Source organism: Lolium rigidum, unplaced genomic scaffold (genome assembly GCF_022539505.1).
Source record: "Lolium rigidum isolate FL_2022 unplaced genomic scaffold, APGP_CSIRO_Lrig_0.1 contig_41433_1, whole genome shotgun sequence".
NCBI classification, from domain to species: Eukaryota; Viridiplantae; Streptophyta; class Magnoliopsida; order Poales; family Poaceae; genus Lolium; species Lolium rigidum.
The window spans coordinates 42,577-114,665 of record NW_025900502.1 but is presented as its reverse complement, the minus strand read 5'-3'; the positions used below and the strand labels follow the sequence as shown (position 1 = coordinate 114,665).

At 46.2% G+C, this 72,089-nt stretch overlaps 1 protein-coding gene across 4 annotated transcripts; it reads left to right on the top strand.

Annotated features, from left to right (window-relative positions):
• The first annotated feature begins 23,775 nt into the window (after nucleotides 1-23,775).
• LOC124681382 (calcium-dependent protein kinase 18) lies at nucleotides 23,776-57,890 on the top strand. Of its 4 annotated transcripts, XM_047216305.1 has the most exons (12): nucleotides 23,776-24,220; nucleotides 30,948-31,078; nucleotides 32,022-32,063; nucleotides 40,352-40,463; nucleotides 40,547-40,625; nucleotides 40,741-40,910; nucleotides 45,884-46,010; nucleotides 46,550-46,665; nucleotides 46,749-46,856; nucleotides 47,876-47,938; nucleotides 57,214-57,387; nucleotides 57,507-57,890. In XM_047216305.1, exons 1-12 carry the CDS (start codon nucleotides 23,942-23,944, stop codon nucleotides 57,657-57,659), a joined length of 1,554 nt encoding a protein of 517 aa, XP_047072261.1. In that variant the 5' UTR covers nucleotides 23,776-23,941; the 3' UTR covers nucleotides 57,660-57,890. The 4 variants fall into 4 exon arrangements, with proteins under 4 accessions (XP_047072261.1, XP_047072262.1, XP_047072264.1 ...); XM_047216306.1 differs by lacking the exon at nucleotides 32,022-32,063; XM_047216308.1 differs by lacking the exon at nucleotides 57,507-57,890 and having other exon boundaries at nucleotides 57,152-57,234.
• Nucleotides 57,891-72,089: the final 14,199 nt, after the last annotated feature.

Sequence of the window (72,089 nt, the reverse complement as noted above, 5' to 3'; positions counted from 1 at the left end):
ATCCAAATCTAGTATTTACTTTACTATCAAAGACTTTACTTGGCACAACAAAACTTAAAACTAAGATAAGGAGAGGTTGCTACAGTAGTAAACAACTTCCAAGACTCAAATATAAAACAAAAATACTGTAGTAAAAACATGGGTTGTCTCCCATAAGCGCTTTTCTTTAACGCCTTTCAGCTAGGCGCAGAAAGTGTGTATCAAGTATTATCAAAGGGTGGTGCATCTACAGCGGGGTTTGGAGTTTTCTCAACCAAGCATAGTATATTGGATACATAAGTTTCAGCGTCTCCCTTTTCATTAGTCTTGGGCTTGCTACTCTCATCGAACAAATTTTCGGGAACAAGCCAAGCATAGTTATTTTCTAGTGCATCATTCATAGCTAGGAGTTTACATGGTATTGGTGCTTTGATCTCCCCACCATCATTAATATTATTAGTGTATCTTATTCTATCCATGTCCATCTTTTCAAGGAGACCAACAAAATTAGTATGAGAACCAAGCATATTAAATTTAGCAAAGACCTTTCTAGCCTCTCTTGCTAGACCACCAAATTCTCTAAGAAGGGTTTCTAAAACAAAATCTTTCTTTTCCCCCTCTTCCATATCACCGAGTGTAAGAAACATGTGTTGGATTATAGGATTGAGATTAACAAATTTAGTTTCCAACATGCGAACTAAAGCAACAGCAGCAATTTCATAAGTAGGAGCAAGTTCTACCAAGTGTCTATCTTCAAAATCTTCAACGGTACTAACATGATTGAAAAATTCTTCTATATTGTTTCTCCCAATTATAGACCCGCGTCCTACCGGCATGTTTTTAACGGTAAAATTAAGAGGAAACATAATGCAATAAGTAAAGTAAATACAAGTAACTAATTTTTTTTGTGTTTTTGATATAGCAAACAAGATAGTAAATAATGTAGAGCTAGCAACTAATTTTTTTGTGTTTTGATATAATGCAGCAAACAAAGTAGTAAATAAAATAAAGCAAGACAAAAACAAAGTAAAGAGATTGGGAAGTGGAGACTCCCATTGCAGCGTGTCTTGATCTCCCCGGCAACGGCGCCAGAAAAAGAGCTTGATGGCGTGTAACTCACACGTTCGTTGGGAACCCCAAGAGGAAGGTATGATGCGCACAGCAGCAAGTTTTCCCTCGGAAAGAAACCAAGGTTTATCGAACCAGGAGGAGCCAAGAAGCACGTTGAAGGTTGATGGCGGCGGGATGTAGTGCGGCGCAACACCGGAGATTCCGGCGCCAACGTGGAACCTGCACAACACAACCAAAGTACTTTGCCCCAACGAAACAGTGAGGTTGTCAATCTCACCGGCTTGCTGTAACAAAGGATTAACCGTATTGTGTGGAAGATGATTGTTTGCGAGAAAACGAGTAAAGAACAAGTATTGCGACAGATTTGTATTTCGAGTATAAAAGAATGGACCGGGGTCCACAGTTCACTAGAGGTGTCTCTCCCATAAGATAAAAGCATGTTGGGTGAACAAATTACGGTCGGGCAATTGACAAATAGAGAGGGCATAACAATGCACATACATGTCATGATAAATATAGTGAGATTTAATTGGGCATTACGACAAAGTACATAGACCGTCATCCAGCATGCATCTATGCCTAAAAAGTCCACCTTCAGGTTATCATCCGAACCCCCTCCAGTATTAAGTTGCAAAACAATAGACAATTGCATTAAGTATGGTGCGTAATGTAATCAACAACTACATCCTTAGACATAGCATCAATGTTTTATCCCTAGTGGCAACGAGCACATCCACAACCTTAGAACTTTCGTCACTTGTCCCGGATATCAATGGAGGCATGAACCCACTATCGAGCATAAATACTCCCTCTTGGAGTTAAGAGCAAAAACTTGGCCAGAGCCTCTACTAATAACGGAGAGCATGCAAGATCATAAACAACACATAGGTAATAACTTGATAATTAACATAACATAGTATTCTCTATCCATCGGATCCCGACAAACACAACATATAGTATTACGGATAGATGATCTTGATCATGTTAGGCAGCTCACAAGATCCAACAATGAAGCACAATGAGGAGAAGACAACCATCTAGCTACTGCTATGGACCCATAGTCCAGGGGTGAACTACTCACTCATCACTCCGGAGGCGACCATGGCGGTGAAGAGTCCTCCGGGAGATGAATCCCCTCTCCGGCGGGGTGCCGGAGGAGATCTCCGGAATCCCCCGAGATGGGATTGGCGGCGGCGGCGTCTCCGGAAGGTTTTCCGTATCGTGGCTCTCGGCATGCGGGGGTTTCGCGACGGAGGCTTTAAGTAGGCGGAAGGGCAACGCGGGGGCCACACGAGGGCCCCACACCATAGGTCGGCGCGGCCGGGGCTCGGGCCGCGCCGCCCTAGTGTGGCGGCGCCTCGTGGCCCCACTTCGACTCCTCTTCGGTCTTCTAGAAGCTTCGTGGCAAAATAGGACCCCGGGCGTTGATTTCGTCCAATTCCGAGAATATTTCGTTACTAGGATTTCGAAACCAAAAACAGCAGAAAACGACAACTGGCTCTTCGGCATCTTGTTAATAGGTTAGTTCCAGAAAATGCACGAATATGACATAAAGTGTGCATAAAACATGTAGATATCATCTATAATGTGGTATGGAACATAAGAAATTATCGATACGTCGGAGACGTATCACACATGCTCACGCATGCATATGGCTGAACGAAAGTCAATTAAGCCTCGATGATTTACTTTACCTCAGAGTTCTTGTATCACTTTTATGCCTCCGTTAATTTATTTTGTCGCAAGCATGATTATGAAAGTTACTGCTCTCTTGATTGTCGCTTCCCAGTCTATTGCTAGCCTTCACTTGTACTGAGCGGGAATGCTTCTCGTGCTTCCAAACCCCTGAAAACCAAGTTATTCCAGAGTGTCCACCATAAATACCTATGCATGGCATTTCAAACCATTCCAAGTAAATTCTCATGTGCTACCTTTAAACCTTCAAAATGCTTCTCAATTTGTGTCAATGTTTTATAGCTCATGAGGAAATATGTGGTGTTTATCTTTCAATCTTGTCATTTACTCCTGACAGACTTTCATAATGGACTAGTGGCACATCCGCTAATCCAATAATTTTGCAAAAAGAGCCGGTAATGGGGTTCCCAGCCCCAATTAATCAACTTTCATTAATAATTCTCTTCACATGTTTTGCCCTGATTCATCAGTAAGAAACTTAATTTGCAAATAGACACTCCTCCATGGTATGAGATTGTTGGAAGGCACCCGAGGATTCGGTTAGCCATGGCTTGTGTAAGCAAAGGTTGGGGGGAGTGTCATCCATAATAAAAGTAAAGTACGTGTGTAAACAAAAGAGAAGAGGGATGATTTACCTTGCTGGTAGAGATAACATCCTTCATGGGAGCCGCTCTTGGAAGTCTGGTTGACGAGGTAGTTAGAGTACCCACTATCATTCGTTGACAACAACAAACACCTCTCAAAATAATTTTACTCCTGTTTTACAAATGAAAAGCTCTAGCACATGTTAATCCCTGCTTCCCTCTGCGAAGGGTCAATCTTTTACTTTTACATTGAGTCTCCATCCTTTCTTTGAGCACCTTCTTGAGAGCACAACTGTCATTCTTAGTATAATATGCTTGTCCCAAAATGTGATTAATTGTGGTATAACTTTGATGCTTTTATCTTTGATAATCTCTACTTCCAACCTTTCCATGAACTTCAAAGGTGCCTGATACGTCTCCGACGTATCGATAATTTCTTATGTTCCATGCCACATTATTGATGATACCTACATGTTTTATGCACACTTTATGTCATATTCGTGCATTTTCTGGAACTAACCTATTAACAAGATGCCGAAGAGCCGATTGTTGTTTTCTGCTGTTTTTGGTTTCGAAATCCTAGTAACGAAATATTCTCGGAATTGGACGAAATCAACGCCCGGGGTCCTATTTTGCCACGAAGCTTCCGGAAGACCGAAGAGGAGTCGAAGTGGGGCCACGAGGCGCCGCCACACCAGGGCGGCGCGGCCCGGGCCCCGGCCGCGCCGACCTGTGGTGTGGGGCCCTCGTGTGGCCCCTCGCGTTGCCCTTTCGCCTACTTAAAGCCTCCGTCGCGAAACCCCCAGTACCGAGAGCCACGATACGGAAAACCTTCGAGAGACGCCGCCGCCGCCAATCCCATCTCGGGGGATTACGGAGATCTCCTCCGGCACCCTGCCGGAGAGGGGATTCATCTCCCGGAGGACTCTTCACCGCCATGGTCGCCTCCGGAGTGATGAGTGAGTAGTTCACCCCTGGACTATGGGTCCATAGCAGTAGCTAGATGGTTGTCTTCTCCTCATTGTGCTTCATTGTTGGATCTTGTGAGCTGCCTAACATGATCAAGATCATCTATCCGTAATGCTATATGTTGTGTTTGTCGGGATCCGATGGATAGAGAATACTATGTTATGTTAATTATCAAGTTATTACCTATGTGTTGTTTATGATCTTGCATGCTCTCCGTTATTAGTAGAGGCTCTGGCCAAGTTTTTGCTCTTAACTCCAAGAGGGAGTATTTATGCTCGATATTGGGTTCATGCCTCCATTGATATCTGGGACAGTGACAGAAAGTTCTAATGTTGTGGATGTGCTGTTGCCACTAGGGATAAAACATTGATGCTATGTCTAAGGATGTAGTTGTTGATTACATTACGCACCATACTTAATGCAATTGTACGTTGCTTTGCAACTTAATACTTGGAAGGGGTTCGGATGTTAACCTCGAAGGTGGACTTTTTAGGCATAGATGCATGCTTGGATGGCGGTCTATGTACTTTGTCGTAATGCCCAATTAAATCTCACTATATTTATCATGACATGTATGTGCATTGTTATGCCCTCTCTATTTGTCAATTGCCCGACTGTAATTTGTTCACCCAACATGCTTTTATCTTATGGGAGAGACACCTCTAGTGAGCTGTGGACCCCGGTCCATTCTTTTATACTTGAAATACAAATCTGCTTGCAATACTTGTTCTTTACTTGTTTTCTTGCAAACAATCATCTTCCACACAATACGGTTAACCCTTTGTTACGAGCAAGCCGGTGAGATTGACAACCTCACTCGTTTCGTTGGGGCAAAGTACTTTGGTTGTGTTGTGCGGGTTCCACGTTGGCGCCGGAATCTCCGGTGTTGCGCCGCACTACATCCCGCCGCCATCAACCTTCAACGTGCTTCTTGACTCCCTACTTGGTTCGATTAAACCTTGGTTTCTTACTGAGGGAAACTTGCCGCTGTGCGCATCACACCTTCCTCTTGGGGTTCCCAACGGACGTGTCAGCTACACGCATCAGTGCCCGAGCATTTATGTTTTGCTGTACAAATACGGGCAAGCGAAATACCACTTTATCATATCCTTTTATGAACATTGCAATCCTGCTGATAGACATGATTCATGATGCTTATTGTTGATTTGTTGGTACCTTTTCCATGATTGACATAGCTATTAGATGATTTTATTTGCATGTATCTTATTATGAATTGCTTAAGTACTTGCCATATCATGAGAATATTTACATCATATGAACAAATGTGTTCGTGAAAGTTCTTTTATCGCAATCAGTTGTTAACTGAATTGCTTGAGGACAAGCAATAAGCTAAGCTTGGGGGAGTTGATACGTCCAAAACGTATCTACTTTCCCGAACACTTTTGCTATTGTTTTGCCTCTAATTTGTGTATTTTGGATACAACTAACACGGACTAACGCTGTTTTCAGCAGAACTGCTCTGGTGTCTCGTTTTTTGTGCAGAAATCCAACTTTCAGGAAAATCCTCGGAATTTATCCCAAAGGTCTTATTTTTCCAGAAGATTGACGGAGCCAGAAGGGCAAGCCAGGTGGAGGCCCGAGGCCCCCACACACTAGGCCGGCGCGGCCCAGGAGGGGGGCGCGCGGCCCTAGCATGTGGCCCCCTCGGCCGGCCTCCGACGCCCTCCTTCGGACTACTTAACGCCTTCGACCTAAAAACGCACGTGGGTTAGAAGAAATCGCCAGAAACCATCCAGTACGCCGCCACCGTCACGAAACTCCGTCTCGGGACCAGAAACTCCGTTCTGGCACTCCGTCGGGATAGGGAATTGGAGGAGATCATCGCCATCATCACCACCGACGCCTCTCCATCGACCAGCCATGTTTCCCCCATCCATGTGTGAGTAATTCCCCCGCTGTAGGTTGAAGGGGATGGTAGGGATTGGATGAGATTGGTCATGTAATAGCATAAGATTGTTAGGGCATAGTGCCTAGTGTCCGTAATTGGTACTTTTATGATATTGTTGCAACTTGTTATGCTTAATACTTGTCACTAGGGCCCGAGTGCCATGATCTTAGATCTGAACATGTTATCAATTCATGATGATATTCATTGCTTTATGATCTTACCTGCAAGTTGTATACACGTATTGTTGTCCGGAACTCGGGGCCCCAAAGTGACAGAAATTGGGACAACCGAAGGGGAAGGCGGTGATATGAGGATCACATGTGTTCACGGAGTGTTAATGCTTTGCTCCGGTGCTCTATTAAAAGGAGTACCTTAATTTCCGATAGATTCCCTAGAGGCACAGGCTGTCACCGAGCTGGTAGGACAAAAGATGTTGTGCAAGTTTCTCATTGCGAGCACGTACGACTAAATATGGAACACATGCCTATTGATTGATTAGTACTTGGATACCGTTTTATTATTATCTGCAAATGCCCTGCCTTGATTGTTACATGAGTTTCTCTCATCCATGCAACGCCCGTTCATCCATCCTTGTGCCTACAGTATTTTAATCCTTATGTTTACTACAATCACTACTGCTGTCTTTGTTACTCTGCTGCTGTTATTTCACCACTGCTACTACTATAAAACTTTTACTACTGATAAAATCTTGCGAGCAAGTCTATTTCCAGGTGCAGCTGAATTGACAACTCCGCTGTTAAGGCTTTCAAGTATTCTTTGTCTCCCCTTGTGTCGAATCAATAAATTGGGTTTTACTTCCCTCGAAGACTGTTGCGCTCCCCTATACTTGTGGGTCATCATGGCATGATCTTAGATTTAAGCTCTATACTTATTGCTTAGATTGTATCTACAAGTTGTTTGCACGTGTCTATGTCCGGAACCCGAGGCCCCAGAGTGACAAGCAAGTCGGGATAGCTGGAGGGGAAGGCTTAGGTATGAGGATCACATGTTTTCATGGAGTGTTAATGCAGATGTTAATGCTTTGCTCAGGTGCTCTATTAAAAGGAGTACCTTAATTTCCGAGTAGATTCCCTTGAGGCCCGGCTGCCACCGGCTGGTAGGACAAAAGATGTTGTACAAGTTTCTCATTGCGAGCACGTATGACTATATATGGAAAACATGCCTACATGATTAATAATCTTGATGTTACTGTCTTAATGCTATTTCAATCCTATCAATTGCCCAATTGTAATTTGTTCACCCAACACTTGTTATTGGAGAGTTACCACTAGTGTAGATAGCTGGGAACCCCGGTCCATCTTTCATCATCATATACTCGTTCTATATGTCATTGGAAGTAGTATCAACTATTTTCTGGTTCCATTGCCTCTGTGTTACTATTACTGCTGCTCGTGTTACTTGTTACTATTGCTCTCATATCATTGCTACTTTCACATCACCCCTGTTGCTAGTGCTTTTCCAGGTGCAGCTGAATTGACAACTCGAGTTGTTAAGGCTTATAAGTATTCTTTACCTCCCCTTGTGTCGAATCAATAAATTTGGGTTTTACTTCCCTCGAAGACTGTTGCGATCCCCTATACTTGTGGGTTATCAAGACTATTTTCTGGCGCCGTTTCCGGGGAGACATAGCTCTACTCATAAGTTCACCTGGGGAGTTCAATCTACCTCTCTCTCTGTTTTATTTTATTTTGTTTTGCTTAGTTTACTTCTGCCTAGTTTATTTTTGTCTTGTTTTATTTTCCTATATACCCGAAAATCCATAAAAATTTGAAAAACCGAAAAATTAAAAACTGTTGTTATGGGAGAACCTACAACCTATTTGGAGCTTATAGAATTATATAATAATTATAGAGAATCAAGAATGGCTTGTTATGAGTGTTGTGATAGAAAAATTGAATGCAATTGCTAAAATCTTGCTTAAACGCCATGATATAAACTGTTGCTCTCAACAGGATACTAAACATCTTAAATTTCAATGTGGCTTTAGTGAGGAAGTTTTAATTAAGAACTACAATTGGAATAGCTATATTCATTTTGGGTTCGAAGAAGTAGAACAATTTGTTTTGTTTATGGGAGCTTCCGAGATCGAATCCTTCATTGCTAAAAATTATGAAACTTGTGTTGTTTGTAAGGACCTTAAAGATTATGTCTCTTCTATCCTTAATTTTTGCATAGAAAGCTACGGTGATAATCCTTATATCATTGATTATAAAGAGAGACTCATTAATGCACAAGAATGCACTCACAATTTGCGGGAACCGAGAGGAAGAAGAAATTGATGAACACTGAAAGCTCATTGGATGAAAAAGAGGAGGAAATTGATGAACACTGAAAGCTCATTGGATGAAAAAGAAGAGGAGAGTGATGAACAAAAGGAGGAAGAATGGATTAGCTACCCATGCCAACCTTCTAATGAGAGTAACTCTTTATCTCTTACACTATTTGATTGTCCTCCATGCTTACCAAAAGAGGATGAACGTTATGTTCCTGTGGATTCTCTTGAAATATTCCCTATGAGTAAAACTTGTGAGAATAATTATGCTACTGTTATTTATGATAATCCATGCTATTTTGATAAATCTTATGATAATGCTTTGTTTGTGCACGATGTCGAAATGCATGGTACTAAAGAGTTTTGTTTAGCAAATGTTTATGATAAATCTCTAGATGATGGTCCTAAGTTACTTGATAATATTAATTGTACTACTAATGAAAATGGGATTGGAGAGATCTTGACTTTATCTATGAGTCTCATATCTTTTGAGATTGATCAATCATCTTGTTACATTATTGATAAAAGTGGGTTTGGAAGTTTTGATCCCATATGTTTGAGCTTGATAAAAATTATGTGTTTATGGATCATGAAAAGCATGCTTTATGTGATAGTTATATTGTTGAGTTTATTCATGAAGCTACTGAAAATTATTATGAGAGAGGAAAATATGGTTGTAGAAATTTGCATGGTTCTAAAACACCTCTCTATATGCTTAAAATTTTGAAGTTACTCTTGTTTTATCTTCTTATGCTTGTCACTTTGTTCTTCATGAATCTATTTGTGTACAAGATTCCTATGCATAGGAAGTGGGTTAGACTTAAATGTATTTTGAACTTGCTTTTTGATGCTCTCATTTGCTTCAACTCTTATTTGTTGCGAGTGCATCATTAAAACTGCTGAGCCCATCTTAATGGCACTTCTTGGGAGATAACCCATGTGTTTATTTTGCTACTGTTTTGTTGTGTCTTGGAAGTTGTTACTACTGTAGCAACCTCTCCTTATCTTTATTTTATTGCAATGTTGTGCCAAGTGAAGTCTCTAATAGAAGGGTGATGCTAGATTTGGATTTCTGCGCAGAAACAGATTTCTCGCTGTCACGAATCTGGGTATGATTCTCTGTAGGTAACTCAGAAAAATCTGCCAATTTACGTGAGTGATCCTCAGATATGTACGCAACTTTCATTAGTTTTGAGTTTTCTGATTTGAGCAACGTAAGTACCTCTAAAAAATTTGTGTTTACTGGCTGTTCTGTTTTGACAGATTCTGTCTCTGTTTTTTGCATTGTCTCTTGTGGACTTTAAGTGAGGATTTCTAGACGTGGAGAGGTGTAGCTAATGTTTTATTGAGTTCTTGCAATGTGTCACTACAGGGCCAAGGTGGATTAAAGTTTTTGAGTACTAACCCCTCTAATGAAGTTTATGAGAAGTTTGGTGTGAAGGAAGTTTTCAAGGGTCAAGAGAGGAGGATGATATATGATCAAGAAGAGTGAAAAGTCTAAGCTTGGGGATGCCCCCGTGGTTCATCCCTGCATATTTCAAGAAGACTCAAGCGTCTAAGCTTGGGGATGCCCAAGGCATCCCCTTCTTCATCAACTTATCCGGTTTCTTCTATTGAAACTATATTTTTATTCGGTCACATCTTATGTGCTTTACTTGGAGCGTCTGTGTGTTTTTATTTTTGTTTATGTTTGAATAAATTCGGATCCTAGCAATCCTTGTTTGGGAGAGAGACACGCTCCGCTTTTTCATATGAACACTTGTGTTCTTCGTTTTACTTTTAATGTTCAATGACAAAAGTTGGAAGCTATTGCATTTATTGTTATTTGGTTGGAAACAAAAAATGCTTCATATTGTCTTGGATAATTTGATACTTGGCAATTGTTTTGAGCTCTCAAGTGGATCATGTTTCTCTTGCATCATGTAGTTTAAACTTATTAGTGGAAAAATACCGTAGAGCTTGTTGAAATTGGTTTGCATGATTGGTCTCTCTAAGGTCTAGATATTTTCTAGTAGAAGTGTTTGAGCAACAAGGAAGACAGTGTAGAGTCTTATAATGCTTGCAATATGTTCTTATGTAAGTTTTGCTGTACTAGTTCATACTTGTGTTTGCTTCAAACAACCTTGCTAGCCAAAGCCTTGTACTGAGAGGAAATGCTTCTCGTGCATCCAAAACCTTGAGCCAAAACCTATGCCATGTGTGTCCACCATACCTACCTACTATGTGGTATTTTCTGCCATTACAAGTAAATACTTCATGTGCTACCTTTAAACAATTCAAAAGTTATTACCTCTTATTTGTGTCAATGTTTTATAGCTCATGAGGAAGTATGTGGTGTTTTATCTTTCAATCTTGTTGGGCAGCTTTCACCAATGGACTAGTGGCTTCATCCGCTTATCCAATAATTTTGCAAAAAGAGCTGGCAACGGGGTTCCCAGCCCCAATTAATTAACCTTCACTAATAATTCTCTTCACGTGTTTTGCCCTGATTCATCAGTAAGCAACTTAATTTTGCAAATAGACACTCCTTCATGGTATGTGAATGTTGGAAGGCACCCGAGGATTCGGTTAGCCATGGCTTGTGTAAGCAAAAGGTTGGGAGGAGTGTCAACCATAAATAAAACTAAAGTACATGTGTAAACAAAAGAGAAGAGGGATGATCTACCTTGCTGGTAGAGATAACGTCCTTCATGGGAGCCGCTCTTTGAAAGACTGTTTGGCAAGGGGGTTAGAGTGCCCACTACCATTCGTTGACAACAACAAACACCTCTCAAAACTTTACTTTTATACTCTCTATATGATTTCAAAACTTAAAAAGCTCTAGCACATGATTTAATCCCTACTTCCCTCTGCGAAGGGCCTTTCTTTTACTTTATGTTGAGTCAGTTTACCTACTTCCTTCCATCTTAGAAGCAAACACTTGTGTCAACTGTGCATTGATTCTTACATACTTGCTTATTTGCATTCATCATATTACTTTGTGTTGACGATTATCCATGAGATATGCATGTTGAAAGTTGAAAGCAATTGCTGAAACTTAAATCTTCCTCTGTGTTGCTTCAATGCCTTTACTTTGAATTTATTGCTTTATGAGTTAACTCTTATGCGAGACTTTTGATGCTTGTCTTGAAAGTACTATTCATGAAAAGTTTTGCTATATGTTATCTATTTGTTAGCAACTATAGATCATTGCCTTGAGTCACTGCATTCATCTCATATGCTTTATAATAGTATGATCAAGGTTATGTAAGTAGCATGTCACTACAGAAATTATTCTTTTTATCGTTTACCTACTCGAGGGCGAGCAGGAACTAAGCTTGGGGATGCTGATACGTCTCCAACGTGCCTACAATTTTTGATGTTCCATGCTTGTTTTATGACAATACTTACATGTTTTGCTTGCACTTTATAATGTTTTTATGCATTTTCCGGAACTAACCTATTAACAAGATGCCGAAGTGCCAGTTCCTGTTTTCTGTTGTTTTTGGTTCCAGAAAAGCTGTTCGGGCAATATTCTCGGAATCGGACGAAATCAACGCCCAGAACCTTATTTTTCTCGGAAGTTTCCAGAAAGCCAGAGTGGGACCAGAGGGGATCCCTGGGGGCCCCACACATGGTGGCGGCGCGGCCCAAGGGGGGGCGCGCCCCCCTAGTGTGAGGAGGCCCCGTGGCCCCTCCGACTCCGCCTCTTCGCCTATTTAAGCCGTCTCGACCTAAATCTTCGATACCAATTGACGAAACTCCAGAAAGACTCCAGGGGCGCCGCCACCATCGCGAAACTCCGTTTCGGGGGACAGAAGTCTCTGTTCCGGCACCATGCCGGGACGGGGAAGTGCCCCCGGAAGCCATCTCCATCAACGCCACCGCCTCCATCATGCTCCGTGAGTAGTTCCCCCATTGACTACGGGTTCTAGCTGTAGCTAGTTGGTATTCTCTCCCCCATGTACTTCAATACAATGATCTCATGAGCTGCCTTACATGATTGAGATTCATCTGATGTAATCGGTGTTGTGTTTGTTGGGATCCGATGGATTGTTACATTATGATTAGTCTATCTATAAAGTTTGTGAAGTTATTGTTGCTACAATCTTGTTGTGTTTAATGCTTGTCACTAGGGCCCGAGTGGCATGATCTTAGATTTAAGCTCTATAATTATTGCTTAGATTGTATCTACAAGTTGTTTGCACGTGTCTATGTCCGGAACCCGAGGCCCCGAGTGACGAGCAAGCTGGGATAAGCTGGAGGGAAGGCTTAGGTATGAGGATCACATGTTTTCATGGAGTGTTAATGCTTTGCTCCGGTGCTCTATTAAAAGGAGTACCTTAATTTCCGATAGATTCCCTTGAGGCCCGGCTGCCACCGGCTGGTAGGACAAAAGATGTTGTACAAGTTTCTCATTGCGAGCACGTATGACTATATATGGAAAACATGCCTACATGATTAATAATCTTGATGTTACTGTCTTAATGCTATTTCAATCCTATCAATTGCCCAAGCTGTAATTTGTTCACCCAACACTTGTTATTGGAGAGTTACCACTAGTGTAGATAGCTGGGAACCCCGGTCCATCTTTCATCATCATATACTCGTTCTATATGTCATTGGAAGTAGTATCAACTATTTTCACGGTGCCATTGCCTACGTGTTACTATTACTGCTGCACGTGTTCTTGTTACTATTGCCCTCATATCACTGCTACTTTCACATCACCCCTCTTGCTAGTGCTTTTCCGAGTGCAGCTGAATTGACAACTCAGTTGTTAAGGCTTATAAGTATTCTTTACCTCCCCTTGTGTCGAATCAATAAATTTGGGTTTTACTTCCCTCGAAGACTGTTGCGATCCCCTATACTTGTGGGTTATTAGGATGCTGCAGCCGGTTTGGCTGAGCGTAAACCGGTTGCGCATTTGCTCCGGTAAGTGGTGGTGGTGGCGGCAGCTTTTCGAAACCTTGGTATCTGGCATCTTTCATCATGCCTCTCTCCATCAACCTCTTGGTCTAGGAGCAATCTTTTGTTAAGTGGTTCGCCGGCCTTGCCGGATTCGGCGTGTGCCAGCGGCACGGCTGGTCCATAGCCGATTCCATGGTATATTTTTCTTGATCCTGGCACGGTTTCTTTTCAACCCATTGTTTCTTTGGACCCGCCCATGGCTGCGATCCGGTTTTCTGTCGTTGGCTTCCGCCGGCGCCGGAATTGTCCTACATCGTGGCCACTTGTTGCATTCCGTACCTCCGATCCGGAAAATCTTCCCTTCTTTTGTTGTGGTGGTTCTTCCGGTACTGATCTTGACGCGGCTGGGGTTTTGACAAAGGATCACCCGCGATCGTCGGTTGCATTGGATCTCCCAATGCGTAGCTATCAGCTCCCCGGATCATCTCAACCAAAGTGGTTGGCATGTTTCTCTGTAGGTTTTGCCACAGCGGCGAGCCTCTCCGGCACCCGTTACAGAACCAAGCAATTGCTTGTGCTTTGATCACACCTTCGCAAGAATTTCTCATGGAGTTCCACCGGGTCAGATAATCCCGGTCTGTTTCGTTCTCGCGCTGCTGGCACATGGCGAGCTGATGCGGTCTGTTTGGCCTCCGGTATGTGCTACTGAAGTTGCTCACGAAAGCTTCTTCAAAATCCAGCCAGCCATTTATGCTTTCCTTTGGAAGGACGGTACGATTCTCACCGCCAAACGCCGGTTTCCTCCGCCAGCTGTGGTTCCTCCACCTCCAGCGACGTATACCGCTGTCACATAGTCCGCAAGCCAATCTTCCGGTTTCGTGGTGCCATCATATGTTTTTATGTCACGGGGCAACTGAAAGTTGCATACCGATGGTTCTTCCCAAATGATCCGCGGGCCAAAGCATTTCGGACCTGGCGGTCCCTCGGCCTCAATCATTTCGGAATCCAGCCTGTGCCTTGCATCCCGGTCTGGCAGGCATCTTTCTCCAACATGTTCCCCCAATGGGTTCCGGTAAGCACCGATCCTTTCCATTCCGGAATCGGCTTCATCGTATCGTTCCGGTACCACAGCTTTTCCTCGATGGTACCTTGGTGGAGGCATTTCCTCTCAGCATAAGCTGCTCTTGCTGCTCGATAATTTTGCCCGGTTTCTCCTTTACCGGCATAAGCGTTTCCGGCGTAGCCATTTCCGGCATAACCACGGCCTGCCCCTTGGATTTTTCTGCCGGCATCGTGTTGCCCGGCTTGTTGTTTCCCGGCCAGAACCGGATCGTACACAGTCATCTGCTGTGCATTTGCATCTTTTTCTCTTCTGTCAGGATGGTGGGACGAGGCTTGCCCATGTGACTTGCTTCCGGCATTTCTTGCCGAGCGAACCGATTTTGACGCTAGAGCCGTTTGTTGATACGAGCCAGCTCAGCGTTTTGTGCCTCGATCATATCAAGTAACTCTCTTACTCGATCTTGCTGCTTTGCTAAAGCCTCACCTGAAAGCGAGTCACACATCTCTACTGTAGCCCTAGCAGCTTTTATTGTTTTATCCGGACTGTTGTACTTAGGTTTCTCTACCATGCTCAAAGATACCGACGCACTCTTACCGGAAAGAACTTCCCGGCGCAGATCATGCTCTAGATTGCGACCTTTAAGCCGGTTTCCCGCTACTCTAGCAGGGTTTGCGCTAACAGAAGCAAAGCCATGGGCAGCGTTATACTCAAGTAGGGTCAGGTTGAGCTCTTGCTGGGCCTTGACAATGTTCGCTGCGCCGGAGAGCAGCTTCTGTCGCTGCGCCTCCAGTTCAGCTTGAGCTGCGGCGGGGTCGATGTTCTGCGTGATGGGCGTAGCCAATACGCTCATGGCTGCCTGGAGCGGGGTCGCTTCCGGTGGCGCGGTAGATGTTCCGGCGACGATCTCGTCGCGCTCGGTCGGTGGCTTGGCCGTGCGCGTGGACTTGGTCTGCGCAGCGCCCTCCAGAGTAGCTTCTTTGTCGGCGCCTCCACGCTGTCGGCGACGCGGTCGAAGCGTGGCCCACGAGCGGCTGGAGACCTTAGGGTCTGGTGCCACCAGCACCGGCGAGGGGTACTGGCGCTCCTTCACGGTGCCGAGGTAGACGCGGTGGTTGCCGAACTCGATGATGGGGCCGTTTTGCGGGTAGCGGCCGCCGTTGGCGAAGCAACCCGCATTGTCGTCGATGAAGTCCAGCGAGCCGAGGCGGTAGACGAGGCCAGAGACCACGCGCTCACCGGAGACGGTGAGAAGGCCCGCCCGGATATGAACTCCAGCAAGCGCAGCTGCTGGCCCCAGGGTGGGCGCCAACTGTCGTCGTGGGGTAACAACAGATGCCATAGGATGGCTTAAGTTGGGGCCGAATGTGCGCTAGAGGATCCGGGGGAGGGTTTTGTTAACAGGGAAAAGGAGGAAAGAAATTGGTATGTATTCCTTAACTCGGCCCTTGGCCAGAGGTTGAAGATGTACAGTACAAGCTTTCCTTCTACTTGCTGCTTAACAACCTAATCTCTCTAGATCGATCCGTCTATCTATGCATCCGTCTGTCGTCTCGCGCAGGGGTGTGCCCCCTCTCCTTATATAGGGGAGAGGGTGGCTTACAAGAGAAGAAATCCTAATGGAATCTAGGATGAGCTAAGCTACTTTATAAAGCTACTTTGGCCCTCCTGGCACCGGTTATGACTTTAATCACGGAGCGATGACCTCCTCCGGTATCTTTTACGTAATCTTCTGCTTTGGCTCCAGGACTTCGTTTAAAGCTAAAGTGCTTCGCTCATCCTTGTCCTTTAGTCCTTGGTCGAATCTTTGACCAAAGTGTCGATAGGCTACAGTGACCCCTGATACCGGTTTCCCGGTACCTTTTCGGTAGCTTTGTACTTAGCCACACAAGCTCTTAGAGCCGGTACTTTGGTATACCCCTCTGGGGATACCGGTTCGTACCAACTCCAGTTAGCTGAACTTAACTTTAGATTCCGGACCATTCTTTGATTCGGTTTACCACTACCATATTATGGCCAACTTGCCATAGTCTTGGCCTACCGGGGGCCATCCCCCCGACATAGGTGGCATACCTAATCTTCTCCTCATCATAGCATCATACGGTTCTTAACTTCCTTTCTATATCTATCAGCCAATCTTCTGCATCCATTGGTTCTGGAGCCGATGCAAAAGATAATGGCCTTGCATTCTGAAAATCTGATAGAGTCACGCCTCTTCCTTCGTTACCCTTGTCATTGATAACTTGAGCAAAGAAATATTGCATATTCTTGTTTTTACTCTCCTGGTACCTCCTCCTATCTTCTTCCATAGACCTCATGTATTGTTGAAAGTCTGGGTGTAACATCGGATGTGGTGGTGGTGGTGCATTTTCCATTCTGGCTGCTGCATCTGCTTCTTCCTTTTCCTTCGCCTCCCGCTCTCTTCTAGCCTCTTCGGTCTCAACTAACGCCATATCCCCTAGTCCTGGAACAAAGAGCGATAACTCATAATTACATCATGCAAATGTTTTCTGAGCTCAATTCATTGCCCAGAACTAGTCACACAATGAAATCAAGAAGCAAACCCAAAGAAAACATTTATTATGTATATACACCATATATAACATAACATTACACACATATATTACATGTGCCGTATATAACCACTTATTTTGGCTCAAAGCCCAAGCCAACGAAAATTTAAAATACGTCTTAGTACAATACCATCTATACTACATTATTCCTTTCTCGAGCACTACTCCTCATCATCTTTGTTCGCCTCCGTGTACATGCCTGGAGTCCATCCGGTACAACGGTTGGTCTTCCGAGCACCGTCCAGAACATAAGTCCTTCCAGTTGGAATGCAGTCTGAGTCGGACGAAGTGCCGATACAGAGATATGTCATGCCGAAATAGCTGGATAGTGACTCGTATGTATCCCTAGTAGGATACACACCTCCCTCATTCGCCACATGAAGGGTTTCTATCAACTTGCCCCCTCATCTTCTTCTTTTTCTTCTTCTTCACTCCGGAACTTTCGCCTACCTCATACTGGGATGTTTTTGATACCCCCATCTCCAAATCAAGAGAAATAGAGTTGGTATCTTTCTCTTCCTTCCCATAGTATCGGTTAATATAGTGGTTAACCTCGCCTCCTTCATCTTCCGTATCACACGTGATAGGTTCTTCTTCATCTCCAAAGGGTTCCCCGAAACGCCAACCAATAGAGTTCTCGATTGGTGACTCCGAGCAAGCTAGGTTTCCCGAAGCATTTCCCCAATATCCTGCATCATATGACGCTGACACGTGTGTATAATGTGGAACAAAGTTGGGTGTAAGTGGTTCTAACTTAGCACCTAGTCACTCAAATCTACGAAGCTGTTTAGGCTGAAGTAAGGTGTTGTATGTTGAGGTTGTTCCCTAAGATCATGCATTCGAGCATGGACTTTGTCAGGGTCCGTGAACTTAGAAAGCATGTGTGTGACTTCCTCCACCATCTTCATGTGAAGTAAATACATCGTAGTCAGCAAGGACTTGCAGCTGTCCATGTGTTGTGCTGCTACTTCAGGATGTTTATGTGCCATGAGTAGATGATTCAGAGAAGCATCCTCATCTTCCTCGGCATGAGGCACATGAGAATACTCTGAACACAAGAATTCTACGGATTTGTGTTGCCTAAGTTCGAGAATTGTCTTAAAGATAGCCATGTCGTACGCCGTTGTGAGTGTTTAGGCTTCTCCATACGACATAATGCGACTCATCTCCGGTTTCTTAGGTAGTTGGACTGAAACTCTGCACTTGGCAACTCTCTCGCCATCATAGTAGATGTACTTGAGAACATGAATCCTTGTTTTGCAACGAAGTTCCTTCAACATCCCTTGCAGGAGATCTGTAGGACTTTCCTCATAATCGCCAAGCCAGCCTTCAACCTTCCTTAAGGTCCTGTTTGGAAAAGTGTACGCCATTTTGGCTGTATACATGAGTGAAATATTAGTAGAGATGATGCATTATAATAATTATAATAAAGAATTATCGCACTAAAAGATATAATTTTGCTATTCTCAAGTGAATAAACACCATATTTCTAGAGAACTCTTTACTATTCCTACTTGACTCCTACAGTTTTTTCCCTTTACTAGGTTTTTCCAACCTAAGGTCGCAACATTTGCTCTGATAGCAGCTGCGGTGACCCAGCATACCACTGCATGTAGTAGTATACAAGTCGTTGATATGATCTTCATGAAGGGACTGCTTCACGAATATCACATCCCTCAGAGTGGTACAACAGAAACATTGCATGTCATAACACTCTAGATTATATTACAACCATGGTATTAACAAGTTGGTATTCTCACAGGTCCGATGAGAACACCCTAAGATACTACTAAAGTATTAGTACAACTCAACATAAAGATTAAACTGAGCTCAGCAACTTATTTAGGTAAGCTACTACGCTACTCGGCTCTAAGATGTTTAGGGTAACACACTACTCCTCCTCCTCATTGTTGTCAGCTCTGTAGACTATTCTGTAGTCCACGCCTTCCACTCCTCCGGACAGATCAGGTTCCTCGTAGACCAGTTCGTAGTCTCCTTCTGGTGCTCCGTCGTTGGCCTCCACTTCATTGTCACGGTCTAGCAAGGGTGTCGAAATAAAGTGAGTACAGAGGTACTCAGCAAGTTCAAAAGAGAAAAGCTGTTTGATGCACTAGCTACGACCATTGATCAGAAAATCTCAGGTCAATGGATGTTTCGAAAACATTTCTTCAAAAGGTTTATTTTATTCTGAAAACTATGCCCGCCAGTCTTCATAGGTTGACCAGAACTTCATGGAGTTCCTTTCCTGCCGCGTTCGTAGTTCTGTTCCTGGAACAGGGAGTGACAGCCACAATTTGATACACTCTGCACAAGTGTGTTACTTTTCCCATCAGAGAACTTATCCTTGATACCAACCGAGACGCGTTTCTCGTCCACACTTCCTTGGTGTGGGGCCAGGTGTAAGATCCAAGCCAATCACTGCCTTCTCCGCAACCCTGCATACCCACTTTTTTGTCCATACGTACATCCCCGGTAGACATCTCCCGATCATACGGCTTTACCCTCGATGTACTATGGACAATCCCTCATAAACGGTAGAGCACTCTCATCCACATGGATGGGGATTTAAAAGGATTTCCCAACCTACTGCGGTGTTATCCCAACACCCAGCTAGGCTCTATCAAGTCCGTTGATATGCAGAAGGGAAAAGAGACAGCTGACTTCCCCAGAGCCATTATAGATCTCATGGTTAACGTGAAATGTACGGCGCTAGAATCACTAGATGACATTGGTGATTAGTCCTATATTAGTAGAACCCTTGCAATGGAACCTCCACCATATAAACACATACCATGGTTCCATTGCCCACCACATAGTCATATTCATAATTGGAAAAGTACCATTTGATTTTCAATGCAGGAATGATAAGTGTAGTACTTTTGCGGGTAAATTGATATAAAATAATCAAGATGACATGAGGAAGGGTGAACTTGCCTGGTGACTACGAGATAGTGCAGTTCGATGTGTTGGATGGAACCTGGACTTCAGGTTCTGTAAAGAAGCATCATTGTCCGGTAAGGACAATGTTATAAAATCCAAATGATGCATGCATGAGTGTATTATTTCATGTTGAATCCCTTACCCCGATATAGTTATTAAGATTTAGGTTTGAATTAATATTTATGCCTTTGGCAGTAATTTATAAATCCTTTAATATGGTGTTCTTTTCTAAAAAGAAAAGGATTTAAGGGTAATAGAATTTTCCTTTTGGAAAATATTTATTTCAAATAAAGAATTTGAAATAATAGAATTTTCCTCATTTTGGGAAAAAAGAAATTTTGGAATATTAGAGTTTTGGAAAGTCTTATATCTTTAAAAGAAAAAACTTGGAATAATAGAATTTCTTTTGAAAATATTTGAATAACAAATATTTGAGTTCATTTGGAATTTTCCTTGATTTTTAGATCAAAGGAAAATTGCAAATTTAAAATTCCAAGTTTATAATTAAATTCCAAAATTCCGAAATTTGAACTTTCGTTGTAAATTCCATTTCTTATTTTATTCTTGTTAAGAATTCTTTTTAATTCATTAATTCCATTTTTCTTGAATTTTTAGAGGTATTTATAATTATTTGGAATTTGGTAAAATCCAAAGGTTATTTAAAAAGTAAAAAGACCAAAATACCCCTAGCCCATTTGGCCAGCCCACTAGGGCAGCCCATTTGGTCAGCCCACTTGGGCCTGACCAAAACGGTTCGATGGGAACCGACCGTATCGGGCCACCTCACTCACTCGCCCCTCTCTCTCTCGCGCAAACCCTAACCCTATCTGGCGATTCCCCTGGCGATGGCGTCGCCGCCACGGTCGCCGCCTTGCTCCGGCCGTCTTCGGCGGTTCTAGGGTTCGCCGTTGGTCGCTTTCGACGCAGCGCGCGACGGTGCTCATCTTCATTCGCGTCGATATGCTTTTACCCTCCTCTGCTGGACGTGCGTGTGCTCGACCTTGATAGACGCCGACAAGTTCCTCGACGAACTCCGTCGATCTGCACCCCCTTCGACACGACTGTGCGTTCACCGCCTCCCACACTGGCGGTGCGTGGTTTGGCACCGGCCTGGCCGCGGTTTGGCACCGTCGTGGCTAGCCTATGCCACCGCGCCGCCATCGATGCCTCCATGAACACGCCAGGTAACGTTCTCCTCTTCTGCTACCCTCTCTACTCCATCCTCTCCATCTGTTCGAGTTGTGCCTACTTGTTCGTCCTATGCGTATGCTGCTGATGCTGTTGTGCTGGCTGTGCTTGTTGTCTGCTCTGCCTAAGCCTACTGATGCTATGTTCTTGCCTATCCATGCCTACTGGTGCTATGCTTATGCCTGTGTAATTCTTACTGGTTCACTGGTGCTGTTTATATGCTTACTGGTGCTTGTTTCATCCTACCCTATCCATTTATGCTTCTATGGTATGCAATTGCTTGCTAGTGGTCGTGCTATTGACATAGGCTAGCATTGCTGACACTTGTGGTCTCAGTGATGCTCTCATGTGCCCTGTGTATGATTCATCTTGATCCAATTGGATCATTGCATGCTTATGGTGCTTTGTTGTGCCTTGTGCTTGATCTAATTGGTCCAATTGATCAACATATACTAGTGGCTAATTACTGGTTTATTCTTGGATAATTGAATGGCTTGCTCTAGCTACTGCTGTGACTTATGCTTTCTCTAGCTGATGCACAAGTGTGTGTGTGCTGTTGTTGCTATCTGTAGCGCATTGGACAAGATCCAATGGCTAGGATGCAGTTGGTCAAGCCACTGGTTGCCTCTCAGTGATGCTATTACTTGTCCACTTGATGGATTATCTTATATACATGCCTTGGTGGATTATTTATGGATGAACTGCTTATGCAGTGTTGATTACATGCATTGCTGTGTATGATTTGATATCTCCATGATCAATTGGGAGATAATAAAGCCGGAATCTATTTCTGGATGATGATGACTTATAATTTTGGTTTAATGGATGGATTTGTGGTTGATGTGACCACAGTAGCCTTGCTACTGCTTGGTTGCTCTCACAGTTGGATTAATTCTTGTTGGCTACTTATCTTTGCTTGCACAGTAGGGAATCATACTTCATATGAATGCCACCGTGTTTGCCTGTGAAGAAATAAAGGTTTAATCTGATGGTTTCTTGGCTAGGATCTTGCTAGGTGGTTTTTGGTAGCTTCTAGTACCTGTATATCCTCTACTGGTTACTATCTGTGCATCTATATTTATCTATTTGCACATGAATATTATCTATATGATCTTGGGATCTAGCTGCTCCACTTCTGCCAGTAATCCTTGGTCAACACCAAGTGATGACTACCCCATGAGCATCTGCTCATTCTTATGCCTTGTGTCATGCTATAAAATGGATTTGATCCATTGAATCCTCTCCAGGTATATGTTATACTTTGTTCCAGCTCCTAGATGGCTATGCTTAGTTGCTGTTGAGCTTCTGCTTGATGGTTTTGGTTACTTGCCCTGCTCCTCCTAGCTCCTGATGATCTTGCTTAAGTCCCCATCTCCCTGACTAGTTTTGGGTTGGTTGGTTTTGGATGGATGAATGGTTTCTGTGGTTGTTCTTGATGTTCTTGAGCAAGAACAGAGATGAACTAAGCACTGTTCATTACTGGTTGCTTGGTGAATGCTTATCTGGTCGACTTGTGAATTATTCTGCTGGTTCTACCGTTTTATACTGTCTATTGTTTCTCTCTGGCTGTGACACACAAGCCTGTGCCAAGCTTGGTGACTAAGCCTTGGTTGGCTTGCTGTTGAGCATGCACAGCAGCTGGTCAGCTGTGTGTGTGCTGTGGTGAAACTTGAGCTCATGATGACTTCGGTTTTGGTCTGATGGTGTCTATCTTTGCTTCTGGTCATATTTGGACAATGACAAGTGTCCTGGACACTTGTTTTAACCCCCTGTCTAGTTCCACTTCTATTTTGCAGGTTTCAAGCTCAAGGTGATCCAAGGACAAACCTTCCAAGACATTTAGTTTAGGATCTTGTATAGAATCCAATTCTTGTAATCTTATTTTGTTTCGTTTATTATTCCATCCAATTCTTGTATGATAAATATTGTAAAGACAATGTAATGTGTGTGTATGATCAATAAAGCTCAAGAGCTTTTCTGTAAATTTATCATTCACTTATAAATTATTTGTGTATATATGATGTGATTTGAATTATGAATTCATAATTCATTTATATATTGTTTATCTATTACTTTTTTGTTTTTAATCAAATATGAATTGTCAATTCAAATAATCTCCCAAAACCAACAAGTTGCAAAAGAGGTCATGTCGAAATCCTTAATACTCACATTGCCTAACCCTAATAGCAACGAGAGAGAAACCCCGATCCGTCCTAAGTTTTTATGCAATAAGGCGCAAAACTTTCCCTCGTTTTGCGATGAAATGCATATCCCATTTTTAAATCTACCCTTCGTTATCCCTTTGTTCGGGGATATCACACCGCCGCGCCTCCGTCGTGGCCTCCCGACGCAACTCCGCAGCAATCTCGACGTCGGCAGAGCCACCACACGCCGCCCGTAGCATCGCTGCCGTCTGCAGCGCCCCACACGCCAGGAACGCAAGGAGCCAGAGAAGAAATCGCCCCACCGCCACCGTCCTTGAGGCGCGCGTTGCTTCGCCGATGCTCCCTCTAGTGGCGGCGATGCAGGGAGGAGAGGGAGGGCCCTAGGGTCAGCGGCGCTAGGGTTTCCCGTGTCGTCAGAGGAGGGCCACGCGGGGACGGTCAGGGTGAAGTCCTGTTTTCCCCTTGATTGGTCATTGAGTGGAGATGCTCTTAAACCTCCGTTTATACTTCTAGATTAGAAACAAAAAGTCTCTGCCTTCGCATCTTGCTTTGACGGTTTGACCCCCAATTTCATCCATCCTGCTCGCGACATTGATGGTAATAGTTGGCTTTGCCGTCGACGACGATGGGCCTCTGCACCTCTTCGAGCGCTGCCAGCCCCGCTGAACCCACTGCCGGCGGTAACGACGCTGCGGGGAATAAGGAGAAGGGGAGGAAGGGCAACGGCGGCGCCAGGGGGATCGTTGCGTGCGGTAAGCGAACGGACTTCGGTTACGACAAGGACTTCGAGGCGCGGTACGCGCTCGGCAAGCTGCTGGGACACGGCCAGTTCGGTTACACCTTTGCCGCCGTTGACCGCCACTCCGACGAGCGCGTCGCCGTCAAGCGCATCGACAAGAACAAGGTACAGCGCCCCAAAGCATATTTCAGTGTGCATATGCTTAAACAGAATATTTTTCTTCTATCTCGTGCACACTACCATTCATTTTTGTGAGACAACATACAATGGGCAATACAAATTAGTTTAGGAAATTGGATTTGGCAATAATATGCTTCCCTGAAGTTAGTGTTTTTTTTTTCTTGAGAGAGAGAAGTTAGTGGGGTGTATCTGAAGATACGAGGTTTTCCTGTATTATCAGTTCTGCCTAGTGGATTGTCGATATTCAGATTGTTGCAATAATCCAGTGTAGTGTTACTTTTTCAGGTTCGTCAGTTATGGCCCAGCTGTAGGTGTCATTTTCTTCGGTTAGCTTCCCGTTGATTTAGTCAGGATTTTAGCTCCAAGTTTCTAACAAATTTGGAGCGATTCTCGCGCGTGGCATGATCCATTCATGGGATGGCACGAACAATGTGGATCGTGGGCTCGTGCCTTTCATTGTAGCTCGAATAAAAGGATGAGAAAGAAAACAGAAAAGTCGCAAGTTGTGCACGGTGCAAACTCTCTGTCTCATGTTCGTTTTGCTCTTCTCGTGTTCTTCCTCGCCTCCAGCTAGTTAGGGACTTAACAGATAGTGCGCTCTTATATTTGTCAACTAGATGATACCCCGCGCGTTGCTGTGGGAATCGGTAACAAATATTTTGCTCGCCAAATTGAGGAATTGAAAATAAAATTGGCTGAAAAAAATTTATTTAAAGCCAACGACCCAAATCTTCCCTAATATGGTACCTTTTTCATCCTACAACAGAATGAGAATAATTATTGGTAAAAACTTAGGAAACCATCATGGTCATTTGCATGGAAAAGTACCGAAGCTCATTAAGGTAAACCAATATATATTTAAGATGGGTACAACTATTTCCACTTCTAGTGCTTGGGACCAAGTGGTACAAATTGATTTGTACAAACAGTCCTATGTTAACAAAAGAGAGATTATTGGTTTGTAACGATATGTACAATATGAGACATAACACCAACTACCAGAATGTAGTATAACTATGTATGTTACATGTTGTAGTTTGTAACTGAAAAAATATGACTGCATGCAATACCTGTATACATTGACTTTGATGCATCCTAACAGTATACAATTTCTAGCAATGTCTTGAGCTCTGCCCCAATTCAGACACTTAAGCTTGACTGCAAAAATATTGGAAGTCTAGATTTAGATTTAGATGCATCCAGATAGTATGCAAATTCTGACAATATCTTCAGCTCTGCCTCTTCCCCAGTTCACAAACTTGATGAGCATGAGTACAGAAATATAGAAAGCGAACAACTTGAACAGAACAACTGAGCCGTTAATCCAGTGCAGTGCAGCATCCATCTTCGTTAAGGATTCCATGCTTCCTTTGCTGCTAGAAATTGGACGCACACGTAGATAAAGAACAGATCTGTCTAAAAAAGCTACCAAAATTAACTTTCTATCATTCTCCTGAATCACAACCTGTAGTCCAATAGGAGACTTGCGAACCAAATCGCTGAACATAAGATAACAGAAAAGCAAATACCTGAATCTCACCTTGGTGAGATGCGCAGGTATGGAAACCAGTTCTAAACGAATTGAATGACCATTACATACAGGCTGAGATAACCAGACACGAAACAATCAGCCTCCATATGTACTATGCCATCCAACTCTAACCGCAGCTCAGATGGTGGTTTTTTTTTCGATAATGAGCTCACATGGTGGTGCATGTGCCTGACGATTGGCAAGAAGGCCAACCTGGATTGGAGAATAGACAGAATTGAGGAAACCAAGTGACTAGGAGAGACGGTGGGGAAGCGGAATATATACTACCACTTGGGAGGAGAAGCGGCTCAGAGGGCGACACTTCTTCTGGACTCCAGATTCTGGAGGATGCCGTCATTTATTAGCACGATGAAACCAGAACTCAAGGGACGTACGATTCTTTTTTCCTTCGATTGCAGTTGCAGCTTGAGATGGAGGAGAAAAGAAGCGGTGGTGGGCTGGCTAGCGAGGAAGGCAGCAATTTTTGGCCTGGACTGGTCGAAGTTTTTATCCAAACAATATCGAGGAAGGATTCGCTCAACAAACAAAAAATGACGAAGTTAATCGAGTCAGGCGGATTACCAAGATGATGGGATGACGTGGATAGTGTGCATGTTGAGCTTGCAAACATTAAATGAAAAAAGTGGGGATCAACTTTATAGATATTATAGATGTGGCGCACAAAGCCTATGTGGTGAACAAATGCACAGATTCAATTCCAGCCATCCGATCCCATCTGTGCGGCCCAGATACATGTCTGAGTAGTCCCGCATCCAACATATGCCTTTGGGAAAATAAACTCTGCCACCAGGACCTGTAATATCCCGCTGAAAAATCCCACTACCTGTAATATTCAGAAAACCTCCTGGCATTGAAATTGTGCAATTGTTCACCAGGCCTTGTGAGACTGGTATGTTACTTTCGTCAAATGTAGATAGTATTCACAGAGCAGTGAATATGATCTGGTATTGGCCCTCGGAACAAGTTGAATAGTGACTTTCATGTTTCCAAATTGTTCAATAATGACGAATATCTGGGTTGGGTGGTTAGACATTCTCAGTGGCATCTAACTAACAACCAGTGTTATAAAAATCAACCCCCACTAGGCAGGCATATGGGTGACGCCTAAATTAGCATAGGTGGGCTAAGCGGGCAAGGGGGCTTGCCTTTTAGAACAAGCATCTACGAGGAGTTTACCCGCAGTAACTCTATACTTAGCCAGATAACTAAGTTAAATAAAGTATTAACATATCTTGGTGGAAAATCATTTGAATAGAGAACAGAAGTGCAATTGATTAACTGGATACTGTTAGAGTAATCCTTGCTTAGAAGTTAAGCTAGTACCTTCTAATAGGACCGTAGGTTCTAGTAGTACTATAGGTGCTAGTATGTTTTAGTATGTTGCAGTAGTACATTTCATAGCTAACTCTGGTTAGCAGTGTAGAGAAAGCTCTAGAAGGCTTTAAAATCTACATGTTGTACCTAGCTTGTATCCTATAAATAGCAGTATGCAATACAAGATGTAGTAAGCTTTTGGCAGCATCACACAAACAGACTACTTTAGGATCCCAGTTGAGGTGTTGCTGGCAGTCCGCCTCGCCAACCGCGGCGCCATTCCCCTTCACTGCCACCGAGACGACCGCGCCACCGCGATGCAGGAAGACGCTAGGTCGTGGTTGAGCGTGTCGTGAAGGACGTCGGCGGCGACAGTAATCTGTTGCTGGCGCTGATGAACTACACCGAATGGAGCCTCATGAAGGTGAAGCTGCAGGGTCGGGGCATCTGGGATGCAATTGAGCTTGGCGCCAACGACTTCTAGGAAGATCGAATGACGCTGGAGGCCATCTTGCAAGCGGTGCCACCAGAAATGATGGTTGGACTGGCCGTCAAGTGGACAACAAAGGAGGGGTGGGAGGTGATTCGAGCCATGCGCGTAGGTTCAGACCACGTGTGGAAGGGCAAGGTGCAGCAGCTAAAGAAGGAATTTGAGATGATCTCCTTCTGTGATGGGGAGTCTGTTGATGATTTCGCGTTGCGCCTGACCAACCTCGTCACAAGACTCGCCACACTCAGAGCACCTACCGACAAAACTCAAGTCGTTGAGAATTTTTTGCCGGTTGTGCCGCCTAGGCTGTCGCAGATAGCCCTTGCGATCGAGACCCTCCTTGACACTTCTGATATGTCATTGGAGGAGGTCACTGGTTGGCTGAAGGCAGCTGAGGAGTGGCCTTGATGAGCTGTCTGAGCCAGCGAGGAGGATCGCCTTGAGCTGCCTGAGCCGGCGAGTGAGCAGGGCAAGCTCCTACTCACAGAGGAGTAGTGGCTAAAAATGATGGACGGGCGACAAGGAGGCAGCTCCTCCAGGCCTGCGCGTGGCAGCGGACAGTAACAACGGCGGCAACCGCATAAGAAGGGTGGAGAAGGCGGCGACGATCGTGCAACGGCTAGGGATAGCCCACGCGATGGCACATGCTGCAAATGTGGTCGCCATGGCCATTGGGCCAAGGACTGCAGGCAGCCCTGGAGAAACAGGGCATACTTGGCTCAAGCAGAGGAAGATGACGAGGAGCCTGCACTCCTCATGGCGCAGGCCTGCACCACTCCTGCCCCTGCCATGGTTGTGCAGCAAAGCATTGCTCCAGCTCGAGCCATGTTGGTGCAGCAAAGTGACGCTCCAACTACTGTCATGGTGGTGCAGCAGAACATCACTCTAGCCTCAGCCATTGTGGTGCACGATAGCACCATTACAGCTCCGGAGCATGCCCCTCTTCACATCGACGAGCCGAAAGCAAACAGGCTGCTAAACCCAGCCACAAGGCGTGTTCGCATCGCCCATGACGTTATCTTTTCTGAAGAACGATGCTGGGATTGGGCAGCAGATGATGGCGAAAACCCCAGCAGTAACTTCGACGTGGAGTATATCAGCTGTCATGCCACGAGGGTGCCTAGCCAGGTGTCCAGTTCAGCAGGGAACAAATGTGTGTCCTCGAGCATGGGGCTGAAGGTGCCTCAGATAGCGCACCACCGACGCCTCCATCAGCTCCAGCAGCAAGCGCTGCAACCGCAACAACTCCAGAATTCGTCACGCCACCAGTAGATGATGACGACCGGCTGGATGCTGCGTATGGCAGCACACCAGTTCTCTATCGCAAGGTCGAAAACCTGATTGGTGAAGAACCAGCTCACACAGCGCAACCTCGACTCCAAGCTATACTTGGCCAGCACGGGGGAGCCGCGCTCATTCGCAGAAGCTGAGCGCGACAAGGCATGGCAGGCAACCATGCGTGAGGAAATTGAAGTAGTGGAGATAAACAACACATGGGAGCTTGTTGATCCACCACACGGCCATTGACCAATAGGCCTAAAATGGGTCTATAAGTTGAAGAAAAATGAAGCCGGTGAAGTAATCAAACACAAAGCACAGTTGGTCGCTCGCGGCTTCGTCCAACAAGCCGGCATAGACTTTGATGAAGCCTTTGCTCCGGTCGCTCGCATGGAATCAATCCGGTTGCTGCTTGCTTTGGTTGCCCAGGAGGGGTGGCCCGTCCACCACATGGACGTAAAATCAACCTTTCTCAACGGAGAACTGAAGGAGGAGGTATATGTGAAGCAGCCACCGGGTTTCGTCGTCACCAGCCACATGGACGTAAAATCGGCCTTTCTTGGATAACTGAAGGAGGTGGTATATGTGAAGCAGCCACCGAGTTTCGTCGTCACCGGAGAAGGAAAGGTTTTGCGGCTCCGCTAGGCCCTCTATGGCCTACGACAAGCGCCACATGCATGGAATGCGAAGCTCAACTGCACGCTCAAAGAAATGGGCTTCAAGCAGAACGAGCACGAGCACGCAATCTACCGGCGCATCACGGGCGACACAATCTTGCTGATTGGAGTATATGTGGACGATCTGATCATCACAGGTTCGTCCAAGGGAGCAACCGAGAGTTTTAAGGATGAGATGAAGACAAAATTTTAGATGAGTGACCTTGGATTGTTGTCATTCTATCTCGAATTGAAATCCAGTAGCATGGTGATGGCATCCGCCTATGTCAAGCACACTATGCCTCGCGCATCCTGCATTTGGGTGGAATGGAAGGATGCAATCCAGTACACGCTCCAATGGAGGAGTGGCTCAAGCTTAGCCGACAGATCATTGGCAGCTTGCTCTACCTCGTCCACACCAGGCCAGACCTGGCATTTTCTGTTGGGTTCGTCACTCGATTCATGGAATGACCCACAGAGGAGCACATGATGGCTGTGAAGAGAATTCTTCGCTATGTAGCTGGCATGACCCACTATGGTCTTACAGTGACTGGCGACATTGACACAAGGAAGAGCACGAGCGGCACTCTATTCTTCCTCGGCAACTGCTTGGTGAGTTGGCAATCTCTCAAGCAGAGGGTGGTTGCTCAGTCTTCCCGTGAGGCAGAGCATGTTGCACCCACAACTGCAGCAACTCAAGGAATTTGGCTGGCTTGACTGCTTGAAGAACTTAATGGAAGAAAAGCTGAGACAGTTGAGCTAATAATGGACAACAAGTCTGCCCTGGCATTAGCCAAAAATCCAGTCTTCCATGAGCGCAGCAAACATATCAATATTCGGTATCACTTCATCAGAGGCTGCTTGGAAGATGGAAGCATGAGCGCTAGCTTCATCAATACTTCAGATCAGATCGCTGACATTTTGACAAAGTCACTTCGGCGAGTATCACAAGCTGCGTGTTAGAATTTGAATGGTTCAGATCAAGTCAAGCATGCAGAGCAAGGATTAGGGGGAGAACTGAAGTAATCCTTGCTTAGAAATTAAGCTAGTACCTAGTAGTACTACAGGTGCTAGTATGTTCTAGTATGTTGCAGTAGTACATTTCATAGCTAACTCTGGTTAGCAGTAGAAACCTGTAGAAGGTTAGGATAACAGTAGAATGCTCTAGAAGGGTTTAGAAATCTACATGTTGCACCTAGCTTGTATCCTATAAATAGCACTATGCAATACAAGCTGCAGTAAGCTTTTGGCAGCATCACACAAACAGAGTACTTCCACACACTACCTGTGAGCCAACAAGTCTAACAGATAGAGAATCCTATTAATATATTGTGCATAACTAAGTACAAATGAAGTGGAGAACCATCTCTTAGTTATAATGATTCTGCACTAACTTCTGATGTATAAAAGTTGTTCTTGCAGATGATCCTTCCTGTTGCTGTTGAAGATGTAAAGCGAGAAGTTAAAATACTCAAGGCCTTATATGGGCATGAAAATGTTGTACATTTTTACAATGCATTCGAGGATGGTAATTACGTGTACATTGTTATGGAGTAAGTCTTGGAAAACCTATAAAATGTTCAAAAAATCAGTAGAAATTTCATTTCTTAGTAGCAGGTCTGTTGGGAATACGCATGATGTCAAATTCTGCATGATCTTAAATTCTGCATGATCCTCAATCAAAGTTGAACTAGAGGAGTTAACATCACTTTTAATGTTTGTTCTCAAAACTGCCAATGATTTGCTCAAAGCAGTTGAGCTTAGTGATGCTTAGGATTTTAGTTTGTGCCTTCAAAGGAGGTCTTGTGCGACGACAATTAGCTTGTGTTTGAAGGTTGGATGACTTGAATATGTGCCATTACATGCAAACTGTCATAATATTGGGGTATCTTCCAGATCAATTTTCTTTTGGGATATCTTAAATAAATTATAGAAATAGTACTGGATATATAGACATTATATAGACATGCTATTCAGCATCCAGGGTGCTAGTATTCTTACGTTGTTACATTTAGAATTTATGTTTGGTATATGAACAATAACGTGCATGTTAAGTCATAACGCAAAAATCGGCATAAAAACAGAACTAGTCATAGAGATGTAAAAGCCACAAAAATTGCATACAAATATGTATTTTATGTCGCATTTTTTACGTCATGTCTCTATTTTCATGCGTTCTTCTTGACTTCCAACACAAGAAAAAAATTACGTGATGTAAAAATCATGTATGGTTGCGAAAAAACATGGCGGGTGTAGAATAACTATTTTGTGGCAGTCACTAGTGTCTGGGGAACCGGTAAGGTTTTAACAGTTTAAAAAATCTGAAAAATTTCTGAAAATGTTACTGGAGCATCACTACAATAATATAGGATGATCCAGCAGAGTGATTGAGAAAAGATGATCAGTTTGCAAGCATTTCTTTAGTCTTTGCAGTCTCCGTTGTATGGTTAATTAATTGTACAAACTAATGCGGTCTTGGGCTTTATTACATGGCAGATTATGTGAGGGTGGTGAGTTGCTTGACCGCATATTAGCCAAGTAAGAATTATTCAGATCCTTGATCTTTTTTCATAGCTTACAATCACCGAAATATCTCCACTTGTTCCTGCTCTGGTAACTTATGAGTTATACAAGGGTTCAATTACGATGTGTTACTGGTTTAAAATTATGACTTTTCATGGTTCAGTCAGGTGTAATTTTCGACCTTTGTTTCCTCATCCATCTTGAATAATGATTTTATGTATTATAGTTGTACTATTTGCTTTTTAGTATGAAAAAAAATATGCAACAATGATTTAAATGCTGGAGATTTCCCTTCTAAAGGTTAGTATTTTAGTATGAGTTTATTGTTGATATTTATTTTTATTGCACTAGGAAATTTACCCGTGCGTTGCTACGGTGCACTACAGTGCGAGAGATTAGAAAAAAAACTGAATATAAAAATATGAATGCTAAAGTAAAACTTAATTTATCGTTGTATACCTTCTAGATATGTTGAAATAGTTCACAAAATATAATCTGAGAAATAATAGCTCGCATATCCTTAAAATAAAATTGATGACATACACGCTGCCCTTTCTTTTCTTATTTTCAATACTATAAACATGAAAAGCGGAATAAGGTTCACCGTGCCCGGCAAGTTATTTAAGCCGATGTACAGTAGGATTATGAGTTCTAGTCGAAATTGATTTTGGGCTGGGCCATACACGCAGGGAAGCATCACATGAAACAATTTGGATCGGATTACAATTACAACACAACGATGGTTGCTTTTCTGTTTTGGCCTACGCGTGAGAATAAAGTATGAGTTGGTATTTTAACTAACCGGTGGCACTGGTGGTAATATGTATTTTGGTGGAAGGGTAATTTCGTCCAAAAAAATGTTGGACCGCAAGAAATCTTATTTCTTTATTATTAGGTATAGATTCGGATTCCTCTTTCCATATACGAGAGATTGATACGTGATCTATTGCAAACAGTGCATCTAACTGTAAGCTTTAATTTTGTATGGATTTGGATATATGTTTTGCTATTACTGCTTCAAGTCGGAAATAAATGTTCTCCATGCGCATATTTGAATTGATTTCCATGTTTTGTTTATTATCATCAATTAAAACTGTCACATATACATGATTTTTTTTTAGACATGTTTCACAAGGAGAGGCCGTATCCTGGTTTTTAGGGCGTCCCTAAGGCATCAGTTAGGCGACGCTTAGGCGTCAGGGCGCCCTATGAGGTCAGGACGTCGGCCTCGCCTTAGACTCATGTCTAAAGCGCCCGCTTTAGGCATTTGGGGCGTCCAGGGTGTCTGTAAAGCGGGTAAGGCAGCGCTCTGGCCTCTTTTGGATGACATAGACAGAGCAGGTTGCAGTTGAGCGGGAAAGAGAAACTGAAAGGAGGGAATCTTTGCTGGAAGAGTGAGGGTAAAAAGAGGGGAGAGAGAGAGGAGCAGACAAGTCCAGAAATTGATTGAGAGAGAGAGAGAGGAGCAAAGATTCCCTCTCTTCCCACAACCAGCACCATCCTCTGCAAGCTTCCTCTCTTCTCTGCTCCTCTCCTCCATTCAAGGTATCTATGTCTACTACATAGCTGCCATATTATTCTGCCATTATTTTTTAAAATTGTCTAAGGTGTCTCCTCGCCTTACTCTTTAAGCACTTAATAGGTGAAAAGGTCCCTAAGCGCTTTAGATCGCCTTACCGCCTTAAAAAGTGAAAAGGTCCCTGAGCTCAATGGCCACCTCCGGGCTTCTGACGGTGAATCTCTTCCTGATCCGACTCATTACTGTCATCTTGTTGGGTGCCTTCTCTATCTAGCTATCACTCGTTCAGATATCTCCTATATAGTTCAAATTCTGATTTAGTTTGTTTCTACTCCCACTCAGGTTCACTACAGTCACCTCCTTTGAGTTACACAATATATTCATGGGACTATCTGTCGCCGTCTTTTCTTTCCACACTCCATTTTGTTATGGGACTTTTCAGAGGATTGTTAAAGGAATTTCGGAAGATTTTAATCTTTAGAAAATCTTCCTATGTTGGTTTTTTGATTCATAGGATTGCAAACCATGCGATTTTTTCCTTAGAATTCATTTGTACTAGATTTCATTAGAAAATTTACATCCACTCCAACCACTTGGAAAGAATCCTACGCTTTTCCCGTGCACAATCAAACAACCTTCCAATCCTGTAGTATTGAATATGGCAAGCCACTCCAATCTTGCTTTTTTCTCTATTCCTTATCCTATTCCCGCGTTTTGCAAATCCTGCGAATCAAAGAAGCCCCACCGATTTGGGCTAATTCGAATACTAGTTTGGCTAGTTATCCTTTGGATATTCGACCGGTTCGCTTCCAGTATTTTTTCTTGGTTGTTCTCTCAATGCCTTGAAGACGAAGTAGCATACTATAGTTTCCCGTACGATTGCATGAGCTATGGCTATTTTGACAACAGAGGTGACATGGCTATAGTGGTTGCTTGAGGGTTTGGTGTTTCGGCACTACACTGACTCCTCCTAACATGGATTGGGTTCCTCATCTTCACAATTCAACCAAGAACTCAAAGGGGAAAACACGATGAGCACAAGAATGCAAGGGCAAATGCAAGGTAAAAGGTATAAATAGCGAGTAGCATTGGTGTTGTGGGTATACTTTATGGGTATGCCAACGGCATGGTCTAGATCTGGCAAGCCCGGGTGGCCCACAGATGGGGATGGTGGCATATGGCCCATCGGGCAGCCCAATTGCTATTGATAGAAGATGGATGAAGTCCAGCCAAGGAACAGGAGCCGGATCCCAACCGACCTACATGAGTAGAGGCCCATGAAGTATCCAGATCCATGACGGCAAGATTAGATCTAGGTGGATCCTTGACGTGCACGGCAATGTATATTCCGTAGTTAGGCATGTTGTATTCCGGCTAGGACTCTCCGTGTAAACCCTAGATCCTGGCGCCTTTATAAGCCGGATCCCGGGAGCCCTAGAGGCACAACCACAACTCATTGTAACAATGCGAAAGCGCCCAGATAATTCCAGACAAGCAACAGTAGGCCCTGTCCTCGAGCAGGTGTTCCGAAGCTGGGTAAATCGCGTACCACCGTCCCGAGTGCTCTCCGCCCTATGGCCCCTACTTCTTCTCCCCTCCGTGAGGATCCCTCCTCCGGGGTACCGTCGAATAGGCAACGGCAGTTGGCACCCAACGTGGGGCTAGCGGCGTCTGGTGGCCGGAGCCGGGAGGGTTCCGCCATGGGAAGCTTCAACGATTCCATCGCTGTGGGGCGTGTTCTTTACGCCGGGAACTTTTCGATCGTCCCTCAGGACGAGTGCTGGATTCTGGCTAAGACCGACCCCGTCAAGCTCTCCATCGTCCCAATAGGCGGTATTGACATCTTCATCGGTGAGACCGTCGATTCCGACGGAAACGCTCTGGTAAGTAACGCTGACGCGACCGCCGCTGGGCAAGACGCAGTCGCGAAGATCCGATCTGAGCCGTAGGAACTTCCTAAGGAAGATTCCGCCTTAGATCTGAAAATTTCAAAGCCCATCCAATCCGCCCCTAAGCAGGAAACTATGGTGGAAGACCAATGCAGATCCGCCTGTGTCTCCCAGGTGTTAGAGAAGCAAAGGTGCCACTTGGTGCACTTCCTCGCACATACCGCATGAACCACCCCTCCTCAGGATGGAGCTGGACCCATGCAGGTTGAGGCTGCCGGAGACAACAACGCTCCGGATCAGCAAGAGGACGCCGGAGACAAAGAAGACTCGATACTCGAGAATCTAAGCCCACTATCCGGCGATGCATCTTCCATGGACTCGGAAGAGTACAACCGTCTGATGAAAGAGATGGAGGATGAGTAGAAAGCTGAAACCTAATCTACGCCACCCAAACAGGTCCTTGCGACCGTAAGGGGTTTGGATGAGGATTCCGACTCAGAGAAAACTCCGCCCCCTCCGCCCAACGTTGCAGCTCCGGGTTCGTCCAATCAAGGAAGTGACCCCGTTTACGGCGAAGGGATGTCAATAGAGGAGCTCACCAGGACAGCAGGCAAGAACGGTGAGAACATCACCTACCCAGAAGTTCTCACCACGCCAATAACAGCAGAAGAAGCCGCAGATCCGGAAGCTCTAGAAGCTAAGAGGAAGCAACTGCTGGCTGAAGCTCAAAAGCTCGTCAAGACCGCAACAACATTGCTGGCGGACAAGATAGAGACCGATGAGATGATGCAAGTGGTCGACGAACAAGTGCGCAAGACCACGCAATATCTGGACAAGGCCACAGAGCTCCGGGATAAGTGGAAGAAGATAGTCAAGGAAGCTAAAGAGGACGCGGAAAAGCTCCGTCAGGATGCTATTCGCCCTCGGAAGATCAACTTTGATAGTCCCACTGATCACCCGCCACTAGTGACCCCAAAGGATAACATGAAGAAGGCGGCGGAGCTCCTAGCCAAGAATGATGAAGAAAATCGACGTCGGCCACCTTCGCACACTCGTCGCTGCAGCAACAGAGTAAGGCGGATACTTCGCGCAGGTTGGAATCCAACCCGGAGGTATGCGTGTCCACCGCGCAGAAGAACGCCTCAGCAAGGGAGCGCCGTGACGAGCAATCGCGCACCGGATCTACGGAGCGCAGGAGACCAACCAGTGAACATCCAAATCCAATCTCCATACCGTCGGACACTCCTCTGACAACAAATAACAAGGGAAAGGATCCGATGTATACTGGCAGGGACAAGTACCGAAACCCATCTCCGCCTCGGAATTATCGCCCTCCTTCGCCACCTCGCGGACGAAGTCCTGCTGGAAACCCCAAACCCCATGGGCCTGGTGGAATCAACATCCGCGACAACATCGAGCTTCCGAGGACCCGGAACAGGGAACGCACGCCTGAGCCCCGGAGAACCCGGAACGAAGAACGTGCTCCGGAGCCCCGAAGGAACCGTAATGAGGAACGTGCTCCGGAACCCCGGAGGAACCTTAGTGAGGAGCGTGCACCTGAACCCTGGAGGAGCCGGAATGAGGAGCGTGCACTTGAACCCCGGAGGAGTCGGAATGAGGAACGTGCGCCGGAGCCCCGCATGAGCCGGATTGATGGAGGCAGCCGCCATGATGGCGAAGGCAGCCGCCGCAGCCGGAGCCAGCATCGAGAAGGAAGGGGAGAATCTGACGGCAGAAGCAAGAAATCCCATCGGCCCCCGCGCGGATCTCCGTCACTACCACCGAGTGGAGGAGGCGGAGGCAGCCCAAAGTGTTTTGCCAGGAGGATCCGGGAGGAGAAAACGCCAAAAAGTCTTGAACCTCAAGCTACCCAAAAACTTGAAGCATTATGATGGCAGTGAGAGGCCCAATACTGGATCGATGACTACTTCAACGCAGTCAGCTTTGTCGGAGGGACCCCAAACCTGGCCTGTCGCATGCTCCAGTTGTACCTTGTTGGTCCAGCCCGGACTTGGCTCAGCGATCTCCCGAAGAACTCCATCTTTTGTTGGTTTGACCTAAAGGTTGCCTTTGAAGGACACTTTAGGGGCACCTACAAGAGACCTTCCACGGCCAGTGATCTACAAGCCTGCATCCAGAGCAAGAATGAAACCTCTCGAGGATATCTTACTCGGTGGTTGAAAACAAGAAACGAGTGCGAGAACATGGATAATCGCACAGCTATGCTAGCCTTCATGGGTGGCCTGTAGAGGGGAGGTTTGCTCCGGCACAAGCTAACGTGTCTATACAATGACAAAAAGCTGACCCTGGACAAGATGATTTCCATTGCCAGCACTCACACCGCCGCAAATGATGACGCAGGCGGAGAACTGGCGGGCACAGCCATACCCCTGCATAGCCAGAAGAAGAACCGTGATGGCAATAACAACAACAACGAGCGGAAGAATCCCCCCGACGACCAAAAGAGCGGCGGATTCGACATGGTTGCCATGATGTTCCAGCGCGGCGGTCAAGGAGGCGGAAGAGGCCGCGGCCGTGGTGGTGGAGCCGGCAGGGCCAGCAGCGTGCTGGCGAGGTCACCGCAGCCGGATCCCGCGCTCCCCAAACCTACGAAGAATACAAGGACATGCCTTGTCTAGCCCACATTGATCCGGCTACAGGCAAGTCCTCTCACACAGATCGCAACTGCAAGTGGGTAAATGATCTCAAGACAGACCCGGAAGCAGGATACAAGCGTGCTAGGAAGCACCGCCCGCGCGGCAAAGGAGGCAAGGGCAAAAAGGACAAGGACGAGGATAGCTCCGAAGCAATGGATGAGGATGGAGCTTCGCCGGAACCAAAGGATGGTGCCGCAGCTAACAACTCTAACCCATTTGTGAAGAAAAGCCACTTCCGGCTGTGCCGCAGTACGTCAGGTGGTCGGAAACTCCGTGCACCTTTGACAGAGCCGATCATTCGGCCGTCATCCCTAAGGAGTGCTACGCCTTGGTTGTTAGTCCCCGCATCGACGGGTATGACTTCTCCAAGTGCCTCATGGACGGCGGAGCCAGCCTGAACATCATGTAGACCCTGGAGAGGATGAACCTTACCAAGGAACAACTCAAGCACAGCACCACAGAGTTTCATGGTGTGGTTCCGGGTAAAAAGGTGAACTCCCTGGGCAGCATCAAACTTCCCGTGGCGAAGAGATGATCACGTTCGAGGTTGTGCCCTTCAAGAGCTCCTACCATGTCTTTTCGGCAGGCCCACCTACCATAAGTTTCACGCAAGAGCGTGCTACATCTACAATAAGCTGAAGATTTCGGGTCCTAAAGGTATGATTATCATATCCGGAGACTACAAGAAAGCTCAGGACTGCGAAGAGGGCGAAGCAGCCTTCGCGGAGTCAGTGATTTCCGGTGCGGAGCTACACGGCTACAGGGCCGCGGTGGATCCGAATTAGATGCATACCACCAAGAAGCAGATCTCCGACCAGAAGACCTCGTTCAAGGCCGCGATAGACACCAAGAAAGTTGACCTGAAGGAAGGCGACGATACCAAGCAAGTGTGAGCTGGCCTGGACCCCAAGTATGAAGACGCGCTCGTCGAGTTCCTGCGAGCTAACATGGATATCTTCGCATGGCAACCTTCTGACATGTCCGGAGTACCAAGGGAGCTCGCCGAGCACTACCTCAACATAAATCCGGGTGCAAAACCGGTGAAGCAAGCTATGCGATGCTTTGGAGATAAGAAGCGCCGCGCCATAAGAATGGAATTAGCAAAGTTACTAGAGGCAGGATTTGTAGTAGAAGTTATCCATACTGATTAGGTTGCAAACCCCGTCCTTGTATTCAAAAAGAATTCTGAAATACTAAGAATGTGCATCGATTACTCCGGCTTGAATAAGCATTGTCCGAAGGATCCGTTCCCCTTGTCGCGCATTGACCAAGTCATTGATTCGACGGCAGGGACGGAACTTCTGTGTTTTCTTGACGCATATTCCGGGTACCATCAGATCCGGATGAAGAAGTCCGACCAAAAGGCGACCTCATCAAGTAGCATGCCATTCTTGGAAGTATAAAGATCACACCTGTTTAGGAATAGATTCACCTCATCCTGTTAGGCTTCGTGGTCATGTCATAAGACCAACTGGGGTAGTTGGAGTTTAGCTTGAAATCGTGATGTCCAGGGTACCCACTATATCACCACCCCTTTTGTCAGACATTACAGATGCTATAAGATCGCGCATTACCATATGAAGCATGAGCTCACCATGCATATTGGTGTCGATGCTTCCTTCACACTCCCCCTGCCTTCCGAGTGGATTTCTTCACGAAAAGCCATACTAGAGTACGACATAGCTTTTACCTCTTCAAATGAGTGTTGTTGATTTTTCCATGAGTATTTCCCTGTTATATAAGGGGTTTTCTGCATATTTACCATACCGGTATGTTTATATATGATGATCAACTCATGGAAGTACAAGTTGCACATTTCCTCACAAATTGTAACTACATTCATGTCCAACTTATTGTCTAGTAGTTTTTTTTTTGACCGGCTGATCGTTCATATTTACAGACCATAGAATGCTAAAATTAGCTGTATTATTTCATTTGTTCTTGTCCATTTTGATCACATTATGTGTTGTGGTTGAACATTCATAGAGGTCTGCGCATCTCTAATTTACAGCGTACGTTTTATGATAGACATTGTGTCAATTATTGTTCAAAAAATAATTATATCATCCATACCTGAAAACCTATAAATTGTAAGAGATCTAGTCAGCGAATAATAGTATAGATTGGATATCCACATTTTGTTATCCATATGAGCTAGACTAGGTATCAATTGTCAGATATCCTTGAAAAGATGTAAACTTCAACTTTACTTATCCCAACTATTTTATACCCTTGCAGGAAAGATAGCCGTTATAGTGAAAAAGATGCTGCAGTCGTTGTGCGGCAGATGCTCAAGGTTGCTGCTGAGTGCCATTTGCACGGTTTGGTTCACCGTGATATGAAACCTGAGGTGATACTCAAAAAATGAGAGATGGAAATGGGCTGTCAAGATTGAGAGATCTTTTGAAGTAATGATTTATTTTGTGTTGCCAGAACTTCCTGTTCAAGTCATCAAAGGAGGGCTCCTCCCTCAAGGCTACAGATTTTGGCCTTTCAGACTTCATAAGACCAGGTTCTTGTATATGTTGTAACGACCTTTTTCTTAGTATTTCCCGCTTGACTTACTTCCTGTGCATATGAATCATATTCCCAAGGTGGCATTTCAATTGACTTTTCTCGATCCACAGGGAAGCAATTTCATGACATTGTTGGAAGTGCTTACTATGTTGCGCCAGAAGTTCTCAAGCGTAAGTCAGGGCCAGAATCTGACGTTTGGAGTATTGGTGTTATAACATATATTTTGTTGTGCGGAAGGCGGCCTTTTTGGGACAAAACTGAAGATGGAATCTTTAAGGAGGTCACTTCACGTAAACTATCACTGTCCTATAACTATACCTTAATATGATTGAATTGATTTAACACATTTCATTTATTTGTCTTATGTATATTATATTTATTTCTTCCTCAACGTTGCTCTATAATTTTACTTTCTAATTTAACCTGTACCACATCAAAATATGTTTCACCATTTGAGAATTTTCCGTTCTGGACAACTACTAGCTTCCCTTATTTGTGCACAAGCTAATCACGACCTATGTTATGGCGTTACCAATCTGAACAAATATCTTAAGATATAATTAAAAAAGTTTGTTGTGCGGGTCACAGTTTACCAGTTTGACACCTGCAGCTTTACACACAAAGTATATGCACTTATGTTTTCTTGGGTTCAACAGTTATATACTTGATAAACTAGATTGCCACAGTCATTGTCAACTTGTCAAGTACTCCCTCCATTCGAAGCTAATCGAAGTTCTAGCTTTGTCCTATGTCAAACTTGTATAAAGTCGACCAAGTCTATAGAAAAATGTGCTACTATGTACAACATCAAATATATATTAGTACGAAAATATATTTTATGATAAATCTTATGGAACCAATTTGGTCTTTTAGAGGTCGATATAACTTTCTCTAGACTTGGTCAAACGTAGAGAAGTTTAACTTAGGACAAAGCTGGAAGTTCAATTAGTTTGTAATTGGGGGGGTATACATTTCGAAAGGTATTCTTAAAATAACTAAATGATACCCCGACATGTTGCTGCGGGACATTCGACTGAATCAGTTGCTGTGTAGAGAGCTATAACGGATAAGGAAAATAGAATTTTAAAAATGCTATTTTGGAACCAGAATTTGGCAAATACTTGTACTCAAGAAAATTTAGGACATACATTTAAATATAACCTTTGAAACACTGAGTACCTTTTTTTAGGTCCACTTTATGTTGAACAAAAAAGCAAGAGCCCTGCCATATGAAAAGTCTTATACACTGGAATTAAAGCCCATGCTCGATCCAACTATGCATGAGTCTAAAATTTGAGATCACGGGTATCTTGTATCTCTGGCTCTCCAAGATCTGTAAATTATCTGAAACCTTTCAACTGTCAAAACACAAATGGAAGACAATGTAGTACACATTTTCTGAAACTGTTAACAACATGAGATGCTGAAAAGGCTTTAGAATTGCACCTACTGATGATGTATGCATCCCAATGCTAACTGAAGAAATGGAAGCTAGCATTAACAGACCGAGCAGCTAATTTCCATTTTCATGATAATTTATGTAACCTCTAATTGCAGACTTGAATTCCTGAGTGAATGTGTGTCCCTCTGAGCGCTCTAGATCCGGGAATTTAAATGGAAAAGTAAGAACAGTTGAGAACTTATAGGAACTGACATGTTCAATCATACACTTCACAGTCCACAGATAACTGCGTAACTCGTACCAAACTTTAGGAAATCAACCAAGAACGATAGCGTTCTTGCGCGAGCTACGCAACGTGCGTGCGGAGTGCCCCGGACCTTGGTTGCTATGTGGTGATTTCAACCTCATATACCGCAACGAGGACAAGAGCAACGACAATCTAAACCGGCGGATGATGGCCAGATTCTGGCATCTTCTCAACGATCTTGCGCTCAAAGAGCTATACCTCAATGGGCGCAAGTACATGTGGTCGAACGGCCAAACACCACCTACGTTGGTGCTCCTGGACCGGTTCTTCTGCACCACCGATTGGGAGGATTCCCACGTCGACTGCCACCTCCGGTGCATGGCCTCTATGGTCTCCGATCAGCCCGCTGCTGCTCGACTGTGCCCCACTCCCGCTCGCATGTCGCCGGTTCCGATTCGAGGAATTCTGGTTGCGGTTGGATGGATTTCACGATCGCCCGGGAATTGATCCTCAAGTTCGACGCAGCGCAGGAGGATAGGATACTGTCGCCGCACGAGTCATGGCTGCACAAGCAGCTCAAGGTCGCATACCTGGGGTTTGCCTCGCTGGAGCGAACCATCGCCCGACAGCGCTCCAGGATTGCTTGGCTGAAAGACGGCGACGCAAACACAGCGTTCTTCCACCGCCAGTGCAGCTACAGACGGCAGAAGAACAGGATCATTGCGCTGCAACATGGCAACTCCCTTCTCATGAAGCAAGCTGATATGCCGGAGGCGGCGTTCGCGCACTTCGATGGCCTACTGGGCACGGCTGCTACGCGCGAGCACACGCTCAATCTCGAGCACCTCATCGTGCTGGACGCCAACCTGGCTGATGAGATCTGGGAGACGATGAAGCAGCCATGGTTTAAAAGGCGACGCCTTAACGCCTTGTGGTGGGGGTGCGCCTGGACGCATAGGCGCTCAAGGCGCAAGGCGAGGCGACGCCTTCATTTGAAGCGAAGGAAAGGGCTCCGGCCCAGTACCCCCGGCCCAACCAGCCCAACGAGACGGGGCTGGACGAGAGCTCAACCTCGACCTCTCTGTCCCCCACCGGAAACGGCCCCCGCAGCTGCTGCTGCCGTCGGAGGAGGCCATCCAAGATGGGGCAAGGAGGAGGAGGAGGCCGGGCGGAGAGGCAGCCACCGCGGCGCTCGGCGGTGCTGTAGACGCCTAGGACGCCCGGAAGGAGATGCCTGGAAGCTTGGCCGGAGGAGAAGGAGATCTGGCGGAGGAGGAGCTGGCCGCTGGAGAAGAGAGAGCTCCTCTCTCTCTCTCTCAATCCACTCGATTTAGGTCACGGTGTGTTCCCTTCCTTCTCTCCTCTCTTTACCCTCTCACCCCCCCCCCCCCCCAATTTTCCTCCAATTTGGCCCCAATTTCACTTTTCCCGCCGCCAGCTCTCTTTCCCGCTCACCTGTTGATGGCGTCCCAACGTGAGCAGAGCGTCCAGAAGCTAGGAAGGCGACGACTTCGACGCCTAGGCGAGGGAATCTGGACGCCTTCGTCAGAAACCAAAGGCGAGCCCGACGTCCTGCCCTCCTCGACCGCTCGGACGCATAAGCGTCGCCTAAGCGTCGCTTAGGCGACGCCTTTAAAACCATGGAAGCAGCTGCCGGCGCACAAGGCCCTGGCCCAGACGGATTTACCGCATAATTCCTCCGCGTGTGCTGGAGCACCGTCAAGCACGACATCGTCGATGTCTTCCAGCAACTCTTCGAGCTTCGTGGCTGCGGTTTCCACCACCTCAACCAAGCTCTGTTGACCTTGCTCCTGAAGCGCGCCGACGCGAGCTCCCTCGGTGATTACTGGCCCATCAGCTTGATTCACCTGATCGCCACGGTGTTCACGAAGATGCTCTTGCTACGGTTGGCACCTAAACTCGGTCAGCTGATCAGCGCTAATCAGAATTTGTTCATACCGGGGCGGAGCCTGCACGATAATTTTGTGCTGATCAAGCAGTCCGCGCGCCTTCTGCATCAGCTACGCGTGCCGCGTATCTTGCTCAAGCTCGACCTTGCGTGTGCCTTCGACACGGTGTCCTGGGCGTTCATGTTTGAGGTGCTGCGCGGCTATGGCTTTAGCGATCTGTTCATCGACTGGCTAGCCATCTTGCTCTCCTCGTCCAGCACCAGTGCTGATAAATGGAGACCCTGGACCGCCCATTTGGCACCGGCGAGGGCTGCGGCAGGGCGATCCTCTACCGCCCCAGCTCTTCGTCCTCACCGTCGACGCTCTCGGACGCGTGCGCCATCGACACGGGAATCCTGCAGCCGCCAGATCCCAGCGTTCTCGCTCTATGTGGACGACATGATTTTGTTCTGCCACCCAATGGTGAGCGACGTGCTCGCAGTCAAGGGGATTCTGCAGCTCTTTGGCCATGCCTCCGGGCTACAAGTCAACTTTGGGAGAGTGTGATGCTGGCGATCGAGCTATTGGGCTGCCCCGTCGTTGAGCTACCACTCACCTACCTGGGGATTCCGCTCACGATTCGTCGTCCCACTGCCACGCAGCTGCAGCCTCTCGTCGCTAAGATGGCGGCTGCGCTGCCCACCTGGAAGGCCAAGCTCAGGAACAAGGCTGGGAGGCTCCCGTTCATCAAGGCTGTTCTAAGCGCGATCCCTCTCCACCAACTGTTGGTGTTGAACCCGCCGAAGAAGATCGTCAAGCAATTGCACCGGATCCAACATGCCTTATTCTAGGAGGGGCCCAAGAAGGTCAATGGTGGCAGCTGCCACGTAAATTGGGATCCTGTATGCCGGCCCACCTCGCATGGCGGCCTTGGCGTGCCCGACCTGGAGAGAACAGGCCTCGCTCTTGCGCTGGTAGTGGTTCTCCCGCACGGATGACCAGCGCGCATGGGACGGCCTTGACTTGCACTTCCCGGCAACAGAGCGCGTGATCTTCTTCGCATCCACTTCGATGGCCATCGGGAACGGGCAGACGGCCTTGTTCTGGGAGGACCGTTGGATCGAGGGGCGCGCCGTCCACGAGTTTGCGCCGCAGCTATACGAGTGCATCCCCAAGTGGCGACGCAAGACCAGGACTTTGGCGGCAGGGCTCGAGACGAACAGCTGGGCCAGGGACATCCAGGGCGTGCTGGGCGTGCACGAGGTCGGCCAATACCTCTGCCTCTGGCAAGCTATCGCCCACACAGAGCGTGATGTGTGGCCTGATGTGTGTTTTTTTTCGGTTCGCTTGTGACCTCTTAGGAGGATTGTAAATCTGAACTCTATCTTTTCAATGCAATGAAACACAATAGTCTATTGCGTTTTCTCGAAAAAAAGTATGTTTAGATATTTCTTTACCTTATTAAAAACTCGCAAAGACAACCATAAGTATAGTAGTTAGTAGGATAGCTTGGATGATGATTACAGAAGTTAACAATCCTTGGAAGAGGCTCTTAATGTCCACAAATGCTAGCACGGATGGTCTAGGTGGAAGCACAGTAGCTGTGCTTGTACATAACTTTAAATATTTTCATGTACTCTGGTAGATTGTTGGCCGCTGATAGTTATGGTTAATCTGAATTATCTTTTATCGATTGCCTTTTTTTAATGTTACAGGTCTTGAAGAACAAACCAGACTTTGTTCGAAAGCCTTGGGCAAATATTACTTCAAGTGCTAAAGATTTTGTGCAGAAATTACTAGTTAAGGATCCCCGCGCAAGACTAACTGCTGCTCAGGCATTGTGTATGTAACCATTTACTAATGTCAAATATCTGAATATTAAGTTTTCTAATATGCAGAGCACCTAATCAAGCCTGTTAATTTGTATTCAATCATGTGAACTCTCTTTATCCCTGGATAACTCTTGGATGGATCATATTTAGGAGGACATAAAAATAACCCCCCTAATATTAGTAATGTAGGAGGGATCAGCAGTCAGGGTTGGATGAAAAGATGGTTTTGGTAGATACTCACTCTGCTGTTAATTAATTCCTTCATTTCTTAGCTTGTGCTAGTGACCTAACTTTGTTATTTGAAGTTATGATATCATGCAATCAGCTACTCATGCGTTCCAGTGGTATGGGATTCACTACTATTGTGTTTGATTGTGATATATTTGTTTGTTTGTCAACTTTTTATTTGCTAAACTGATTTACAAGCATCATTTATTGTTTATCCTTATCAGACATGATTGGATATGATCGCTGCTGGGAACAACATCAGCTGGGCCTTGGTATGCCATAATATCATATTTATTTATTGTGTCAGTTTTCTTTTTCCAGCACATGAATGGGTGAGAGAAGGTGGAGAGGCATCTGCAGTACCTCTGGACATATCAGTATTGCATAATATGCGACAGTTTGTTAAATACAGTCGTTTCAAACAATTTGCGTTGAGGGTAAGTTGGTATGAAAGAGTAGTTTGGAATATTGGGCATGACTCTGGAAGGTGCGATACAAATGACTTTCTACAACATTATAGGCATTAGCATCCACATTAAATTCGGATGAACTGTCTGATCTTCGTGACCAGTTCAATGCCATTGATATTGACAAGAGTGGAACGATTAGCCTGGAAGAACTGAAGCAGGTGCATATTGTTGAAATTTTTTGTTGCATTACTTTCTTTATTGTTTTACTAACATGAAACACCGGTGTCCTTGAAATGAGTTTTTTGAATTGTACCTTACGCTTGAAGAAGTAGGAAATAAAATTTACTGTGGTACATCTATAAGTGGTAATCACTAATTAATATGCTCAAGATAGCTATGGTTAAACTATTAAAGATGATTAGTGTTGTCTTTGTCATCACTAAGTGCAGTTGATGATTAACTGAAGCAGGTAATTAGTGCTGGCTTTCATTCCTGTTCTTGCATAAATTTTTTTATTTTGGATTCTTGCCATTCGTAAATGGAAGATATCTGGTCATCTAGATATAGGCATATGAGTATGCTGTAGAAATAATTATGATATTGTTTAGGACAAATGGATGCTACTATTAGTTTCTACTCAAACAGCTTTTTATTACCAATCAAAGTTGGAAGTTTTGCTAAGCGTTTTCTAAAGAATCATCTATTTCTCAATGGAGGTAGTAACATTAAACATCCAATCAAATTATGCTTGATGCTTGAATATCAAAGTAATTAATGATATGTAGTAGTAACTATGTGCTTGTGATAGTAATGGCCAATTAGTGTTATTCATATCGACGGTAACTTGTTAATGAAAAATCTGCAAAAAATATTATTTGCATCATTAAAAACTCTTGTGAATGAAAACCTGCGAGAAAAGTCTTGTGTTGTTGAACAAAGGGATTACAATGGTAACATCGTAGCATCGATGCTCACAGTTAATGTACTGAATTCTTTTGATTGTAAATCAATCTAATTAACTATATTGATTCTAGAATTAACTCTGAACTTTGTTAATTATACAGATTTTTTTTTCCACAGCAATTGCCAAGACCTTTGGTCTTCTGAAAACAGAAAAATAGATTCCTTGCTACCAATTTTTCCTGGACAGTTCCTATTTTTCTGTTGGGACCTATTTTTTCTAGGTCATCTATTTATACTTAAAGACTGATGTTTGAGCAACATATGTGATGTGCAGGCTCTTGCGAAGGATGTTCCATGGAGATTAAAGGGTCCTCGTGTTCTGGAGATTGTTGAGGCGGTATGTTGCCAATCACTATTTGACCTGTCTTGTTTTCACATGTTTTTATGAGCATAAATCTTTCATAGAAGGCTTTTAATGGGTGATTTATATTGTTTGAAAAATCATTATCTATTGATTCTCAAACAATTTAATGTCTATTCCTTTCCAGTACGTTAAAAGGACAACTACAGAAGAAAATGGAATAGCATAATAATATGGTTTTATCTGCTGGAGTTTGTTTAACTGTGTGTATTGCTATGATGTGATAACAGCATGAAAAACTCTTCTATTTTTAATATCCCCGATCTGGATGGGGGACTATGTGTCTACAGTTCAGATGGGCTTTCCTCTGTTTGCCTGAATAGTCTAAGTGAGATATTGTTCTTGTGATCAGAGTTATTAGACATGGAGATATGAGGGTTACAGGTACCCATCCTAGGCCGAAACACATCGGCGGGTAGGCCGGAACACCATCGGCACTACAACACCTCACACCGCCAGGCTAGGTTCGAGGGCTACTGGGATACTATCCTAGGCCGAAACTCATTGTCACGCCAAAATACAATTGGCACAACAATACTTCATCTGCCTTGCTAATCATAACCAAGTCTGCATAACAATGAAACTCGAGTGCCTTAAACCCCTCTCGTGCACTTTATATTCATACACACATCATAGCACGAGATGGGAACTACAACTGGTAACAGATCAATGACTATGACTCAATAAAGTTATATTGCAAGCTCTTACCAGAGCGGAGAAGCAAAATATTACAAGCAGAGATCACTAACCCATTATTACATCAATCTACAAGCAGAGGTACAACCAGAGAACACTGACCCAACATTACATCAATCAACGGAAGAAAGTTATGCTATTAGACAAAGCAAAGTTAACAAAAGGCCTAAAAGGCCAGTAGCATAACAGCGACATCCCATTCTGTAGCTCGAGGCTGCTGTGTGGGAACACGAAGCTAATTCTACCCACACGTGATGACCATCTCCATTGATGCCCTTGCAGGGGACACCGATCAAGTGCGATCACCAACAAACTTTACCTTACGTTGTCCTAGTCCATGATCCACGACAAAAGTTCTTAGTTTTCCATCGCAAGATGGTCGTTCTCCGACACGGAACTGTTGTGAGTAAAGGTTGGTTTACCAGAGGATCCGCCATGTCCCTATATGTATGCATCTAGTCGCAAACGTTTTTCACACACTCATGCGTATGTCAAATGGAACACCCAACCTATGTGGCCCATGAATAGATCTAAGCAAGTTAGTTAGTGGGCAGGAGTCCCACACCTCCACGTGTGGATGTACGCTCAATCGTCGATCAAGTGACTGGAACTCGATTCCTAGGGTTGCAGAACAGAGAAAACCCACCACATCCCACCGTGGGCTCCTGTCTAAGCTTCCAAGCATGTTTAAACATACACTGATCACACCACGTCATCCTGTCATACTAGGTTCAATCGTAGTTTTGATTCATCGACCGGATGGACCAGAACGTAACAACTAAGCATGACTAAACATGGCTAAGCACACAAGTCAAACCTGGTTATGCCGTGAGCAGTGGATCTGGGAAACTAGGCTACAAGGATGAAACATGCAACACATAGGATAAATCTACCTATTGATAAAAGACATGTGAATTGTATGAAATACGTAACCAGAAGTTGAAAGACTTCAAAACCATATGAACAAGGTTATGCTTGCCTTGTCATGGATAACCAATTATTGATCTCTAGGAGTCGTCAACCTTGATCTTGATCTCCTTGCGCACATCAATGTTGGATCCTATCGGAAGAAGCAAACACCGGGAAGGAAAATAACACTCAATACCTAGCATCGATACGCAAACAAGAATGATGACATGATATGTTTATATTACTGAAATTAGCCCTATGACATGATCATCAATTTAAATGGAGTTTGAATGCATAATCATTGCCTTTCCATAAACCCCACATATTAAGGAAAACTTCATTTTGTTCTTCCAATATAGACATGGTTGAAAGTTGGTTAAAGATGCCTGATGATAACATTAAAAGAAAGGTTTCCTTTTTTGAACACTTTCATATATTATTTGTATTGTCATGTGTTGAAAATAATTAGTTATGGATTTTACAAGTTTCATTCAATTTCCGCAATTTGTAGAAAATATTAAGTTTTTGAAAAATGGACCCTGTCAGACTTTTATTAATCAATATGGAAACATTTGCGGAAATGACTAAAATTCTAACGATGGGGTTCACATATCACTATTTTAATAATTGCGGAAAATGATTTTTCGAAAAAGAAAAGTGGCTAACACGTATTCTCCGCTGCCGAGCATGACCATAACAAAGGATGGCACGTGGGACTCCGTGAGTTGGGGCGTTTGACGCACGGGCTCGCGCGGAGCCGTTTGGGGGGGGGGTGCCACGACGTATTGGCCGCCAGAACGTGGCCAGCGACACAACACCGGTGACAACGTTGGAGGTGCACGACACGGGCACGCTCCGAAGCAAGGCGAAGATGGGGGAAAGGTCCAACGGCGGCGGGCCCCGCCAGGGACCACGCCCCGCTCCCCGAGTCCTCCCAGAAGGCATGCCCGGTCGGCCATAGGTGTGGAATTGAAGATGGAGGTGGTATAGAAGCGGACCTGACAAGCAAGGTGCGGCGTGGATAGATATTAAGACGCGTCTAGTGGCAGCGGAAGCTTAGAGAAGAAGGGAGTGGGGAATTGCTCGGCCAGGCTCCCCTCTATATGCGCGAGCGGTGATTCCCACTCACTAAGGCGGTTTCGAGGATCCTACGGACTAGAGGAGCCTGCCTTTTGGACTCAACAGTCAGGAAGAGGTGCTAGCGCATCTTGCCGCATGCCACCGCGTGGACCTGCAGCTTGTTGGGTCTCTGACCCTTCTCTGCTGGGCTCGTGCGGGCTGGGCCCTGAGGGCTACTGTCTGTGTTATGGAACCCAGGGTACCATGTACACCTGCTGCTAGGCCCTCGCGGCGGCCCACTAACAGAAGACAAAGAGCACCTCTTCGAGCGAAAGGAGGTCCGCGATGGGTAGGACACCTTGCCAAGGGGTACCTCGCGAAGCATCCAAGACTTAGCCATTTCAAGGCTACCACAAGGCCTCATGGAGCTTCCCTCCACGAGATGTATCTCAAGAGATGCCATCCGAATGCCATCACGAGCCAGTGGCGTAGGAGTAACGCTACCTGAGGATGACGCCAGCCATGACGCATACAGAAGAGGAGTGAAGGTCCAAGTTTGCCTGCATAAAGTGAGCTGGCTGCTGCCCCCCTTTCCTAAAGGTGTGCGATGGACGGTGCAAGTACAGCAGGGGGTGTCGACACCGACCACAACCACCCCTATGAGCCAGGCTGGTCAGTGTAACCATGGACTGTCCTCTTCCTTGGGTCGTTCTGTGGTTACCCCTCGATGAAACTTTCTTGGGGAGGAGGGCCAAGGCCTCTATAAAAGGAAGGGCAGGTGCCCAATAGTGTAGGCCGCTCTTTTGCTCTCCCTCTAGATCCCCAGCAAATGCTCTTTAGATGCCATCTCTTCTACCTAGAGTAGATCCCATCTAGATGTGGGAGAAGAGGAGCTCCACCACCTTGTACACCATACTCCTCTCGAAGCAAGATCAATACCACTCCAAGGCAGGACGTAGGGGTTTTACCTCACCACGAGGGCCCTGAACCTGGGTAAACACTGTCTCTCTCTATCGTGCCGTCTTCGCGCTACTCCTGCTTCCCCGTGTCGACGTTGAGCTTGGAGCGTTGCTTTTAGCCCCCTGTGATAACCTCAAGATTCTTGACGAGGTACCCGTGTGCTGTTGGATATCACCAGAAGCAATTGAGCAAGATGCAAAACTTTTGAACTTTGAGCATAGTTTGACGATACCCCTCCACCTAAAGGAGCTAGAGATATTAGTAGCTTGTGGTGAAGGATTGTTGTAACTCCTCCAAATTAGATGGACCCAAGGCATGTTTTCCATGTTGAAAATTTTATGCAAGAATTTAATAAGGAGTGCTGGGGATGTTTTCCTTAAAAAATCTCTATTTTGAAACAAGAGAAAACAGATTTCGGAACACATACTCACACTCTACTGGCGAACTCAACATTAGGTCAACTGGTTAAGAAACGACTTTCCCACGAGGGATCTAAGATTTGAAAGACTAGAAGAGATAGCAAAACCTTTTCAAACAAAACCAGGTAAGGTGACTTAGAATTAGAGCGATACCAGATAAGGAGTAAAAAGAAGCCTAGTCATAGTTTTGCAAATACCTTTTATCCTTGAAATAATTTTCACAAGCACTAGACTCAACATCGACTAATAGGAAGGGTTTCCTACAGCCAGTCCTGCTCTAATACCAAAAGTTGTCGGACCTCGGGATCAGGTTATACAGATACGTTATGTCCATTAGACATCGCAGACTTGAGGGTTACTGACCAATCCCAGCCCGAAACACATCAGCAAGCAGGCCGGAATACTATCAGCATTACAACACCTCACACCGCCATGTTAGGTTCGAAGGCTACTGGGTCACCATTCCCAGGCCGAAACTCATTGGTACGCGCCAAAATACCATTGATACAACAACACCTTAACTGCCCTGCTAATCATAATCAAATCCGCATAACAATGAGCTCGAGTGCCTTAAACCCCTCCCGTGCACTTTATATTCGTACGCGCATCATGCACGAGATGGGTAGCCACAACCGGTAACAAATCACTAACTCCACGACTCAAAAAAGGTTATATTGTCAGCTCTTGCCAGAGCATAGAAGCAAAATATTGCAAGCAGAGATCATTGGCCCAACATTACATCAATCAATTGAAGCAAGTTATGCTTCTGGACATAACAAGGTTAACGAAGGATTAAGAGACTAGAAGCATAATGATGACATCCCATTTCGTTGACCCAGGCTGTCGTCTGTGAACCCCAAGCTAATCGTCGATGTCAACATAGAAACCACCATCTGTTAGATACGTAATGCCGTATGAAAATTGCATCGGGATCATACTGGCGTTTTATCGAACATGTGCTAGGCGTCGAGGCCAGCAGGCGCTTCCTACAAGGACGAGAGCAGCGCGGGCAGGACCTCTTCACTACCCTAGCTTGAAGTCTGGAACGAGGAGGAGGCATGGAACGGTCCTGCCGACAACGGCGGTCTGGCGCGGCGACAGTGTGGTGGCGTCACCGCGCTAGGGCTGCATGGGAGGGACGGGGGCGCTAGTGAACGCCTAGTCGATTTCGCTGTCGTGGCGTGTGTGGCCGGCTAGGAATACAAGGTCATGAAACGTGTCCGCGCAGACGCATTCGCGGCGCAAATTTGGGCCGCGTTTGCGTCCCCGCGGATAGGCAGGTCATTTTGCGTCGGGCCTCTAGGCTGGGTGCAAACCAATTTTTTGACCGCGGACACAAACGGATGCATCGGGTAGCTGGAGACGCCCTAAAACAAAGACATTTTTGCAAGATTTGGTGATTCGGACATGTTAAGAAAATTACGAAAATACCTAGTGACCTTCCTAAGATATAGGTTCACATAGTCTTGTTTTCGGGTTTTTGATGTACTAGCTGAATACCCATGCGTCCCTACGGTCTTTTAAGATTTTATAGAATGGTTAAATTTTCAGTTTGCAACGGGAGATAGAATTGTGCTAGAGCATGACGGCTTGCAGCGCTACTTGATGGGTTCCACCCTAGCCGCACACTCTGCTAATCCCACATTGTTCTGTAGCAAAGACAGTCTCATCTATCAGCACGCCCATTGTTAAAACGTCGTCGATTCGGCAACAATGAAATTCATGAGTCCTTTAAATGCACAACTCGGAATTGTGTATTATTTAACTTGTAATTTGACTTTGGATCTTTTCGGGGATCATATCAGTTTTTTTGCTAGCCGCGATGTATTGACATTATTCAGTTTTTCAAAAAAACACCTTTGTACCCAAATCTTGGAAGCTAATATTTTCCAAAGAATTAGTTATATTAGCCAACCATTTTTTCCTCGCTTTCTTTTTTGTTCTGTACACGCTCACTGTCCAACCGGTTCTTCCCGAGCACGGAACCTGCTGCACGCAAGCCTGCAGGTAGGTGCGTCCAGCTAGGGTGCAGTGGCTAGGCTTGCCGCCGGCTGCTAGCACATTTCGCACAAGCGCGTGTATAATATCTGGAGGGGATTCCGACCCTGCTCAGGTTCAGCCTCGTGGTCGCCAGATGACCTTGAGTGCGGCTGCAATGTTGACGCAGCAGCGAAAGATGGCCGTACCGGCACGGAGCACGCCGCTTCCCTCACCTCTGCCCGCCTCTAGCCGCCAAGATGGGAGAGACGAGCGGAACAGGGCAGGGAATAGTTTTTTTTTCTGGTTTCCGGCGAGACAGAGGTCTGCGCGTGCGTCCTGGGAGCACGGGTTAATTAACGGATCAGAAGAGGCAGAACGTTCCGTGCCTCACCGGAGGAGTATGATGGCATGAGGGCGAAGTAACAAGGAAGGGGAGAGACTTCCTCTCGGCGGAGTTGGCAGACCAAGGATGGGGAGACACACAACTTCTCCTCAGAAGCGGTGCAGCCTAGTCCTCCGAATCATGTCTCTGTTGCGTTGGTCGATGTTACGGTTGGGAAGCTATAGCGACGGCGTTTGCAGCTGCATCTGGAAGGATGAAGGGGATAAGGGGAAACTGAATGCATGAGGCATAGAGTAGGGGAAAGAAATAGGCAAACCGGTAAGTTCACTTCGAGGTGGCATATCTCATAAATTGTTTCAACTTCAGGGGCAATTCTAGAACGACGTAGGCGGCTTACAGATGTCAGAATTCAGTGTACATCCCAGTCTGTGGGGAGGATATCGCGAAGGCCAGCCGCACCGGCTCTCGCCCAAAGCGTCGCTTCTACTCTAAACTGCTCACACACGCGCTGGACCGTAGGCCTCTCTCCCTCAAAGACGCAACCGTTTCGGTGCTTCCAAATGAGCCATGGGATGAGCAGCGTGACAGTGGCAAGACCCTTGCGCATTTGCTTCGGAGTTGCTTGCCTCGCCAAGATCCACCATTGGCTGAGTGTGGGCTCATTGTCACGTGGCGAGCATCTGTAAGCCGCCTACATGGCGAGCATCTGTAACCAACTCTTCTTTGCAATGAAATGAAACGCAATGTCATTGCGTTTTCTCGGAAAAAAAAAAAGAAAAAAAAAATTCTAGAACGACGTACCGACCATCAAGTCCTATTTTAATTTATTAGTAAAGATTTGAGAAACATTTAAAACAAAGGATGATTTGCACATATTAAGGTTTCCACTTTATTTTCAAATGCGAATTTTCTTAGTAACATGTCCATGATGCTAATAATGCAAATGCATTTAATTACAAATTTGGGGTCTCAGCATAGAACAAATGCCAACGAGGGTGAAAAGTTTAAGCTGGCTAAGTCACTTGATTTATTGCTGATGAGAGTAAAAACTCGTCTAAGTGATCTAAGCTTCTTGTGTGTTCGGTTGCCCTAATTGCTTTGGATGAGGCCATGAAACTTGTCTTGCTTGCTTGGGTTGGGTATTTTCCGTAGCCACTCCGCTGGTTTAGTTATCTACATTTCCTGCATAGAAGTCCTAAAAGGATAAGGCTCACACTCTCCACATCCTAATAGGATTGGAGACACGTTTGACAACATTGCCTATTCGTAGGAATGATCTCACATATATGTAAGGAAACAAAACCCAACAACAATAAAATTAAACAACTAAAGAGAATCTGTTAAGGAGTATTTGATACAAGTTGGTGGCATGATTTTCACGAATTGACCACAAGAACAATGAACACAACAGGGGAAACAACAGCACGATGGAAACGAGATTACAAAGACACAAATGTGGAGATAAATAGCAAATAGGAATGAGTCCCAAACATCCAATTACAAGTGTCAATGCTGAAGCTCGTCTGAATTGCTTCAATTCAAACGACTTACTCTAATTGGAACATTCTTCTCGCACTGGTAGGTCCACCCTCAAAACCACCCTAAGAAGCTCTAGGGGTGATTTGAACGGTTTTGCAAACCTCAGGGAATGCACTACCTGGTTTTAGACTTTAGGTGGTGTAGTGGTCAAGACGTAAAACTTATGTGTGGTATGTGGACTTCTTGTTTCTCCCTCCCCTCACGGCTCATTTTCTCAGGCAGTACAAGATAAGGACTCGCACCTCATAAACTTACTCCACTAACACACTAATCCACCTCCTGGAATCTCTCTAGATGCATGTGACTTGGCCAACATGCAAAGCACACCAGTAGAGCCATGACTCCACTCACACATGCACCAAGACCCATTCTCATACCACTAACTAGCTGACCAATTTCCAGTGCTAGCCCTGCTAACACCTAATGCATTCACTAATTATTCAGACCACATGTGTACACAATGTCAAGATTAATAGTAACAATTTCCCTCCTAGTCCTTCCTGAAACGCTATGCTCAGACAGTAGCCTGGAGGCTCCAGGCCAATGAAGTCGGAGTCTCCGGGCTCCTGAAGTAGCTGGAGGTGTGGGCTAGAGTCTCTGGGTCCAGTCTGGCTCCTCTTGTGTCGTTTCCGGAGTGTTCGAGCAGTCTGGACCGGAGTTTCTGGGTCCTGGAATCTTCTCGTTCCTGGGGTCCAAAGAATCCAGGCTTGTTTCTGGCTCCTCTTGGGTTGGTTCCGGAGTCTCAGTGCAGCTGGGAGCCTGGGACTGGAGGCTCCGGGTGCTCCTGAGCAGCTTCTCTTCCTTCTTCCCTAGGTGTATCTTCCCCCATCTTCAGCTTGAGTTCTCCATTAGGTCTTCAAGGTACTTGCCTTCATACATAAGTACACACAAGGTTCTTGCATTAGGTAGCAAGCCATTCATGGAGGTATAGAAAAATCACACGTGTTTAGGAATAGATTCACCTCGTCTCATCTCATAAGCCTTCATTAGGGTTCTTGTCGTCAGACCAATTGTATGAGTTGGGATTGTTGATGGAGTTGAGTTTGGCATGGTGATGTCTGGGGTACCCACCGTATCTGGATTGGAAGCAGCATTCGTGGTACATGGTGAATGGTCGAGCCTGTGGCCAATACCCACATATATCACCATGTTTGCCTTCAACCTGAAGGTAGCCAATCGCGGGATTGCATTTTATTGTACCCATGCAACAATGACATCCTAGATATAGCCAAACACTAACGGAAGCAAAATCATGCAGTTAACCAATTCAATTTCTCCCTGCAGGAATTGAGATATTATATAAAAAAATAACACCACATCAACATTTTACATTTACTCTGGAGCAGGTTGACAGTAACACAGATGGATTAGTTGATTTTGAAGAGTTTGTTGCTGCCACACTACATGTGCATCAGCTAGTGGAACATGATACTGAGAAGTGGAAGTCATTGTCTCAGGCTGCATTTGATAAATTCGATGTCGACGGTGATGGCTATATCACATCTGATGAACTAAGAATGGTACACTCCAAATTGCCCAGCTTCATTGCCCGTTTTACTTTTTTTGATGCTGCAAAATACAAGTTCACAATTAAATAAGGAGCTCACCTTCTTATTGACGTATTGCTTCTTTTCTGTAGAATACAGGACTGAAGGGTTCAATTGACCCCCTTCTGAAGGAAGCAGACATTGACAAAGATGGCAAAATAAGCCTTGATGAATTTCGTAGGCTATTGAAAACTGCAAGCATGAGTTCGCGCAACACGACTCCACGGCGCGTATTGAAGTCATAGTTTTTCGTAGCCCCCATATGCCGCACATGTAATTCGTAAGTGTTGCCAGAAAGGCGTCGTGATGTAAATTGGTAAACATTGTGTCTGGATTGGAATACCATGGGCAACTTTTTTTTCCAATTTATAAGATTTGACAGAGATTTGGACAAGTACAAGGAACTAAAGTTACTCACTCCCTCCCATAACATAAGACATTGTGCCAAGCTGTTTTAGCTTGTCAAAACGTTTTTAGTGCATCTCCAGTTGTGTTTCTTTCATTTAGAAAGGGCTTGGGCCGGCGTCCTATAAGAGCGCTGGATCGGTCATATAAATTGCACTAGAGTATGGAAAGCCAAATACATCCGAGTATAGACTAGAGTACAAATTGGATTAAGAGACCAGTGGGTTCATAACCTTGTCCAAGCCAAGCCGGAATGATAACTTTGTTAATATCGTTGATCTCATACCTGTTAAAAAAACTAGCTGGGTAGCCCGCGCAATTGTGCATCTAGGATGGTATAACAAAAAACTTGATATCTAATCTGTCCTATTTCTTCTTGGTACTAATATTTTAAAATTTTAAATAAGAACTAAAAGGTAGAGGGCGGAGTTTTGGCTCCCGAGTCCACCTGAGCCTGATATCTAGACCGTGTCTCGCGCGTGCAGATTGATGAAACAACAAGGAATTGTGCGGATACGGGCGCGGAAGGAGGACCCACAGCAGTAACGCTGGTGTGACAGAGCAAAACCGGGATTTGGAGACGGGGACGATCTAGACCAGCGGTACAGGTCAGTGGCGGATTTGTAGACCACGCGTCAAGATGATTTGATGGCTGGGGCGCCAGAAGGTAGAAAATCCAGGACACCGTGCATGGAAATCTAGATGAAAGAAAAGTGTGTTGGTGCCGGATGAACTTACACTGAAAAATGGGTATTTCTAGTGCCTGACGCCAGGTCCGATTCCTTTGCACACGATCTTGGTGAGTACAATTTTCCCACACTTTGGATTCAGATGAGAGGGAGTGGGCTATTAGAGCATCAAAGCATCCCCAAACCGATTTGGGACACGTCGGACAAAAAAACGCTTCCAGCCGCGTCCCCCAAAGCCGATTTTTGTCCGGTGCGGTCCGATACGGTGTCCGGCGTCCCGAGCCCGTCCCCGTCCCACAGGGGACGCACTGGGCACGCCGGACAGAACGAAAAGCGAGGCGAAGCGACGCGGGCCCGACGCGTCAGCAGCACGGGGAAAATTCATCTCCCACTCCCGCCCCTCCCGCCACATCGCGCCTATCCCGCCGCGCATTTCTGGCCTACCAACACATGTCCCGCCGCCGATTCATTTCTCCTATCCCTCCGATTTATTTCTCCCTCCCGCCGTCCACCCGCCGCCGCTACCCTCTCCCCATTCCATGGCGCTGCCGACAGGCCCAAAAAAGATGGCCAAGAAAGCGGCCAAGAAGCCACCGGGCAATGAGACAAAAGGGGCGAAAGCGCCGTTCGCGAAGCCGCGGAAGGCGCCGGCTCCGAAGAAGAAGCCGGAAGGATGGACCGATGATCAATGGCAGGAAGATTGTCTGCGCCGGAAGATGGCGACAGCGGAGCGGAAAGGACGGAGGGCGGCGGAGCAGGAGAAGAAGGCTCTGGCGGCGCGCCAGCACCAACACGTAATGGCCGGGTGTATCGCCGCCACCAACGCGAGCCCATGGAGTACGTCCTTGCCGGCGTACGTTCCGGGAGTGATCTCTCCGTCGACATCCGCCTTCTACAACGATGGCCCCTCCGGCACTCCCGGGTGCGTGACGCCTAACTTGTCGCCCCAGTACCAGGATGCGCTGCCGCATGGCGGCTTCAACCCCAACAACCTCTACTCCCCGGCGTACGAGCAAGCGGCTCAGCGCGAGGCAGGACCCGGTCCGGACAGCGCCCCGTTCACTGGCCGCAGAGGGCCGCTCGAATTCGACGGCGCCGGTGCTGAGGAGGAGGAGGAGGACGGGGGTGAGGACGAGGAGGAGGAGAAAGAGGAGGGTGTGGACAACGAGAACGACGATGACGACGAGGACGAAGAGGGCGGCGAGGAAGAGGACGAGGAGGCTGCCGCTGACGATGATCTCGTGGAGGTAGACGCGGACGACGTGAAGAAGAAGAAGAAGAAGGCGTCGGGCACACGAGGCCCAAAGTGGACGGTTTTGGAGGATCTATGTCTGTGCGAGTCGTGGGCGAGGGTGAGCCATGCCTCCATCATCGGCGCCAACCAAAAATACGGGAAATATTGGGCGAGGATCAAGGCCGAGTTCGATGAGCTCAAGCTCATCAACAGCGACTACAAGAAAGTGACAATGAAGAGGAGCCAAAAGGCAATGTCAACGCGATGGGCCATCATCCAGGCGTCGGTGAACTCCTTCCATGTGTACCATCACGACTTAGTGAACAGAGGCGACAGCCGCGCCGACGTCTCCCAACTGGTACGACTCTTTTTTACATAATCTGTAGCGCCTACATTGTGTTCGATGAAATGATTCCGCTTCCTTTGGTTAGTTTGACAGGCCATGGATATGTACCGGAAGAACTCGGAAGGTCACAAGACTTTCACGCTGACGCATTGCTATAGCAAGCTCAAAATGAACCACAAATGGAAGTTGACACCCCTGTCGTCGTCCAAGGGGAAGAACGACATTGATCTGGATGCGCCGCTGGCAACGTCGGCAGGGCGTCCTACTGGCAACAAGGCTGCCAAGGCCGCCTTGGCCGATGATGCGTCGTATGAGAAGACGCAGGCGTTGATCACGAAATGCCTCGCCGATGTCTCCTCGACTTTTCTCTCCCACGACAAAAAGGCCGACGAAAGGTGGGCGGAGCTGCTCAAGAGGCAAGAGGAGAATTTGGAGCTCAAGAAACGCAGGGACGACATGTCCCTGCTGAGAGCGTCAACAAAGGGAATGTCTCCCCGGACGCGGGCGGGGCACAACTTCTTCAAAGGCTAGATCCTCAACGACATCGAAGCCAAAATGGCGGCGGCCGAGGCTGCGGCCGACACGGCGGCCCAGGCAGCGGCGGCAACCGCGAAGCAACAGCCGTCAGACCCGTCTTCTACTGCTACACCTACATCGGCCTCTGCCTATGCGTCGGCGACGGAGCAGACGGAGCATGCACATCACCGGGTACATCGCGACGAGGTGATCGTGATCGACGGGCCATCATCGACTCAGGATACGACGCCGCCGAACAACCCCTTCTTCTAATTTAGCATGCACCATCGGTCTGTAATATGATCGCGCGCCCAGTACTTTGATCGCCGCTACTCTGATCGCGATGATTCGGCGGGAACGATCTGTTTTGATTACAAACTATTTGAATTTCTGATTGAGGGCGACGTTTGGAGGACGCGGCTGGGGAGCGACGTCCCCCAAACATGGCACGAAGAAAACATGTTCCCCAAACACTCAATCAGGCGCGATTTGGAAGACGCGACTGGAGATGCTGTTAGGCATCTTAAGTGGACGCGATCCAAAACGGGCGACTCAAATGTTTCGATTCTATTAATTTGGATCACGTCATGAATATAATTTGGGCCGCGATCCTTCTTGCCAGTCCTCAGTCTGCCATGGCCCGTTGGCCGAATACTAAAAGAATCAAATGAAAATGAAAATTAAATGCGCCCAAAATCTAGATATATTTCACTAATTTCAAAGATAATTTTCACAGAAAAAATAAAAGAAAAAAAGAACAACGGGTGCGCCCCTAGTGACAACGTCGCCACCTACTCCTCTTCGTCCTTGTTGGTGAGGTCAACGAGCGTGTTGCTGCGCGCACTTAGGGTACTCCGGTGGCATGTGTTAGAGCATCTCCAACGGGCGCTGGAAAAATTGACGCCCTATACGAGGTCGGTTTCAGCGCGCTGTAAACACATAGCGCGTGCAGCGGTGAAAAGTGCCCCGCCGGAAGCGGCATTTTACCATGCGTTCTCGGGCAGGAAAAATGCTCCTCCGCTGGGCGCGCCATTTTGCAGCGCGCGGCGTGGCGCGAACGTCTACTCGCTCGCCGTTGTCAATTCAAAATAATTCAAACAATTCAAATAGAACACAAAATTTATTTAAAAATACGAAATATATTAAAAGTTCGACGATACGAAATACATTTTATTTGAAACTAGTCTATCCTACTCCGAATCCCACGTGAAGTCGGACAAGTCGCAGCTCGGAGTCGTCTCGGACACCGGCGTCGAATTCCACTCGAAGGAGGAGGAGGAGGAGGAGAGAACGATGGTGGACGGCCCGGCGCCGTTTTTCCTCTCCTCCTCCTTCCTCGCCGCCTTTCTCGCCGCTGACTCCGCCCGGCGCTTCTCGCGGCTCGCCTTCTTCGCCGCTGCCGCCGCTGCCTTCTCCTCCTAATTCCAATTGTAAAACGCCTCCATCGCCGCGACGTCTTCGGGAAATTGTCGCGCCCACTCGAGGCGGACCGCTGCTCGACTCCCGTCGGCAGCGCTGCTGCTCGCACGTGATGGCCGGCGATGGCGGCGCGAGCGCCTCCGCCTGCTCCCGCGTCCAGACGTCGTGGAAGTTCATCGTCCGGCGGGAGCGGCCGAGGCGCCAGGCGACGGCGTCGTACGCCCGCGCCGCCTCGTGCGCCGTGTCGAATGTCCCGAGGCGGATCCACTCGTCGCCGGAGCGGATCTCCGCGTCAAAGCGGCCGCTTGGCCGCGCCCGGACGCCGAAGTAGCCGGAGGCGGGGCGGCGGCGCGGAGGCATGGTGCCGGAGACGGAGGCGGAACGTCGGCGCGGAGGCAGAGCGGTAGGGGAGAGAGAGCGAGGCGGAGCGACACGCGGAAGATTCAGACGGTTGGCGCGTTCGCGCGTGTCGCGTTTATAGCGCGCGGCAGCGCACGCGGCAACTTTCCCGCGCGGGCGCGGCAATTTTTTTACCGCGCGCGCCCTTTTCCCGCGTCTGCTGGAGCTTCGCGCGGGCGCCCGCGCGCGCCAAACTGGCGGTTTTTTTTGCCGCGCGCGCTTTTTACAGCGTCTGTTGGAGATGCTCTTATGGAGGAGGCGGAAGCGGAACCATCTGGCCGTACATGGTGGTAGTGGTGGAGTTGTTGGCTGCACCGTGGTGTGCTCGCCACCAAGGCAGTGAGTCGGACGGCTTCTTCCAGCCTTGGACTCCTCGATGGCTCTGGCCTGGCCATGGCCTCGTCATAATCTTCCGGCACTAGCACCTCCTGCTTCACCGCCACTTCCGTAGCAGGAGGTGCGTCCTCATCGTCGTCATCCTCCTCCTCGTTGGGAGACGACGTCGAGGGTCGTGGCGAGGTCACCGTAGTCCTCTCCGGGCTCGAAGTTCTATACCTCTGTGGACGCCCAACGCGCCTCGTGCTCTCATGGATCTCGGAGTTTCTTCGGGGAAAACCTGAGATGACGTCGGCGGCCCTCAACTTGTAGGGTGACAATGCTACACCTGATATGGACATTGGGGCTAAGGGCGCCCGACGCAAACAGACTCATCACGACCGTTTGCGGCCGGGTGGTCGAAATATGTGCATGCACCCCAACCCAGCGACCGAGCTGTCCGCCGAGACGCAAACGCGGCCCAAATTTGCGCCTCGGATGCATCTGGGTGGACGTTGCACGGTCGCGCCGTGTGACCGCTCGCTTCTCCCACGAGCCCCTGGCAGTGGGCACGAGGCCTGTTTTGAGCGCATTGTTTCGGCAGCCATCACTTCGAAGGTCTTCGCTTCCGCATCTGCGCCACACCCTTCGCCATAAATGGCGCCGCTTCTTCTTCTGCACGCGCACCAGGCTTCACGGGCAGCGGCTGGCCTTCTGCGCCACCATCAATGGCATCGTGTCCCGCTTGCGCCCGGCCTTTAAAAGTGACCGGCATTGTCCCTGCCATCGGCCACACCACCGACCGCTCTACTCCAACAAATATGCCACCGCGCACCGCCGCACCACCATGGGGAAGAAGAAGAACGATTTCGAGGCGTCCGGCAGCGGCGTGAAGGAGACACAACCGAACAGGGTGCCGCGTGCCGTCGAGATGGCGCAGCTGATGCACGAACACTGGATACCCGGCGGCAACTAGCAGGACGTGCACGTGCTTGGCGGAGGCTGGCGGCTAAACCACCGCCAGGTTCCTGTCCCGCATGTGCCTCTGCACGATCCAGAGCTGACCATGGAGATTCGGCATAGGCGGTCGTACCTGCCGGTGGACCTCTGCTCCGACCCTGCCTACGCCGTTGACTCCGATCGATGGCTCAATTGGCGCTGGCTCGAGACGGATCCGAGGAAGAAGGCAAGATTCCTAGGCGACACGGACTACCCGTTCGGTCCACCTTCCACCGCCTGCACGCACAGTTGCGCCTCATCGAGAACGGCAACCGTCTCCTCCTGCGCCTCCTCAGGACGACGAGGCGCTCACCTACTACAACGAGGAGGCCAAGGACGACAACGACAACTTCGTCGGCAACGTCTTCGACGACTGGTAGACGGCCATGCAGGAGGGCCGCGAGTTCCAGCTGTCGGCGACGATGACCGACGAAGATATCACGAGGCTCGCTATCCTCGTGTCGAAGGTGTTGTAAGCACCTCCGCCGTTGTCCCGGTACGCCACCGACATCAAACCTCCATGCCTCACAGAGGATGAGGCCCTCGAACGGGAGCTGCAGAACTCGGCCCCGCACCCGCCGCCTACATCGTTCAATCCGTGGGATGCGCCGGCCGGTCCACCTCCACCACCGGCAGCATCAGCGTACGTTCCGCTGGCTGCGAACTGGCCGTGGGCAATCCCGGAATTCGTCGTGATCGACGACCAGGACGAGGAGTAGGCTAGGATAGCAGGCGTTACATGGACCTTTTAGTTTTTTTTTATTTTCCTTTATCATCTATGTAAATTATGTTTTTCTTGAATGTAAATCCTAAAAAAATTGCGACAGCCCGCTGGGGCACACTTAGACGAAACGGACGAGCGTCGAATTAAACCATTTCAACTAATGCAAACGACAGACGGTCAATTGAGACGTCCGTTTTGCGTTGTTTCCGGCTAACAAACGCGCTGTCTAGTATATTTGACGATGGTCTTGGACGTCAGGAACAAGTTTGTATCGATAGAACAATAGATGAGCCGTCGCAATCAATGCGTTAGCAACTGTTACAAGCTCACTGTACAAAATTGACAGCGCGTGGTCATATACGGGATGGAATACACATGTTGTCATCGGTCTGTCTTCGGCCGATTGGTTCAGCTATCGTGTGCATCTGAACCCGGGAGTCAAAATGGATTTCCGAACTAGAATATATAATAATCATGTATGACAGCTTTCAACTGCTTCCACATTTCAATCTAGGCGATTAAACATATGTAAATGTTGGAGATATAAAAACTGAATATCTTCATTGTTTAGGTTTTGAAGTTCTCTTATGCAGCAGTGGACTACTAGATGGACCTTGCACGCGTCGCTGTCGCTGCGCCGTTTTTTTTTAATCTTCTGTTTTCCCTATACGTTTTGCTGCGACTATTTTCTTCCGTTGGCTGCAAAGGCAGCAGACAACTTAACCCACCTGCAGTGCATAACAACCTTACTCACAATATTCACTAATAACCATGGTTACCCACTACAAAGTGAAGAGAGCAACGACAAACTCCGTCCGGTCCCTAGGAAAATATTACTCCATCAGATGACATTAGATTTAAAAAATAAATTCCTTCTAGCTATGTCAGATATTCGATTTTTTGTTGAATATGGCAGCATTAACAGTATTTACTTTATAGTGTTCTGTGTAATCATATTAGTTAAACTTGTAATTACAGATACATAGATAATAAATCAAATTGCTTTAACCTGAATAATTTTTATAATCTGGATCAATCTGAATAATAGGTCATTGTGTACATCAGCAGTGTACTGAATTGTACTTTTAAGGCATACACGCAAGAAAGATAAAAGGCACACTACACTTGTTTGTCCAAGCAAACAAGATTTATGCATTGGATAAGCCATCCATTCTAAAATTTGGGGATAATCACCCAAGATTTATGCATACAAGAGAAGAATCGCCCATATGTTAATGGGATTTCTATTTTCGTGCCCTCGGTTCCTTAGTTGTGCTCAGTTTTCCCCAGCTCCTTAGTTTTTCCTCAGTTTTCCCCAAGTGCTTGTTTGAAACCCGCAGAAGGCAGCTCAGACGGCAGGATTCCCGTTAAGTTGACCGCTCCGTGCCGACGTGTGGGGCCGCGTCGTGTGGGCCCGCGTCGCGTGGGGCTGGTAGAAAGGGACCGCGTGGGACAGGACGAGATAGCGTTTGGTTGCACGTGAGCAGGAGCTGGGTTTTGTCTCTCTCGGCCATTGGCATTTCCCTTTTAAGAGTACCTTTTCTGCCTCCTTCTCTCTGCCTTTTTTCACCTAATTAGTATCAAATCTAGAGAAGCTTGCATTTCTGTCTTTCTTCAATTATTATTTGTGCCTTTTGGCCCTCGTTGTTTGCCCAATATGGCAGCAAATCTAGTACTCCATCTGGTCCATATGTATGTAGTTAAATCTAGAAGCAAATCTACAGGGAATGTACGATAAATTCATAAGGTTATATAGTAGAATAGGGATAGATTAATATAGATAATAAGCTGCATTCATCAGCCAAACATAGTAGGGTTCGAGGTTCTTCACAGCAGTACAGCACCATCATACTAACAACATAACAACGAGGGATCCCTAGCTAACAACAAAGGGATCCCAACAACAAAATGGAGGAGGCAGCAGCAGCACACGTCCAGGACTCCGCCTACCCCATCTGCCTCTGCCTCCACTTGTTGCTCCCCTTGGGAGCCTTGGGCTTGAGCGGAGGCATGCGCCCGGCGGAGATCTCCACCCGCTGCATGCTGCGGAGGTGCATGCCGAGCGCCAAGTGCTTGGCGCGGAAGGAGTTGGGGTTCACCGACGCGCCGACCTTGGGGTTGGTGTGGCCGGTGTTCTCAGCATGCGTGAGGACGCAGTTGAAGTCAGTGCCGCCGAGCCTCCTAGTGCAGAAGGGGCACCTGTAGACACCCTTGGCGACGTCGAGGTAGGAGACGTACTGGCCGACCTGCAGCCTCCACGAGCACTCGGCGAGTCTTGACATCATGGTGCTCGTCGTCGCTGCCGACGTCGCTGCCGCACAGCTGATCCATATCAAACGGGAATTTATTAGTGAATGAGTTGCAAACGTGCATGATAACAAAGTTAGGAAAAACAGAGGCAGCCTCAGTTAGAGTGGACACGATTATATGTCTACAGGGACGGTGTAAGCGAACCAAAACTCATGCACAACAGATTTGTACACAGAAATGGTTCGCTGAACCCTCCCTGTAAAAATATTTTCCCACCGATTCCATCATAGGCAAAGAAACAGATTCCAGATCTGAACTTGAACACATCCCAGATTATTTGCAAAATTAAACGGTTGATATCTTTTGATTCGTGCATAAAATAACTGATTGAGATCCTATGATTACTTGCATAATTAACTGATTGAGATCCCATTATTACTTGCATAAATTAACCGAACGGCCGAACCCCAAATCTTAAACGAAATCAAGGAGGGATCAAAGCAAAATGGAATAAAATCGGCGCAAATATTAGCCCAATACTCATCCATCCACATATCCATCTACACCAGCACAAATAGGGTTCAAAAAGGAATGGGGAACAAAAAAGGAAGCAAACCGTAGTTACCTCGTTCCATGGGTCCTCTATGGAGGTGTCGTAGCGGTTCGGGGCGGGACGTACGGCACCGGCTCGTAGGGGTCCCATCCCGGCGGGATCTGACCGCGACCGGCGGCAACAGCCTCCGATGCACCGGCGGAGGCGGCGGCGACGTCCGTTGAGGGGACGGCGGCGACGTCCGTTGAGGGGACGGCGTCGAAGAGGGAGGCGTCGCGCTTGGAGCCGACGGCGCCGTGGACGATGGGATTGGCATTCTCCTTGTCCATCTCGCCGGCAGAGGAGAGGGAGAGGGAGAGGGTTTTTGCTTTGGAGAAGATGATGGGACGTGAGAGAGGCGGCGTTGCGTAGGCGAGTGAGAGTGACAGAGATAGTGGGAGGAGGCGTCTATAAAGGCAAGGGGTGGTTAATGCGGCCCGCGTCCTACGCGTCCACCGCCGCACGTCCGCACGTCTTGGACTTCGTAATGCGCCACGCGTCCACGATTGCACGTCTTCGACTTCACGCACCGCGACCGGCGTCTACGCGTCAACAATTGCACGTCTTTCATTTCTGCACCGCAACACGCGTCCTCGAGTCTAACCCCGGAAATTTAGATATACTCGGGTATAACCTCGAGCATTATACTAGCATTTTTTGTGTGCTCAGTTTTCCCCTTGAGTGCTAATACTCGGCTAGTGCAATATGCTCAGTTTTACCCTCAAGTAGCTGGTCAACAGTACAGTCAACAAATGGGATTAACTAGTTAAATGAGTCATTTAATGTGCAAAAATTCCGAAAAATAGTGGCACATACTCATGGAGTCTTTACCACAAATTGCCAGTTCTCAAAACATAGATAAGTCATAGATAAATCAAGTTTTACCACAAATTGCCACTTCTCAAAGGCCTTCTCAAATCACCTAGTAGCTATGAAGGTGCATGGTTTTCCACAATAAGCCCTTCCCAAAACAGCTTTCCCCAAAACATACTTTGTCTAAATGAGGCCACAATTCTCACACTCATGTATATTTGTATTGCAAATAGTTTGAGGTAGGCCAAGATGGGTTTCATTGTACAAAACACGCATTTTCCATTTTTTAAATCTCATATTTGAATCCCTTAGTCTGTTTATTACACGTGTGCCCTTGGTTTCTTGATACTACTCGGTTTTGCCCTCTCCCTCCACAAATTCTCGCAGACGTGCAACATTGCTCTGATTGGTCTAGCCCATGTCACGCGGATCGTGCCCGCCGACCGTTGATCGTATGATCTAACGGGCAGGATAACCCCTCTCTCTCTATGTCGGCGGTTACCTTTCACTCTCTAAGTATGCTAAAGGGCGGTTTCTGTATTCATTTTCACGCGCTAAAAATTATAAACTCTTTTAGGCATTACTTTTCACGCAAAAAATGATAAACCATCACCGATTTTTTGTAGCCATTAATTTTCACGCAAAAAATGATAAACCATCACCAATTTGTTGTAGCCATTAATTTTCACGAAAAAAATGATAAACCATCACCGATTTGTTGTAGCCATTAATTTTCACGCAAAAAATGATAAACCATCACCGATTTGTTGTAGCCATTAATTTTCACGAAAAAAATAATAAACCATCACCGATTTGTTGTAGCCATTAATTTTCACGCAAAAAATGATAAACCATCACCGATTTGTTGTAGCCATTAATTTTCACGCAAAAAATGATAAACCATCACCGATTTGTTGTAGCCATTAATTTTCACGAAAAAAGTGATAAACCATCACCGATTTGTTGTATCCATTACTTTTCACGCAAAAAAATCTACCTATCTTTGTATAGAAGATCGTCTGTATGATTTTTGAGGTCATTTAGAGAAGGTAGAAAAAAATCCCTTTTGAGAAGGTCGAAAAAACCTAACTTGTTACAAAAGCTGGTTTCAGTGAGACCTAACCAAATTTAGCATACATGATGCCATATCAATAACAACAAGTAATATCTAAAAGGGAAAGTTTCACAAAATTTGAAATTTAGGGCGAAAATGATGCCATACATTATGCCATAACTTGTTATAAAATCTGAAAATCAATTGGGTATTATAAAGGGAAATAAAAAGTTCGAAAAATGTAAAAACGAAACAATCTATCTATCTATGTATAGAAGATCAGCTGTATGAAATTTGAGGTCATTTAGAGAATGTAGAAAAAATCACCTTGTTAGAAAAGCTGGTTTCAGTGAGACGAAACGGCATGCGTTTAAGCAAAGTGATTTTTTCGAACATCTCCAAATGACCCCAAATTTGCCATACATGATGCCATACGTGTAACAACAAGGAACCATATCTAAAAAGTGTCAAATTTTTTTGCCCAACCGAATAGCTCTATCAAAAAGAACCTCACCATGGCGCTAGTATAATTTTGGGCTTAGTTACAAACTTTCGTTACCTAACCTTCAACACGAAACTTGTTTCAAATCACTTTTGGCGTACAAGAAACAAATCCCACCTTGAATCGAGCACCACAACCTCCAAACGATGCCGATGCCGATATCGGCATGGTCAGAATGACTATGCTCGCCGCCACTGCTAGGTCACCGTCGGGATGCACCGTCAATCCCGTCCCCTCATTCGATCACTGACACACCAGAGATACCGCCAAGGCCAATGCCGAACGTACATGCTGATGCCAATGCCGACCATGCATGCACGCCGTTGTGGGCACGGCCACGCCGCCCCGCTATGCTGGACGCCACAGACCACCGCGAGGTCTTTCCCTTCGCCACCACACTCTTCTAGCACCCATCTATACACGCCAGAAAGGAGAGACACTAGTTTTCTTTACATTGCTCGCGTTCGTGTCGGACACGGTCAGTCAAAGTTTTGAGGTAGTCGTCGATGTCGTCGACCATTTCTTCTCTTCTTTGCATGGTTAAACGCATCTAGTTCATATCTATCTAATGCGTCTGGTCTCGCCTCATGCAGTTCTTTGTGGACGTTGATCTCATCTCGGCACCCCGCAGGCCACCTCCTCCGTGCCATCGCTGTAGAGCTCCGTTTAAAAATCTATTCCTACTCGTGTATTGCCCATTGTATCAGCGCCATGACCCACTTGTCATTCGATATACCGAAGCCCCACTCGTGCGCGTTTTGGTCAGGGATACACCGATGCTTACGGTCAAACAAAGATGGATGGTCTGACGTGTCTTTGCGGGCTCTACGTGGCCCCACTAGTCAGAAGATAACGGTCAACCATCAGGCAACCGGCTGTTACATCACGTGTGATGGTTTCAGACAAAGGCTTGGGTAAAACTGAGAAAAAGCTAAGGAGCTGGGGAAAACTGAGCACAACTAAGGACCCGAGGACACGAAAATAGAAAGCCCTATGTTAATATGCTTTTGGACTTCAAGTTCGTCTTACATACAGTAGGAGATGCGTAAGCATCAATTACTTAAAGTATACCATTACTCATCATCATGCTTTGAGCAATTATTACTCATCAAGATGGAAATTAGATACCCAAATGAAAATATTATTTTAATCAGTGGCTAATACAGAGGTCAATTAAGCATCAGCTAAAATAAGACAGAACAAATGCCACTGGAACATAGATCTAAGGGCATGTGCAATGGTTGATAAGACTGTCTTATCTTAGTCCTGCCACGTAAGCTAGATATAACAATAAAATATGATCTACAATGGGTTGTTTTTTGGTCTTATCTTTCGTAACGAGACATCCTAAATTCATGGTGAGAGAGATTGTGCTAAGAGATCATCTCTTAGCTAAGAGAATGCAAAATCTTTTTTCATCTTTCTTTTTTCTCCACCTCAGCGTTTATCCTACGTGGCACTGCTAAGATATCACTATTGTACATGCCCTAACTGACCAAATTGGTGGCATCTGGTTTGATCTTTTCTTTCACATGAAATGAAACTTGAAACACCATCCCAGGAGATATACACGGAAAGAACAAAACACACATTTAAGCTGAATATCCGAAAAAAGGTACAGGTTCACGGAACACTCGTGTGCAAGCCACCATAGTTTATAGGAGTCACCCATACTTATAAAAGAAAAAAGAACAGAAAAACAATAGTACTCCCTCCGTCCCACTGGTCCATCTAAATTTTGACAAATCTGAGACAACCTTTGTGGGACAGAGGGAGTAGTAATAACAATCATATTCAAAATCAAGGAGATGATTTTAAATAGGCTTTCGATAGCAAGCACACTATTTAGTTTAACATATATTCCATGAGCCGAAACCATTTTGATTCGCACCGAACTTTTCGTACAATTCATCAAGCGCGTCACAATAGCTGCCATATTCAAATTTATCTTATCTACACATAGCAGTTCTAGATTTTTTAACTCATTCTAATTACCTCACCGAAATTTTGGGTGTACAAAGTAAATTTTATTGCACAGCAGACTTTGGTAGTGGAATAGCACAATCAGTTGAACAATTCAAAAGATAAACCAACCTGGGTTTCGTTTTTCCACATGGCTCACAATATTCTACAGCAAACAAAAATGATTTTACATTGTTTTGTCAAAGCACACAAGAACCAGAGCTACCAGGCATAGTTGGTTCCATAATAGGACGCATGGGCGGACTCAGGATCAAAATCAAGAGGGGGCAAAAATGTGCTAATGAGGGAAAAATCTCATGCTAAGTGGGGGCAAATGACTGTTTTTAGCTTACTAATACAAAGGGATAAAAATTTGAGTGGGGGCATCTGCCCCCCATGGCTAACACTCTGGATCCGCCCATGATTAGGACGCCCAAATGTTTCTATGAGAAGGAA

Bases quoted from the DNA above. Each gene is read 5' to 3' on its own strand.
- LOC124681382 (XM_047216305.1), top strand. From the start codon at position 23,942: ATGGGCCTCTGCACCTCTTCGAGCGCTGCCAGCCCCGCTGAACCCACT. The intron at 31,079-32,021 runs GTAAGTCTTGGA...ATTACATGGCAG, and splicing joins TACGTGTACATTGTTATGGA to ATTATGTGAGGGTGGTGAGT. The intron at 46,011-46,549 runs GTATGTAACCAT...TTCTTTTTCCAG, and splicing joins AACTGCTGCTCAGGCATTGT to CACATGAATGGGTGAGAGAA.